Consider the following 72,089-nt stretch of genomic DNA (forward strand, 5'->3'; position numbering starts at 1 on the left):
GTTGCAACAGACAAACTAGCATATTACCAAAAACAGACAACATTGTTCATCTTGCACATTTGACCTTTTAAACGATGCACCAACTTCTTAGAGCAGATGATTCCCTTCAGGCGTCGTATAGCAGCTGAGTGTGGAAATCAAACAGCCAGCGGTTTGATCAGGTAGCTTTTGTGTGTTTGTGTCGTGCTGTGAGAGGAAATCCCTCGTGGACGTCAGAGAGTCCGTGATTCACGTCAGTCAGCTACGGTTGGAGGGAGGGTCCCGACCTTTCCCTGCTGGGACCCCTCGCTGGGCCCCAGCACCCTGCTGTCCTGCTGCCCCCAACGACACCAACACCAACACCAACACCTCAGGGTGGGTGAAGACAGACATCGCACCTCCTGCTGCTTCATCACCTGCAGACAGAATTACCAATCTGTGTCTGCAATGTAGAGGGGGACTTGTTTAAGGCGTGTGTGTGTGTGTTTTTCACTAAACGACTAAATGTCAGTCTGTCTGTCCAACTGTGAAATTAGAACTGGATATTCCAACCCGTTCTCAATCCCAACTCGTCAAATACCGACGCTTGGTCAGCGCCCCTCGGCGTCTTGATACCGACGCACCGAGGCACCCTTTAGCATCTGTATGAGACGCACCAAGATGCAGACGCTCAGAGCAACTGACGTAGTAAAAAAAGAGCAAGAAAGTCTGCTAAGGAAGGAGGTTGGTGTGGATGCGGTGGTCAAACAAACACAGGACTTTCACCCAGGAGACCGCTGTTTGTGTCCCGTGTGAAACCATTTTATACCGTAGATTTGTTACGTAACTACCTAACAGCAAAGGCACAAAGCGCCTCAATCGCTAGTCTCAAGTCTTCTTCAACACAGCATGGTGTTCATTTAGTAAATTATGGTCCCATTTAGAGTCAAGTAGACTATAAAGCAGGGGATGCTTTAGGGCGTGGCTACCTTGTGATTGACAGGTCGCTACCACAGCGTCGTCCGGTCTGGGAGACCATAAACTCATGTTTACAATGTTTGCTGAGGTAATAAATCAAGTGAGAAGTGGGCTCATTTTCTCTTAGACTTCTATACAATCAGACTTCTTTTTGCATCCAGAGGAGTCGCCTCCTGCTGGCTATAAGAAAGCATGTTTAAGGCACTTCAGCATTGGCTTCACGTCTCAGATCCGGAGGTTTGCCACTGGCGTCGCTGCTCTTCTAAACTCCAGTCCTCCATCCACAAATGTCAGTAATAAAGTGAGAGAAGAAAATAAAATAAAAAAAACACCTTAGACATAGTGGTTACCTTAAATATGACCTGCCACACTGCTCAGACTCAATAAAAGTCTAATCCCATCCCCCTTCACTCCAGCTTCAATTTTGCCGGACTGATGATCAGAGTGGAGCTTGATTTAATTTAGAGAGAGAACGAGATGGGGGGAGGTGTGTGTGTGTGTGTGTGTGTGTGTGTGTGGGTACTGTAAGTAAGCAGAGTATATATATATATATATAGACTGTATATATTTATGTGTGTGTTTGTGTATGTGTGTGTGTGTGCGTGTGCGTGTAGACGAAGTGGAGGTCGTTGGTCCAGCGGACATCTCGGCCCTAATTTGATTAATTTTGCCCCCGTGGCATTGGAAGGTCTCATCTAAACAAGGTGAAATGGGAGGTGGAAGGATACGAGCACACACACACACACACACACACACACACACACACACGCACACACGCAGACACACGCACACACACACAGACACACACACACACACACACACACACACACACACACACACACACACACACACACACACACACTCTGAAAACAATCAGTCGTCTGTACTCTGGCGTCTCCTTCGCCGTCGGTGGAGACGTAGAGAGGGAAGGTGACGGACGGCGAAGGATGACAACCTCCATTGATTTGTTTTTGTGCTTAAACCCACCAAGGTTAATGACGCTTCATACAGGATTGGACAACGATGACATTCAATTGGGCCTCGTGTGATCCTGATTGAACACGATCGAAGCTTTGTCTGAAACTTACTGTGCAACCTGTGGAGTGTGTGCGTGTCCACATCTTTATGAGGAGTATTAAACTTTGTGAGAACCTGTTTGGGAAAAACTACAGAAGTAAAACTGTGTGTGAATGGCTGACTGACGCTGTTTAAGCCGTTAATCATAATAAAATATGACATTAGAGAAACAGCATTCAGGTTTAATTCAGGTGAAGTGATTTAAAAATACAAACCTGCAGTGACGGCTGACAAGAGACGGGTTTAGAGCGTATTTAAAGAGATACACAACGCTTCTATCAGCAGGACGTCGTTTGTCAGCGCCTCCAAAAGACATCACAAATCACTGTTAGAGAAGTGATTCATATGACTGTTCTTTGGTTTGACACCTTGAAGTGTCGGCACAAAAACAACTTTGTTAGTGTTAAGGGAAACGTGACATGGACGCCTGAAGAACTTGTTTCAGGAATACGTCAGGTGAGTAACTTTATCTGGAATGAATTAAAACGTCCTTATTTAGTGACACAATGACCTTATAAGGCCGTAACGCTCATTAGACACCATGAGACACTTTGCATTTCTTGTTGTTTCCTAAATTAAAAGTGTTTATCTGTCTGTTGGTCAAAAAAAAAAGATCCACTGTTGCCTTTTAGTTCTCGTCTACTTCATATTCACACTGGCATATTATGAACTAAACAAGAGGAGTCAGGGCCGGCTCTAGCCCTTTTGGTGCCCTAGACGAAATTCAGATTTGGAGCCCCATAACCCCAAGAGGAAACTGTACGTTTCCTGTGAACCAAAAGTTTATTTTGAAAAAAATAATGTAACGAGCGGAGACTGACGCGCCATCCCTGACACGGCCCAGTCTGTTCGCACGAAAGGCGGATAAATGCCACGATAAAGCGCAAGGTGTTTAGCGTGCATTAGGTACACCTTTCTTAATTTCCCCGAGTCATTTGTATGCAATGTATCCTGTACTGACTGCAATGAAAACGCATATAAATGCTACAGTAAGAGCTAGTGACGTAGTATAAAAAGCGAGAAAGACCACTTATAGTGGGCGGTTCCAACAAACAATGGACTTTTACCCAGGAGACCAGTGTTCGAGACTGTTGTTGACCGGTGTTTTGTTCTGTAAGTTATGTTAGTGACATTTGTCACATGTTTTTTATTGACGTTTGTGACGTGTTTTCCGTAGTTGGGTTACATTGTTTTCGTACGTTTATTTCTTAGTTTACGTACTTATTTTAAGCCCAACCATGACATTTTTCCTTACCCTAACTAACTGGTTTTCTTGCGTAAACCTAACTGCAAACATTTGTGTGGCGTACAAATAACAGGCAAAAGGCTAAAATGCGTATTCATGACAGGTGGTATGTCCATGTAACGTCGTGGTATTCATACGCCTTCCCGTGAGATCGGGTTGCCCATCCACAACTGATGCTAGAGCGTCATAGTTTGAAGCATAGGACTGACCAAGCTGCCGCATTTGAGTTGGGAGTGAGAATGTGTTGACCCAACAACTCGTCGGGCTTTATACATTACACTAACCCCAACTGTCAAGCATTTATGTGAGACTTTTACTGTGAAAACTAGTTGACTTAAACAGACAAATAATAAGCACGTCCTGAACGAGCCGATTACAAGCTGAATGAGTTTTAATTAGTACATTTTCGCTTGAAAAACCTTGATGCTGTTCAGAGAACCACACAGAACCATGAAGAGGCATGTCAATAAGAGACCAGATCCACGTGAGGACGGGACCTCAGTGTGTTGGGAAGTTCATTTAACTTCTATACGCTGTGCTTTATTTCCTCGACACTGTCCCTCCAACACATCCACATAAAACAGCTCCATCTCTGTCTGTGTTTGAAGAAGTCGATGTCTCTCTAATCGATAGGCAGCCTGATATTACTGTGGGCCGCTGGGTGAGTTATTCCTCCCAGCTGCAGACGGAGGAGGAGGAGGAGGATGAGGATGAGCACTGGAGCGTTGACTCTGGATTGCATCTGAGGAGAGACCGACTCAAAGATAATATGAGAGGGAGAAACAGATACGTGTGTGTGTGAGAAAGAAACAGCCAGGAATTATGTTTGCTGTGTGGCTGCCAGGCGACTAGTAACATCCAGTCATGCAGGTGTGCTTTCTACTCTGGTATGCTGCTGCAGCTCAGCCTCCTCTTCCTCATGTGCTGCCTATATATTATCGTATCGCTGATTTAACTGAGATTTAATGTCCATGTCTGTGTTCATTAAGGGGGATTAGTTCTCCAGCTGAACCCTCGCTGCCGCTCAGATCCTTTAAAAGCTTCCTCTGAGAGCTTTTTCCCACCAAATAAAACTGCATTACAATTTACTCTGTGCTCGATTAATTGGCATAAGTATTTCTGACTCAGCCATAACCACAAGATTTCCTTAACTTTAACCATATTGTAGTTGCTATGCACAGATTAGTTTTGTTTTTTAAAACCTGAGAAGTTACGCTTGCTGGTTGCTGTCAAAGAACTGCGTTCAAGATATTTTCAAAGAGGTTATGTTTTTGGATCGGTTTGTTTATTTGGCTATTTGTCAGCAGGATTACGGAAAAACTACTGGCATGATTTTCACTACACTTGGGGGAAGGGTGTAGCATGGGCCAATGAAGATCCCATTAAATGTTGGAGCAGATTGGCCTTGGCGGCACAGCTGAATTAAATGGATAGATTACACTATAGGCACACTGTATTTTTCAGCCCCCCCTACATGCACATTTTGGTATTTGGTAAACAAACAAAATGACTTTTAACTGCCACATTATCAGCGACTCCATCAGAGAGTATAGTAGAGAGTATAAGTCTCTAAATATACAACAGAAAATGAGATTCAAAGATCCCGGGCTAATATGCTTCATAATCGAAAAGCACTAAATGTTTATAAATGTTTAAAGTCTATGGGCAGAGCAGGAATAACCCAGAAGTAAACCCGAAAGCCAGAAAACCTTTTTTTAACCGGTCAACAACACTCTTGAACGCGAGTCTCCGGGTTAAAAGTCTGGTGTTTGTTGGGTCACTGGACATCCAGATGTGTTGAAAACAGGTGACGTGTTCAGCTTGCTCACAGTGTGAATGTATAATAGAAACTCATAGAGGTTCATTTTCTCCACAGATCTCTGAGATAAGCCGTTCTCCTGTTCCTCCTCTCTAGTGGAGCCACTTTCTCCTAAATCACTGGAGCTTTTTGTCAGACACAAACATGTTGTTGTTGTCTTCATGAGGAAGGAGCCGGCAGCAGGGAGGGAGGACGGACACGCCGTGAACCAGAGACACCAGATTAAGCTCAGGATTAGCTATCGATCCTTTCATGCAAACCCACATTTTCCTTTTCTCAGTTCTCTCATATTTCGCTGCTTCCAGTCCGGTTTCACACTGACACATCACAGAAAGAAAAGAGGACTGATCGTGTCTCCCATCAGCTACTGAAGCCACGTCCTGTCCAATCAGCAGCAGAGATCCATCTCTCTGGAGGCTGATAAGGAAGGCTGTAATTGAAATTGACCAATTGGCCTTCTGCTGGGTTGAAGCTCAGACGTGGTCATTATGGAGCAGAGCAGAGATTTACCTGCTTTCTGCTGCTCATCGTCAGGCTCCCAGCATGCATTGCACAAAAAGCAAATCATTTTTAGTCCCATTTGTTTGATTTTCTTGTTTACAGATCTAAAACTGCTCAACAGCTATGGAATTTGGTGAAAATGTAGCTGCCATGAGCAAAGCAACACCTTATTAGTTTTCAAAATATAAAGCACTTTAGAATAAAAACTCAATTATTTAACTTTCGTGTATAAAAAACAAATTATTTTGTATTCTTTGTTTCTTTAACTCTGTCCAATACTTCATTCTGAGAGTTTTTTTCAACAAGCAAACATTGAAGAGAAGCAGAAGACATGATAAAGTTATGATATACTCAAGACTGCTGTCGAATATTATAAAAGGAGAGACGCCAAAAACACAAAAAAATTGATTTACAAAAACCTAAATTAAATTAGAAAAAAGAGATGAGATGTGGATGGCAGTAGAAGTCAGCGGTGTGCAGGCGTTAATGATAAAGGAACCAAACAAAGCACACGGAGAGAGGAGTAAGCTGGCTAAAGGCTGGCCCACACTAAAAGATTTTTTAAATCTTAACAGATGTTGAAAATGTGAGAGACCCCACACATAACGACACGTTATGATCAATTTAACAGGTTTGTTCCTATAGTGTGTGGAGGACAACTATTTGGCCAAAACAGCAACATCACACACTGACAGATTCATCCATGAACAACAAGAGTCCCGATTAAAAAAAACGGAAATCTCGCAAAATCTCTCGTGATCAAACGTGACTTTAGTGTAAACAAACATAGTTTTTGCACTACTTTGTACTGAACATTCATGTAGAAAAAATAAAAATAATGGGTGAAGTCATGGAGACACGTTAAATAAACACTTGTGTCGTTGCCACAAATCAACAAGTTTGTCCTCCATTTCTGAAGTCCATCTTACTACAACATTATGCTTTGCATTTTGCATTAGCTCATGCATTAACCGAGGCCGCCATGACGCAGCGTGTTGTCCTTCTACTTCAGTTAGCTTGGTTCTCAATTGGCTATTGTTCTTTCCCCACGGGACTGCGTCGTCTGTCACACAACAGGATATCCCATCGTAAATATTGAATGTTTAATATTTATGATTTGAAATCAGTGCGGCCAGGATGGACTTCTGAGCCGATCGGTGGATGTAAAAAACACTCTTAACATACCTCACACTACAGGAATATCTGGAAAGATAATCTTTCAAACCATCAAAAAATCAGTGCTTTACTGACCGTTGTCGAGAATCAGGCCTAAAATCGTCTTGACTCTGGTGTAGTGTGTACCCGGAATAAGTTAGAGCAAACCCAAAAAAGCAAAAAAGATCAGAATAATTGTCTGAACAGAATTTGGAGTTGGATCATGGACTGTCTGTCTCTCTCTACCTGCAGCTGAAGGACCGGGTCGTCCACGTCAGACAGCAGAGACGTGAACGCAGACAGACTGAATAAAACATCGACTCTCCGAGCAGCACAGACGCCCGTGCCCTCCACCTCCACCCTGTTCCCCCAAGGTGGAGATTTATGGTGCATCTCCTCCTTTTCACATCTCCTTGACACTTTCATTACAAAGTAAAATATCAGAGAAATTGGACATTTCCCTCTCCTGGAGATCAGGTAGGGAGAGAGTGAGGTGAGCCAGACAGGTGAGCTTTTCAATAACAAGGTCCACCTCAACGCCTGACTAATCCTGACATATGACAGAGGGGCTCTCAGAAAAGAAGGATGGTCCGACTTCACGCCGGGGTCCCCGGCGGGGCGCTCGGATTGTGAATTGGACGAAACCCGCGGGCGTTAATGGACCCTGTGAATTTCAATCGAAGCTCAAAGGATTAGGAAAGAGCTGAGACTTTCTCCAGTTCGCTTTCTCGTGAGAGAGACTCACAGCAATCTGACTGATGCTTTAACACCGAACACATGTTTCTACCCAAATACACATCTATAATCTATGAGAACGTGAACAGAGTATTAGAGCCACTGTTAGGGGATCAAACTTGAAATATTTCATTCATAATTTTATGAGAAAAAGTTGTAATTTTAAAGGGGACATATCATGAAAAACTCGCTTTTTCAGTGCTTGTGCTCATACATTTGGGTATCTGGAGTGCCGACCCACGAACTGTGAAATAAGACAACTCAGTCAGTTTTTTTTGTGGGCTGCCTGGATCAGAAAACATGTGATTCAACAACCCATTCAGATTTGGCTCCCCTTCCTATGTGACATGCAGCCTCATTAGAATATACCGCCCACAGCTTGAGAACTACCTTTGCAAAGGTGCGCCATATTCTTCATTTCAGACTGAGGGTGAATACAGGTATATTCAGACGGACAGGATGAGAAAAAGATTGTGTTTTTCTCTCGCGAGAGGTTTTGTAGATCTCAGGTCAGATTTCGCAATAAGTTGGTTACCTTCTAAGCACGACTGTTTGTGTCCCGTGTTGTCAGCCAAACCATGACGTTTTTTACTAACCCTAACTAGGTAGTTTTGTTGCGTTTTTTTTATTTATTTTGTTTCAATTTACGACGTTAACCACATGTTAAAGGGACTGTTTGTAACTTTGTAAGCGTATAAATGTAGCGGGTCGGCACACATGCGCGCTCGCATATGCGCGTTCGCGTGTCGCCGCTGGACCCTCCTCCTCTGCCTGCTCGCCTTCACTCAGACAGCGCGCGTTCTTGATCAGCTCGCTCCACCTCTGGACGTGAACGCGCGCTCACTACACACTGCAGAAGAGTTAGTTTAGCTCTGGGAATATCTAGTGAATGTTCAGGGGACGTTTGTGCAGAAATAAATGCTGCAGCTCCTCCAGACCAACAGAGGTTTCCCGTGTCTTGTGAAGTGACGGAGCTGTGCAGAGAGTAACGTTGTCTTCTCGTTACCGACCGGGTGCCGGTGTCTCCTCTGCTCTCTCCAGCTGCCGATGGAGAGAGCAGGGAGACACGCTGCAGAGCCCCGCTGCCTCAGCCTGCACTTAGGCAGGAAAAGCCAACACTAGGATCAGATCTAAATCATGTTCATGGAGAGACCTTCGTCTGGTCAGCTAACATTACTGGCAAGCAGCTGAAATATAGAGTGATATTGTGGTTTTAGCTGGCGTGTGTCGCGTCACTGTTTTGAACGATGCTCGTTCATGTCTATTTAGAGCGAGCACAAGCTCGAGCCCGACGCTGACTTTCGTTGATTTCACGGCCACAGGTGTCGCTGTTAACAAGCATTTCTGAAAGTTACAAATAGTCCCTTTAACTGTTTAATACTGCGACCATAATCCGGGAGAAAACTTAATTTCCCCTCAAAATGTAATTGAGAATGCAGTTTAGTTGTATGGGAATGTTATTTTTAGGAGACAGGGCTGAGATTAAGCTACCCAGATTTATTAAGTATTTAAAGCTCCACCTTCACCCACTGCAACATTGAAGTACATTCATGCATGCTTAAAATATTGAATGCATGACTTTACCTGTTTACAAGTATTTCTAAAGTGAATACATAAGTGAAAACACCAGCGTGGGTGTACTATGGGTGTTCTTTAAGATACTAAACAATGTTCTGAGAAGACTTAATCTTTCCCCTCTAAAAGATGTCAAAGCAACACATTGTTGTTGTGTTTTAACAGCCAGAATCAAAAGTATTTTCACGTGTCTCAGTGCCTCAATCAAACTATATTACAAAGGATAAAAGTTGAGAAATGTCGAGGTCACATGTGAAGGTGAAGATGCCCTGACTCCCGTGAGGTGAGCCTCCTGTGTCTCTGCAGAGCTCCGGGAATAAAGATGGAGAGACAGAAGGACGATCTATCTGGTTTCCTGTTCCCGCTGTCTGTCTCTGTCTCCCTCCTCCTCCTCCTCCAGCTGCAGCCATCAATCACACCCGCCTCCACTAGAATGGCCGACTTTCTGTGTGGAGGCTGCAGATTTACTATTTCAGCCTTGCTGTCCGAGCTTCAGACGCTTTCTCTGTGCATACACATACTGTATGTGTATGTGATCTGGAAATCACCACTTTCTTTAATGCTAGTTTTTGCAGTGCAGGCTGAGCAAGTTTCATGAAAATCTGTCGAGTAGTTGTTGAAATATCCTGCTGTGGAACAGAGAGGTGAACATTCATGAGTAACCTGAGACAAATAGTTAATACTCATATCTGTATACTACATCTTATCATATCCGTGCAGGTTGTTCTCAAACATTGTTCATAGCTATACCTACCAAAAGTAATGCACTATGATTTGTGTATATCGCACGTAATCAATTTGTATGTAATCCACGTAATCGTGAACCAGGACAGGTGATGTAGTATAAAGAGCAACAACAGCCTGGTCACTCAACACAATCTTACAGTTTGTAAAATATGGTGCATTTTTACTTTTGTACTTTCACTTAGGATTTTGAATGCAGGACTTGTTCTTGTATTGAAGTATTTTTATAACCTGGTATTACTACTTTTACTTAAGTAAAGGCTGTGAATACTTCCTCCACCACGGATGCAGTGTGTGGATCCAGTTGCACATCTTAGTCCTCATAAATTCATATTATGCTGTTTGCAGCTTTAATCTGACTCAGCTGTCTAAATGCTGGTGTAATTAAAATTAATGTTGTTTCCCTGTCGTTTAGTGTAGTCCATCATCTCTGAGGAGTTAACACTCTGTTTTACTATAATAGTTTTACACTCCATCCTGCTTCTGACTGATGAATTCATCCTGTCATTCACCTCATTTGTCATTTAGCAAAACAAAACCTTAATCTAAAAGGTACGTTTTCATACAATGCTGCTGAAGATACTTCCTGGACCACAACAACCTTCAAATAATTTGATACAGTCATTATATTTAAAAAGAAAGTAGACATTTGCAGCGGAAACACTGCAGACAGCAGGTCAAATCACTACTTATCTTTCACTCCCATTTCAAATAAAAAGACACAACTGTCTTGTATCTCAATAACAGAAGTAAACTAATCTAAACTAAAAAATAAGATTCAAACACGGAAATAATACACAAATAAAATAAAAAAATGTAATTGCTTGTTCAAGATATTTCTGTGTGTAGAAATACTTCAGTTTCACTTCAGAACATGCATATACTGTATATATGTATATATATATATATATACATATATATATATATATTATGGCATGCTTTTATTTTATTTTTATTTTTTTTAATTTAAATTTTTGCTCCAAGATAAGATGTAAGATTTAAGACTTTTCTTTGCACACGAAATACTTTTTTCTCTCAAGTTTTGGTCACAGATTTGTTAAAATCCGTGTTAGTGAGGATTTCTCCTTTGCCAAGATCATCCGTCCACCTGACCGGTGTGGCACATCAAGACGCTGATTAAACAGCATGATTATACACAGGTGTTAGTCAGGCTGGTGACCAACATTTGAGAGAAATAAGTCTTTTGAGTTCATAGGAAAAGTTTCAGATCTTTTATTTTAACTCTTGAAAAATGGGAGCAAAAACTAAAATTTCATATCTATCTCTTTCATTTACCTTTCATGTTTTCATTCTTATTTTGTTCATCCTGTACATAATAAAATAAGGAAATATGAACTGAAATGATGTACACAGTAAAAGGGAGATATTGTTCTGCTTATATTTGTCTACATTAACTTTAGTAAAAGTTTAGAGTTTAGTATCTGATCTGATAAGGCTTTGAGTGCTTCTTGCTCTGCTGTTATTTCAAACAGTATCGACACAGAGTTTCCAGCTCAGTGAGAAGCAGCTCGTCTGTATCCCATGAAAGCCGGAGCAGGTGTGAAATTAAATTATGACTTCAGTGATTTGAAGTACAAGCACGGGCCTGTTGAGCCGCTGCGCTCTCTGAAGGTAGTCTACGTGGCTGGATTGATTGCCGGAGTTACACGAACACCACGGCGCTTGCGTCACTACACAACCGCCTCATTATGTGGCAGGTTGTAAGCTGCCAAACAACGCACATTGTGCCCCGAAGCACCGAGTCATCAAAACTGAGATAACAGCATTGGAAAAAAAGTGACACCAAACATTTTTTAACACGCTCGTCCTGCTGAGACATGAAGGTGGATTTAAGGCTTTGTGCTGTGAGGTTACAGTGCTAACCACTGAGCCAACAGGCCACCCACAAAGAAAAGGAAACTGACTGAACAATATTACAACTAGAAAAGGCATAAACCACTGTTTGCAAACACGTTCTCCAACGTATCCTCATACAACGGTTCGTATGGTATCTTACGAAAAGTTAGTCCTCATTTTTCGTGCATTCTCCTATGAATGTACAGCAACACGTGTCAATTTCCCAACCCCATCTCATGGGAAGGCGACATTAAAAGGACATTCCGCATGTCATGAGGACGCCCAAACTATGATAACATCCGCAGTTAGGTTTAGGCAACAAAACCACTCACTTAATCGTTCCTATTGCAAGCTGCCTTGTGCATTATCATGTCATTCATACGCCTTTTGGGGCTGCAATTTCCGCAAATTACATGCATACAGTCTTTATAAAATAAACTTCCGTCTTCACAGGATACAACTTAGTTAGCTTTCGGGAAAGATCGCGGTTTGGGTTAAAATAACTACGGATGTTGCGTAACTTAAGTACGGAAGTTACGTTACGACAAATAAATCAACGTTCTGGTTTCAGACGGGACACTAACGCCGGTCTCCTGGGCGAAAGTCTGGTGTTTTGTTGCTCTTTATATTTCCTGGTTGACGATTACGTGGATTACACACTCATTGATTTTGTGGGATGTATACAATTTACAGTGCATTACTTTTTGTAGGTACAGCTATAAACGCTCAGCCTGCCACTTCATAAACTTCAGTGAGTTGGTTCTTCAGGTGTTTGGTGAGGTACAGGTGTGGAAAGCCGGACGTCTTGTAAGTATTCGTTGAAATATTTGATTAGGAAATTATGTAATCCATGGTAACACTTTATTTTACAGGTCTGCAAATTACACAGTAATTAGATGATAATTAGCAAGTAACCTATTTGAAATTTCTTTGGAATTACTGCCAAATTACCCCCAATATTTACCTCAAAATTTATCAAAAAGTTTTTTTTTGAAATTTCAAGAAGTTATTTGCTAATAAATTAAATGTATTATTATATTATCAAATGTATTAGATAAATTACCAACTATTGGGAAATAGCGGAATATAATTATCAAATAATGTTTATAATAAAGTAACTTTTGATAAAGTTTGAGGTAAATATTGGGGGTAATTTGGCAGTTATTAAAGAAATTTCAAATAGGTTACTTGCTAATTATCACCTAATTACCATGAATCTTGCGGACCTGTAAAATGAAGTGTTACCTAATCCACTGGAGCCTATGTGTAATCCTGACCATAACTCCAATGACATTGAATTACACACTATTAAATGTTTCTAATCTCATTACCCTGTGTGTCTGCAACTCCCATCAACCTTTTTAAAGCTAATAAAAGTTCTGTGGAACCAATTAAAACCATCAATATGGTCTGTTTGGTATCGAAACACAGCAGGCAGCAGCATTTAGTGTGCATCGTTAGTTTACATTTGTTTGTGTTGCACTGATTCAATTTAACTTCCTCCATGCAGACGATAATGTCCTTGCACAAGCCCCCCAGTTACACTGATACATATATTAATATATTAATATATTATGGTTTGAATTCATATTCAGAGACCTTCTGCTCCTCCAAAAGAATAGAAATTCTCAGAGAAACATATTTGTAATTTGGGGGAACTTTTGGCATAAAACCAGTAACAGATAATGGCTTAAGATAATGAAAATACTGGCATTGGCCTTCAGAAAGTCATTTTGGTGGAAGCGTGATATGGATGGCTGGCGGAGACAGATAGACAGACAGACAGAGAGTCCCATTAGATTAGCAGAGGGAGGCATGAAGAGGAGCTTCAGCAGAGGGTATAATGAGCTGCAGGTCAGCACACAGCCACAGCTCTTTACCGAGGGGAAATCAGGAAACGTGGGGATGAGCCGGGGTGTTGGCTGCAAACTCACACACACACACACATACTGAATACAGTGTGTTGAGAGGCCAACAGACAGACAGATGGACTGATATTCATGCAGGCACACACAGCTCCTCTGCAGTTTACAGAAGTCAGTCACAGAGAGGATTAACAAGCCGTCACTCTGTTTCTCTTTTTTAATCTCATTCTCTCTTCAAAAAACATTCAGGTTCAGCAGCTGTTTCTCGCAGTAAACAACTGCTCTTAACTTTAATGCTGCATTAAGAGCTTCTTTGGCCACTAGGGGGCAGATAAACAATCAAACTGTTGCTTATTTATACATCTAAAAATGATCGAGAAGCTCAACAGAGTCACTTTCAGTTACAGTATTACCGTGTGCTCAGAGACTTGTTGTGGCCTGGGTTTTGGGGTTTTGCTTCAGGCTTCATGCAGACTGCCCTACTTTACTAGTGGAGGATTTTGGGGTCATATGCAGAATGAAGATAAAACACAAAAAAAATTCAATTTATGGCAACTGCTTGTTCAAGATATTTTTGACTTCAATGTGCAGAAATGCTGTTCATGTCTTTTCGTCTCTCTACCAACCTTTAATCCTCTCTTACATACGCCGTTCCAGCTCGTTCTCAGAGCGTCAAATACGTCACCTTGTCACGGCCGTTGGCGTTAGATACCGACCAAACAAAGTGTTTGTCAGATCATCGTACAGCGTCTGAAACCCCCACAGCTTTGCGACGTCAGACTCAGAGGGGCTGTGTGCACCAACTTTTTGAAACTTCCCAAAACTAACAATTAGACTGAACTTCTCTCTCTCTTTTTCATTTTTCACACAACTACCACCTTCACCTGTTCTGTTTACAAATGAGCGCAGCACCACGAATCACAGGCGATCTTTCTGCCAGCACTCACTGGATAGACAGGATGGACTGATGATTTAGATATCGTACTGACCGGCCTTTTTCCCACGCCCGACTTTGAAGATAAGACACACTTTTTCAGTCCTTTTGGGAAAGTCTCTCCGAGATGAAAGACTTCCATTAAACAAAACTTGTGTAGCTCAGCCAGGTGCAGGTTTTCAGGTGCAGCTGACTCATTGATCAGTCACACTCAACTCTCCCATCAGGGTTTCTGAAAAAGGTTTTTCTGATTGTTTTCAAAGAAGAAGCTCTTCGCCTCAACAGTTATTTGTGTGAGCTGTTATTTTCAGCTGCTTGACTGATTCAGTCTTTGGTCAGTTTTTGCAGTGAAGACATTGGGAGATGCTTTCAAACTCAAATGTATGTCCTCTGTAGCAGCATAACGCAGTAAATGACACACTATAAACAGACACCATCTTTAACCTCCGTCACCGTCCTCACACTCACTGCAGCATCAGCTTCTCTCCTCTTCACCTGCAGTTATAAAAGAAGAGTATAAACAAAACATATTCCCTGAGTAAATGGTAAATTTATATAGCGCCTTTATCCAAAGCACTTTACAAGGTTGTTGCTGCACATTTACCCATTCACACACAAACACACTCACACAGCGGTGGCAACAGGCTACCACGCAGGATGACCGTCGGGAGCAGTTTGGGGTTCAGTGTCTTGCCCAAGGACCGTTTGACATTTAGGCGTTCCTCGTGTCATTTGTACGCCACGCAACAAAACTACGGTAATGTCCACAGTTAGATTTAGACAACAAGACCCCTCAGTTAGGTTTAGGTAAAATTAACAAACGCAAGATTTTCAACCAGGAGACCGGTGTTGGTGTTGTGAAACTAAAAGTAACGTTGACTTACTTTGTCACGAGTTGTTAGTCAGTGAAGTTAACGTCAACCACGACCGTTCCCTAACCTTAACGAAGAGGTTGTGTTGCCTAGACCTAACTTCATGTGGAAACGGAAGTTTATTTTGAAAGGTCACTATGCATGTAACGACCATCCAAAAGTAACGCTAGACGGGTACCCCGTGCGTCGGTCTTCAATGCTTGGCAGTTGGGAGTCAATGTGTTGCATTATCGAGGCATTCATACACCTTTTTGTGTAAACGGCTGGATCAGTAGATGACCAACTCCTACCTCAGAGGTCAGTCCCACCCTCTCTCTCAAAGAGGCTGTACAAGTCAAGTCAATTTTATTTGTATAGCCCAAAATCACAAATCACAAATTTGCCTCAGGGGGCTTTACAATCTGTACAGGACACGGGTCAGTGTATCTTTTGGTCATTCGATTTTCCTTTCACAAAAGGATATTAAAATACAAAAAATTAGTGGTTAACTTAATTTAAATACACTTAGTACACTTATGTGATTATCTTACACTTATACATCTTTTTTTACTGATGATGTATTTTTTTTAATTGTTTTTTTATACTCAAAGTATATTGCGATCCACTTTTCAGATAACTGTTAACACACTTATAGTGTATGAAAATACATTTTTAATTGAATTCAAATGTGTGGATAATACATTTTAAATATGATTTATAAAAATTTGGAATGACTTTCAAGTTCACTTTAAATAGAATTGAAATACAATGAAGGAAGCGTATTTAAACATTTTTATAAAGTACCGATTAGTTTGAAAAAAGTTGTACTGTATATTGAAGTGCAGTGATATATCTGATACTAATATACTGTATATCTACACTTGAAAATAGCACATTTTAGTACATTAATTATGAGTATACTCATAAAAGTACATAAAGTCTCCTTCAATGTTTTTTTATACTTCAAGAATAATGGTATTTTATTATTAATGTAGAGCAGAAGTGTATTCAAAAAGTATTTTATCACTGCTGATACCATAGAATAGAAGTGTTTTTTTAAGTACAATCCTAATAGCTTTCAGAAGTGTAATTTCTGCTGAACGTGGTCATTTCATCGTCAGTCTCCAACTTCATCATGTGGTTCATTCAGCTCCTGTAGTCGTGTAGTTGAAGACTCAGCATCGCCGGCGCTCCGTCACTTAATCCAGCCAGTTATTGTGAGGTCCAGAGGAGCGGACTGATTGTTAAAACGTCTGCATCGACACGCCGCACACCTCTGTCAGCAATCCATCTTCAGAGAATTTGCATAAATGTCATTTACCGGCCAAAATAAACAACTTACCTCTCCGCACCCCCTCTACCCCCCTCCATCCTGACACTTAATTGGAAAAACACAACCAGGAAGAATCTGCTGAGCGTGGAATTGATTCGCAGGTTATATTTACTGCAAAATACTGTTCATTTAATTTTTTATTTATTCTATGACGGCTGCTGAAAGTGAGAGGGGTATCGTACCCAACAAGGTGACCAACAACAATAAAGCAAAGTAAAAGTGCTGCATTCATAATAAAAGTAAAGCAGTATTAGCAGTGAAATGCTTCAGAAGTAAATAAGCTGCAGGATGTTGCATTCGAAATTTTAAGATTCAATCATTTATTGCCACATCAACCGTAGTTGATTAGGAGATTTTTTGTGTGCTCTCAACAACAAAACATATAATCACATAACACACAAAACAAAACATACTGCCACAATAACGATACAGTAACCATACAATATATAGGCTACTAAAGTGCAACCAGATGCTCATGCCCATAAAGTGACAAGTTAGAGTGCATGTGCTTGTTTATACTGCCGGTGAAGCTTCTGAATAAGTGTTATTGTTGAAGTGAGATGTTTTACTCCTAATACTGCGTGTCTTTTACCCCGAAGGTAGAAGACTGAATAGAGGGTTTGCAGGGTGTGAGAAGTCCTTTAAAATGATCAACCCTTTCCGCTGGATGCGGTTACAGTATGGCTCAGACATGGTGGGGAGTAGACAGCCAGTCATTTTTTAAGCTGTGCGCACGACTCTGTACATCAGTTTTTTTTCTGGTGGGCTGTAGAATTGCCGTACTATAAAGTTATTGAGAAGGTGAGCACACTTTCTATTACCGCTCTGTAGGGCTGTAACATTGCGACCTTTGACACACCAAATTTCCTAATGCCTAGTTCACATTACACCACTTTAGCCCTGATTTTCCGCTCCCCAACAGTTTTTATATGTCACCAACAAAAGCCCCAGATCAGACGCAAATCAGTGTTGGCTCACGGCTCGAACATCGGCGCTCGAGCGTCATGTGTGAACTGCTCACCAACACTCGCCGAGAGGCTCGCAGACGCATTTCAGATATCATGCTAAATATCTGGAGCTGTCCGGGACTCTGGCCACGAGCTACAGCCAATGAGAGCGCAAGGTTGACAGTAATAGTAGGGACTTACTGTATGTGTTGCATTTGCAACATGGAGCAAGGTTGTTTTTGCACCTAGAGAAATAAATAATGAGGCTGCAGTCGAAAAGTCTTTTTTCTTTTAAGAAGGTTCCTAACGGAGTGAAATGACCCGGAAGTATCTAAGTAGCTGCCAATGATAAGAGCTGGTCGAATTCTCTAAATGCTGGGGCGAGCATGCGTCTTTTGTAGTCCATCTTCAGATCATTGTAGTTTCACCACGGCAAACCAGCGTCACTGACTTCCGCCGCTGTCGCATCATAATTACGGAGTGTAAGTGTAAGTGCAGTCGGATTCTCTTAAAACCACGGTTGCAGGACTGGGTTGAACTAGCATGAAATCTTGGCATTGAAAGATCACAGATTGCTGCAGGAGCTGACTGACTACTGATCAACAGCAATTAACTGTCAGTGAAGATTGTCAGTGAAAAAAAACCAGCTGATTTCCTCTTCCCTTCAAAGTTATTGTGAAAAAGTTGCATAGTGTGTTTCAGACAGACAGGAGGGCAGACAGCAGGTGGGGGTTTGGCTGTAGGTGATGGGGCTCATGGGGAAAATGCCGCCTGTCACACAGACATCTTCACCACAGACGAACGCCTCCAACAGGAAGTGATCAACATCTGGACTCCCTGCTGGAGACGTCAGAGGTGAGGAAACACACTGACTGCTTCTTACTCTACACAGGTGTCACATTTCTACCTGTCACACACACACACACACTCAGGGCTGATATGTGAGAGCGACCTTGTCTGAAATTGCCTGCATCCTGTGAACTGAAGTGTCTGTTGTGTTTAATCAGAGTCGGTGGTTCAGCTCTGTGACTCTGACATCGGCTTTCATGACTCGACACTGTGAGCCTGAAAATACTGAATACAATGTACACAAGATACACAGAATATACAGTACAGAGAGTACATTATACAGTAAATCAAAGTATACAGCTTACATATTTACTAAAGTAGTGGTTCCAACGTTATTACCTAATGACCCTCATCTTAAAGGACCAGTGTGTAACATTTTGGCGGATCTATTAGGGAATATAATATTCATAACTATGTTTTCATTAGTGCATAATCACCTGAGAATAAGAATCATTGTGTTTTCGTTACCTTAGAATGAGCTGTTTATATCTGCATAGGGAGCTGGTTCTCTTCACGGAGCCGGCTGACATGTTTCTACAGTAGCCCAGAACGGACAAACCAAACACTATCTCAAGATAGGGACATTCATGTTTTCACATTTTTACGTCGGACACGTTAGTTCTCCTACACGTTTGGCACATGGGAAAAGTTTCAGTTGGTTGCAATCTGCAACCTCACCGCTAGACGATGCCACATCCTAAACACTGCACAGTTTTAGTTTCAGTTTACTTGGATTCAAACTGGTTTTATTACAGCAACAATAAAATGAACAGTACTCTTGATAGATTCAGTTCGTCTCTATACTGCCAGTGTGGGTCTTTATTAGATTGGACTCTTTGAAGCTTTGAAACTTGTTCAGGTTAATAAATAAAGATCGATGTGTCAGATTGTTAAAACAGCGTATGTGTTTTTGTTTTGCTTGTATTTGAAGCTGATCCAGACTCGGCGGTCCCATTACATCCCGCATAATGGATCAAAAGTAATTTCCTTTATCCAGACCGCCTGTTTGAACTTATAACTTGTGTTTAATTAAATCGCTCTGTGCCGACGTGTTGCACAAGAGGCTGCTGGTTATTTCAGAAATGCTGCAGATAAATATATTGTATGTTTACAGGCTGTTGGTCTGTTTCCACCACTGACTAATTATATCATGTATAACTCCACCAAACTTCATCCTGATCTCCTTTTAGAATAACTGCGTGATTGTAGAGGGCCTTCAAGAAATCCTATAAGATAAAGCAAAGATTTGATGTAGACTTTTCTGTGTTTTTTTATTTATTTTCTGTAGTCTTTATTGAACACAGTAATTATGATGTGGATATTCACCTGCAGCCCTTTTTCTGACAGCTGCATTATTTTTTTTCTTGACATCTTAAAACAAAAGCACACCTTGTGGCTGGCAGACAGCTCTCGTTAGCATCATGTGTATTTATTTTAATGACCACGCAGTAGTTTGATAATCACAGGACATATGGGCAAATATCCAATAACACTATATATCTATTTTCTCCTCAGACTTTTTGTTTTCATTTATTGGTCCAATTTATAATATGAATAACCAGTTGAATTTCTCCCAACCGTGAAACATGGTGCACACGTTCAGGCACCTTTATCTCAGTGTGAGGCTGTATTTGATGAAAAATGTCAACTTTAATTTGGCTAAGAGACCATATTCAGTGTGTGTGCGTTTAATGTGGAGAGTGGAGTCATTTTCCCCTCTAATGAGTGTGTGTGTGTGTATAAACTGAGTCCTAATAGGATCAGCAGAGTCCTTTAACAGCCCACAGTGCACACTGAGGAACAGCTGGAGGGAGTTCACTCTCTCTACCTCACAGACACAAAAAGACAATTCTGCAAAACCCCTGATTACTTTCAATTTTAAAATTCGTACTTTCTACAATATCTGTGCACGGCAACACAAGACGAAGTATATTTTGAAAAGACACTATGCATGTAAAGAGTGGACACTGACATGCCGTCCCTGTCCTAAATTGATGCTTGAGAGGTACCTGGAGCGTGATACAGTGGAAACCGATTATAGTGATCACGTCTGGCTGGGTCAAATTGATCACTATAAGCGGGTGATTATTATAACAGAATTTTTGTTGCTATGCATCATTTCTCATTCAGATTACATCTAATTGACATTTGAATATTTATTACATGAATACAAAGTAATGAAACGGACCGCTTCGCTATTTACTGGCCCCGCTTCTTCTGCCTTTTCCCTCACCGACGGTGTGGCACTGCTGTTTTTGGCCGGCTGCTATTATAGACATGCAGAAAAGGTCTGTTTCTATTTATTCCTGTTGCTTGCATTGAAAGCATCGCAACGGACGAGGAACGGCTGATTGGTGAAGTTGAAATGAAATATAAGATGCATTTCTAAGGGGTTCAGTGACCCCCCCCTGAACCAAAGCAAACTGTGCCTATGGTTGGGAGTGAGAATGTGTTGCCATACTGTAGTTGTCACTCACAGATATTGTATAATTTAAAAACACTGACAATGGACCTTATCTGGGGGTGTATCATCATCAAAGTTGTTGTCTTGGCTACAAACTTTCACCTCTCAAGACAACAGTAGATGAGGGTTTGACGCTCAAAAGATGGATTTTAGTGGTGTTTCCCTTTAAATCCTCCTCTGAACTATAAGTCAGTGTGCAGGGAAACGGCTGCTACAAACATAATTCAGCCTGATGACTTTGTCAGGATGAAAATCTGCCCTTTTTTCTGCAACTCTGCAAACAGGAACCGAAGAGACCTGGACTATGTTTAGATATAAATCCTCTGCACAGAACAAAGCCTGTATAGTAAGAGGTGCTTCAAGTCTGTTGTTCATGAGCACTGGAAGATAAGTTAGCTGGTGTGTGTGTTGTTGTTGTTTTTGTTGTTGTTGCCTGGGGTGTATCGTATTATAGGCGGCTGCTGCAGCGAGCTGTGGTAACTCGGACATCGTGATCTACTGGCTGGTGCCGGGATTTAATTCAGACTGCAAACAAAGCCAGGGCGAACCCACAGATGGTCCCATATATCCAAAGGGAAATCTTGTCAGGGGCATCTATCCAACAACACGGCAAAGAAGAGGAGTGTGTGTGTGTGTGTGTGTGTGTGTGTTTTCAAGCCAGAAAGAGGATTTAACCGTCACACAGACAAAGTGATTCACAGCTCTTTAAAGCCAACAAATTATATTCTGATGTAAAAATAGAAACCAACAAAAATATTTTTTATTCCCCACTGTGTTGATTAAAATAATGAAATATTTGATTTGTCGTGAAGTGGATTGTTTGATTGTATTCTAATGTTCTAATTTAACTCTTAACATGAATTTATTTGATAAGTTTTATCACGATATTAGCAGCGTAATAAGGCTTTCGTGAGAGTCAGCTCCATGGATGTATAAAGAGAACTGGAAAGAGCGTTGGAGGCGGAGAGTTGCTCAGTGGAGCCAAAATGAATGAATCACACATATGATGTTTGTCAATTTAAAACATCATTTTGCAAGTTAAGAAAGTTGCAGTTTGTTGTAAAACTGTTTAAGTATCAGACTGAAAATACGTAATTAGAAAGACTACACACCCAAAAGTGTCATAGTGACGTCTCTCTCTCTGAAGCTACGATGCCTGTGTGTTTCGTACTGGGATGTACTCACACCAGCAACCGGTCTGATCGTTCTTTCTCTTCCCGGCTGATAAAAAGACCAGGAGTCGCTGGATAAAACACATCAGGTCAGATAACGTTTCATTTGTGTGAGGAACAAAGCTCAGTTAGTTAGCTAGCTAGTGTTGATGACGTATGTCGTGCGAGACGAGAGATGTAGTTCACTGAGCGGTTTCACACAAAACTAAATGATACTACGACAAACTGAGACTTTCTTGACCTGAAAAATTATCTTTTAAATTGACAAACATCATATGTGTGATTCATGGCGCAATTCAAACGGGATCAAAAAAATATTTGTCTCTGAAATAAGGTCCCATGGGATCCACCGGAAGGGGGCGGGACTTCGCCTCTCTATGGCATCAGGTGACAGACATGGAAGTTGTATTACCACCGTTTGGCCACTACGAAAATGTGCTTCAAAGCCCGGCGCTCTTTCTGGGGGCTTGGTCAGGTCAGGTCAAATTCAGGCTAAGATGGAAGCAAGGTATTATCGGTAAAGGGATACTGTATGTTGGCTTCATGATTGCAAAACGCAGCCAGAAATATACAAGATACATATGTGAAATTCAAAGTCTGTATTGTTTAGGAGTGGATTTCTTCTGTTTGGGAAAATAGTTTGCAGCAGCAGATATTGTTGAACCACACAGCCAGAAGATGGTTTGGTTTATTGACGAAATCCTGATATATATTTATTAAAACATATCAGACTTTGTCGGGGATAGAAGGATTAAATCCAGAACATGTTTTACCTTGTTGTCGTTGGTGTTTTGTTTTGAGTCTACTGAACTGAAATTCAGATATTTATTAGGGCTGTCAAAGTTAACGCGATAATAACGCATTAATGCAAATTAGTTTTAATGCCACTATTTTGTCTATACATTTTATCCTATACCTGCACTGCCTGCTATGTTCATACTGTATATTTCTATTTATTCTATATTTTATTCTGTATCAGTATTAGTCTGCTCTTTTTTGTACTTCTGGTTAGATATTAAATTGTGTTTCGTTGTCCCAGTACCTGGATACTGTGCAATCACAATAAAGTAGAAGCTGAACTTTCTAGTTGAATGCTCCTAAACGCTCTGATCCAGAGAATATCTCAGTTTATTTCCCTGAAGTCCAGGTCTGGACTCAGCGTGTTTAAACTGGTGTCACAGTGAGCTGAGAGGACTGCAGTCATTATACGTATATATACGTGTTAATATTTGAACTGTTCAGATAAATCCAACAGCGTTATCACACATTTATCAACGCTCCGTTTCCCGCTCTGTTTATTGACTCTCCTGAAGTGCTTTGTCACTCTGAATCAGACTGAGCTGCCATACATCACTCACACACACACACACACACACATACACACACACACACACACACACCCACACACACAGTATTGATCTGGAGGTGGGAGCCATAAAACGAGAGGTGATGGATCGGTGCGGTGGGCGGCTCGGCCTTGTCGCTGCTGATTTTCATGCCTGCAGACGTGAGCTCTGTGCTGGCTGATCGATAAAGAGGGCCGGCCCATATCTACACGTTCCTCCAGCACGTCACACCTGGAAAAACAAACAGCAGAGAGATGTGCTCCATTACAATAGACACACAAGAGTCTGTCATGGTGGTTCACTAATAACTAGAAACATCATTCATCCTCGTTCTGGGAGAGATTTGTCGTCATTTCATTGATGTATTTGAGCACAAACGTCGCATGTTAGTATTATTATTAAAACAAGACATAAAGTATATATATCTGTCGGTAGAGTCCCTAACCGTCGTCATACACATAGTAATGTGGCTATATTAAAAGAAAAGGACGGTTTTGTTAGAAAATGACATAATTTGAGGACGTAAAAGCAATGTGAACTGAAATATAATGCTATGAATATCAACAGATGTTAACTGTCTTGTTAGTTTGCAGGAAAACAAATGATTCCTTCAACACTTCAACACAGAGGGAAGAGTTGAGATGGTGAACGGTGGCTTTACAGGTGGTCGTGGGTGAGTGGCGTGGGTGGGCTGATGTTGGACGAGGGCTAAGAAGCGGGCAGATGATCCTGAGGCACAAGAGAAAAAGCAGTCAGTCTCCAGCAAAAAACAACAACACACAGAGGAGTTGTCGGGGCCTGGAGAGTGAGACTACCACAGTAGTTGTGATAATGACCCGGCACCGAGAGGGAGAAGAGCCAGGTGATAGCAGGCAGGTGTGCTGGGAAAGTGAGAGAGGTGACGAGCAGATTGTTGGCAGCCGTGTTGGTCGAGCAGGGACCAGGAACCAGGAGAGAACGCACACAGAGAGGAAAATCAGGGCTGCCGACAAAAAGGTCTCTCAGGAAGGTTCAAAACGAAGTGAAATGACCTGGAAGTATCTAACTGACAGCCATGATAAGAGCTGTTTGAATCCTCTAAATGCTAAGGAAAGGTGTTTCAATGCTTCCTGTATTATCTCATTTAGCATAGGATACACTGGAGCATCCTTTACCAAAGGCGCCCCACAACTCCTTGCGGCTGCAACTTTTATAGCGACGCACCATTCGGCCGTTCATGAAAACAAACTTATCTTGCGTAATATTTCCAGACAGTCATATACTAATTGGGATTCATATTGATAAATATGAGTGGGCAGTGACAACCATTTAATTTCACTTCATTTCTATTTATTTATGTTGAACACGTAACAAATAAGTAAAAAAAAAAATCAACACGAGGGAGAGACAGGTGCATGGCCGTGACATACTGTATAGGTCTGTTAATTGTCTGTCACTTTGTGGTTTGTTGTAGGGCTGGGCAATATATTGATATTATATCGATATCGTGATATGAGATTAGATATCGTCTTAGATTTGGGATATTGGGATATCATAATATGGCATAAGTGTTGTCTTTTCCTGGTTTTAAAGGCTGCATTACAGTAAAGTGATGTCATTTTCTGAACAGACTGTTCTATTATTGTCATTATTTCCACATTGCTGATGGTTATTTAGCAAAAATCTCATTTTGTGAAAGCACCAATAGTCAACCCTATATCGTCTCCATATCGATATCGAGGTATTTGGTCAAAGATATTGTGATATTTGATTTTCTTCATATCATCCAGCCAGTTTGTTACTGATTCCGGTGTACACACACATATCTGAGCATTTCTACTATTAAAGCTTCAGTAGGCAGTATATTGTAATTCAAGTGTTCTGAGAGAGACTTCTGCACCTCCTCATGGCTCTGTTTTCAGGCTTTAAAAAAACTAGCCTGTGACGGAACACTTTGACCAATCACAGGTCATTTCAGAGAGAGAGCGTCCCTATTGGCTGTGCTCCGGCTGGTGGGCGGTGCTTGGTATTTCCTCGACTGATCTCAACATGGCTGCCGGGTCACACATTTTCTCATTTTACAGCTAAACAGTACAGTACAAGATGATTCTGAAAACATTTGAGGCGAGAAATAGGCATTACAGTAACAGAATATTGATTCATATCTGATCAGCGCTGCCTAGTTTGACCTTTTCAAGTTAAAATGTTGCACATTTGCAGGTTCCAGTTCCTCATAAGTGAACATTTGCTGCTTGTCTTTGTTATAATAATAAACTAAATATCCTGCTTGTCTGATTCTGAGGGTGACATCACTGGGAACTCTTGATGGGAATTTTTCTAGTATTTTCTATAAAAATAGATTATAATAGTTGTAGCTGCCAGAGGAGGCTGGCCAATAAAGGGTGCCGCCCTCCCTGAGTCACACACAAAAAAACATTACTACTACTACTACTACTAATAATAATAATAATTTAAATTATACAAATTGTCAATATTTGTGTTTTTTAAATGTGGAATGCACCAGTAATATGTGTAATTTGATTTTAATGTGATTATATTTTGTATTAATAATCTGAATCTGTAAAGTAACTAAAGTTGTCAAATAAATGTAGTGGAGTAAAAAGTCTAATATTTCCCTCTGAGTTGTAGTTGAGTAGAAAGTAGAAAGTAGGACATGGAAATACTCAAGTAAAAATACAAGTACCTCAAAATTGTATTTAAGTACTTAGTTACATTCCACCACTGAGTACATTTTATACTGTTGTGTTTTTCAAAGCATTATTTACTCTTCCTGTTGGAATAAAACAATTGTTAATTATTTAACTGCAAACTAGTAATGTGTTTTCTGATACCTTCACTTTTTTTGCATTAAATCATACCGGGATATTTGCTGAAATTTATTGAATATGGCACAGCCCTATACCTTGAAACATTTCCACCAGCCGTCACTGGTAACTGCTCTCTGGGTGCCTTTCTAGTTTTGTTTTTATTTGGCTATAAGAACAGTCCGGTCACGGTGATGACGCACGAGGAACAGAGAGAGAGAGGCTGAGAGAGTGACTCCTCTCTCTCTCTCAGCCTCTCAGTCTCTGGTGTCCTCACTGAGCGTCCTGCTCTCTGACTGAAGGTGTTGTGTCAGTGATGCTATAGAAGGAGGAGGTCTATGGGATGTGATGCTGAAGTAGATGATTTATAATCTACAGGTTTCTCTCTTCTCTCTCTCGGGGTGTCCGGACCACCTGTCACTTCTTCTTCTTCTTCTTCTTCTTCTGAGGACAAAGTGACACACAAAGAGGAGAAAAGAGGCAGAGACGCGCGTAATTCCTCTGTGTGTCTTCCACCTCGCCATGCCTCTCCTCCTCCTCCTCCTCTGACCGCCTCCTGCTTCTTTCTTCCTCCTTCTTGGATGAACTTCTTGGATGAAACTTGCTGCCGCTCGCAGCACTGACACATCATGAAGACGACTCGGAAGTGTCGCGCCCTGCTGTCTGTGTTTCTGAACCTGGTGGCTCTGTTCTTCTCCACCACCGCCTTCATCACCACGTACTGGTGCGAGGGCACCCAGCGCGTCCCCAAGCCAAACTGCAGCAAGCAGCGGAGACACAACTGCATCGACTACGGAGTCAACGAGACGGACCAGAACAAGGTGCACTACAGCTGGGAGACCGGAGACGACCGCTTCCTCTTCCGCCGCTTCCACACCGGCATCTGGTACTCCTGCGAGGAGAACATCCACGAAGCAGGTGGGCACATCAGGCCAGAGGTTGATCACTTAAAAAAAATAATCTATAGCGGGATTTACAGTATGTGATTCAGCATCTTGGTTGGTTTTATCCCCAGAAGTTTTCTTTATATGCTTTTAAATCAGAGCACGTTGTCACCGCCTGAATCAATGAAGCTATAACAGGTCAGTAATTACGCGCAATTAAGCGCTAATCTAATCCAACATTTAGGGTCTATTGAACACTGTGTGTAATTCACTGTTGTTGGATAGATCACCTGTAAGATTTGGATCTACAAGAAATCATACTCTCAGGAATGGAGCTTCTCATTAGATTAGATTAATCAATTAGTTGATTTACATGAAATTAAAGGGACTGTTTGTAACTTTCAGAATTGCCTGTGGCCGTTAAATCAACGAAAGTCAGCGTCGGGCTCGTGCTTGTTCACTCTACATAGACATGAACAAGCATCGCTCAAAACAGTGAGGCGACACACGTCAGCTAAAACCACAATATCACTCTATATTTCACCTGCTTGGCAGTAATGTTAGCTGACCAGACCAAGGTCTCTCCATGAATCACTGCTGATCCTAGTGTTGGCTTTTCCTGCTTCAGCCTCCGGACCACGGCGGGAGGGAACAGGGAAGAGACGACAACGTTTCTCGTTGCGGAGCCCCGTCACTTCTCAAGACACGGAAAACCTCTGTTGGTCTGGAGGAGCTGCAGCAGTTATTTCTGCACAAACGTCCACTGTACATTCACTAGATATTCTCAGAGCTAAACTAACTCTTCTGCAGTGTGTAGTGAGCGCGCATGCACGCGAGGTGGAGCGAGAACGCGCGCGTTGTGTTAGTGAAGGCGAGCAAGCAGAGAAGCGGTCTGAACAGCGTAGCCACACGCGAGCGCGCATATGCGAGCGTGCATGGGACACCGACCCGGTACCTGTAAGAAGTAACAAACAGTCCCTTTAAATCAGAGCACGTTGTCCCGCCTGAATCAATGAAGCTAACAGGTCAGTAATTAAGCTCAATTACGCACTAATCTCTGTGCGTAAAATCCACATCATCTCAGTTCGTGTCAACCAAAATGTTGTTTATTTTAGTTTCGTCTGGTCAACATGTTCAGGAGGGGTATAAAGGTTGTTCTGATGCGTTTAAGGTCCATTGAACACTGTGTGTAATTCACTGTCGTTGGATAGATCACCTGTAAATTACTCTCAGGAATGGAAGCTTCTCATTAGAGCTGACAAGATTAATCGATTAGTTGATTTGCATGAAATTAATTGGCAGCTATTTTGATAATTTTTCAAGCAAAAGTAACAAATATTTTCTGGTTACAGCTTCTCAAATATGGGGATTTGCTGCCTTGACTCTGTGACCTGTTAACCTTGCACGTTTTAGCTCCATTTATACATGATCATAACAGTATCCAGGTTCCTGATCCTCTGTGTGCAGGTGTGATGCCTGATGAAATCCGTTTAAATGTGTTTAAAACTACAAAGTTTGCTCGATATTATAGTCACTGCCCTGGCCGTCCAGAATAGCAGAGAACATGCCAATCGAGAGAAGGGCGATGTGGAAACTGTGCTTCCTAATTATAGTGAGCCAACCTTTGCCTCACATTTCAGGTGAAGGATAATCTTCTTACCTTCAAGACTGTGTTTACGATCTGTATGAGTTAATTATGTTATTATGAGTATTAGGCCTTTTTAATACAGCAGGGTTTATATAGCCAAAGCCGTTGCACACTGAAACGTTCAACACAAAGCAAAACGGTGCACTGCACTGTTTTCAGAACCTGATTAGACGTGTTGTCAGGACGGCGTGGGGGTGTACAGACAGAGCCTGATTGACTCTCCAGTTATCTTATTGGTGCATTGAGTTGAGTGAACTCACGTTGGGTGCACTCCAAAACCAGACCAGCAACTGTAAAAAAAAATACCACAAAAGTAATACCACATGCACGACACCGTAAATAACATCGACTAATACTAATATATTACACATGGCTTCTGTTGTGTGGAAAGATTAAAGCTGAACCACCTGCTGCTGTTTCTTTATCACCTGATTTAGGGCTGCGCTATTAATCGAATATTGATCGCGATCACAATTTTGGCATTCCCGCAATTAAATGACCCTGATCGCCTGCAATGTTGACGTTTAGAAACTATCAGCCGGCCACCAGGTGGCCATAGAGATATTTTGGGTTTCACTTTTGGGGAGCCGTCATGCCGCTGCGCGCACACCCTACAGCTGCAGCCAGGGAAAGACTTTCCTGAATGTTGCAGCTGCTGTCCAGAGTAGAAGATTAATATACTGTATATTACTCATTTTGCCCATCAAAACGAAAGTGCACTGAATTCTGGTAAAAAATCTTTTTTAAGTTTATTTTGATGCAAAGATTTGTACATTAGCAGGAATGTGGCACAACATGGAAGTGAAAGCAGTCTGTTTGTTTAGCTGTGGAAGTGAAATACAAATATTTTGTCAGTAAAATCAAATCACTTTGGCCATAATCGTGCAGCCCTAACCTGATTCAACGTCACACCTACAGGCCTACCGCCTCATATTCCACCTGCACCACATTTCTCTTGCCTTTACGTAACAGGTCAAATAGAGCGCAGACACGATCAGCATCACAGCTCCAACGTGAACCTGAGATCAGCCAGAAAATAAGTGTGAACACCTGTGTTGTTCAGGGCCTTTAAACAACATTTACCAGTAAAAACATCAGATTTATTAGAGTTAAACATCATGATTGTGGTTGTGTTGTCTCTCATCTCTTTGAGAGTGAGGAACTCTCCAGGAAGCCCAGCAGGAGAAAATATGGAGGATTTCCTGCTTCACTCCATGTTTTATTCAGCTGTTTGCTTCGTTTTGGAACCAAATCAAAATGTATGATGGTGGGTGTCTGGACTGAAGCCAGGGTACATAGTTTATATATTGTTTATACATGCCCAGCTCATGACTGGTAAACTATACATGCACTCACCGATAGGACCGGGGACTACGGTGATGAATTCAGTTTAATGGAGCAGACGTTTGTGGATTTAGATTAAAAGTGAAAAGATATCGAAACAATTATTAAAACGTAATGTTTTAGATGATAGTGTTTATTTTACTGGCATTTTGATGCCTTTATTTTTACTGTAAAACCTTACAAAGTATATTTATCTAATTACCAGTCAAAATATCTCATAACACCTAATATAAGACAGAATCACTTAACAAGTAACATTTCAGTGAGATATAGTGACTTGTTTTTAGACAAAGCATCTTGTAAAAATATACACACAACACCTCCAAATACTAGAAAAATATAGCTCGAAATGAGTTTTCCCAGCTAATTTCAAGACCTCTTTTTATCTTATTATTTAAATATTATTTAAAGAAATTTTACAGGCGAATTTTCCCTTGTTCCATTGGCAGATTGAAAACACATGTATTCATTGTTATTGTAAAGTGGCCTTTACTCTACTCAACTCATTAAAGGATCTGTTGTTCCTATTTCTTGGCAAAAGTGGTTGTAAAGTAAAGTCTTTTCACTTATTAGTGTTTTGCACAAGTTTAAAAATGGATTTGTGGTTTTCTGTTCAAATTAAATCAATGTTTAAGGTCTTGAGATGTTTTACGTCTATTTTATCAGGACAATTCCTCTTGTGTAATTGCTTACAGGATAATATCCCACACAAACCAACCACATGTTTTTTTAACAATATCTTTTAAAAACAGCCTGAGACCGCTGTTTGTGTCTCGTGTGAAACCAAAAGTCAGCGTTGACTTATATTAACTTGCGTAAGCTACATACTGTTACGTGACAAACATACTTATTTTAACTCAAACCATGGTCTTTCCTTTCCTAAACCTAACCAAGTAGTTTTGTTGCCCAAACATAACGTTAAATTGTTTCCGTATTGCAGGCACATCATTTTACACGTCACATGTCACCACCACGTAATACGCTGTTAAGAGATCGTGGTCATCTCACGGATTTCTGTGAGATCACGTTGATGGCACTATTTTTGTAACATTACTGTGAATTTCTATTTTAACACCAACTTTGCCGTCTTAATAAAGTTTTTGCTCAGTTAAATAAATTAAATAAATAATTAATAAATATAAAGCACCTGTCAGTTCTCATGTATGCAGCATTCTTCAATGTCTCTATTACTGTTTTGTGTTTCTGCCTCTGCAGGATAAAGACGGTTTGGATGTCACATATATCACCGAGCAGAGAGTTATGTTAATTAACATTTTACAGTGAGACTCCCTCCTACTCTCACTCTCATTCATTCATTCATTCATTCATCTTGTCCTCTCTGACTGCTCTCTCTGTTACTGTTTGTCTTTAAAGAACAATAAGCCGAATTTAAACCGCCTCTTATGTTCCCCGTAATGACGACAGGCTGCAGCTCATCCTGAGGAGATGATAGACATGTAGACCCATCAAACATTCATTAACTCACAAACATCAGCCTCAGTAATTCATAAACATCAGAACTCACAATATGAAATAACACCAGAGATTATAAAGTACATTATGAGATGTCACAAAGCAGGAAATCATAGACGATCAAGAGATTGTTGAGAGGTTGAATTACAGTTACATTACTGTACAGGAGAAATGTTGGTGCCTCAAAGTTTATCACAACGTGGCTCTTATTTTTATAGTTTTGTCCATTATTTTCTATCAGTAATGTTAACCTTGTACCCTCCAAGTTAATATCCAACATGATCTCATTCCTACTCGTCATATTTTGCCACTTAGGCAGAAGTCCCGTGGTTAACGTTGTAACATATAGTTAACATTGTGAAAAATTGTGACAAATTGTGAACCATTTAAATAGAAGGAAGTATAAAAATAGGAGCAGTATATACAGTATTGACAATAAACAGCCTATTAACAAAATTGCACAAGTGGAAAATGATATTGCACAGTGAGAATGAGATGAAATTCCACCTGAAAATATCAGGTTATTGTCTAAAATCTGGGAACACGGTGACTTTGGTAAAAAGCGAAGCGAGACGGTCAAACAGGCTGTAAATAAACCACCTAAATCACTAAATTTGGAGGTCAAACTGAAAGAAAAATGTCATAAATAATCCTTCATTAGGTGAAACATTGTGAACACGACTACAGCAGGTCACAGTTGAAGTATGACGTGGTGTGATGGATGTTTAGGATAAGAAGCCTTTATTGATCCACAGAGGAGAAATTCAGGCGTTGCAGCAGCACAAGAACAGAAATAAGCACAGATAAATAGAAGCATGTAAAATTTAATTAAGAATAAAAATTAAAACGAACTACAAGAGCAATTAAACTCAATATTACAACACAAGCAGTACAGTACCAGTGTCGCATTTAATCTAATAGTGCAGTATCAAGCAAATAGAGTTTTGGACATAATTTTACTGACTAGTTCATCTCTTTAATAACTCGTAGGGTATAAATAAAGCGGGAAGCTTTGGAACGAACTTCCCTCTCTCAATCAGAATAAGAAATACTTAAGATACATAATACATAAGAAAATATAAATAAGAAATAAGTATGTAAAAGATGTGCATTATACTCCAATATAAATACTATACTAATGGAAAAATATAAATAATATATAACAACGGTGCAAATAATAATGCTGAAAATGGGCTCTATCATTGAGTGTGTAAAAATGCAAAACAGTACATATAAATAAGAATATTAGTTTAAATGTATTGTATAAATAAATGCCAGAATAAACCAGATTATTGCACAGATTAATTAATGTGAATGAACATGTCTACTGTATTCTAGACTAGACTAAGGGTAATTACGTAACCTTTAAGTTGTTAACGTCTGTATGACAATATAAATGTCTGTCTTAGTTTGAACAGTTTACAGTAAATGTTTGTACCGGTAGTCGCACGGAACCATTTGTACGGAGCGTGTCCCATGAGGAACACAAAGCGGCGTTGCACGTCGTCAGTAAGGGCAACTGGTTAAGTCGGCATCGAAGGGTTTTATAACCGACTTCCACTCCCCGCTTATTGGTTTGGGGTTTTAGGGCTGTGTATTGTCATGAATCTGACGATACGGTACACATCACGATACAGGTGTAATGATTACGATTGCGATATATTGCGATACTGTAAGCAAGGCGATATATAGCGATTTTTTAAAATCTAATTTTAGGAAAGCTGTCATAGTATAAAGAACACACCACCATAAGCATACAATCTGAGTAAAATGTTTTTATGATTTTATGCAATCAGAGCAGTGGGATTTGCATATACAGTATAACAGTCCCTGTAACATCCAACATCATAGCATTACTTTGAGATTGCGCATATTGCAAATGAAATAGAGTATTGAATGAGTTAATCTTTGCATGTAAACTTAGTTAGTTACAAATCGATACAGTGTTTTTGAGAATCGATACAGTATCACAAATCATATTTCCGATATTTTCTTACACCCCTATTTGGGATGGGACTAAATATGGCGGACCCTCCACGCAAACATGCAAACGGAATGGAAGCAGGTAGGGAGAGGGTGGACTGGAATTGGGCCAGAGTCTCCCAGTATAAAGGGGACTGGTTGGGTGTTGTTGCTCATCAGCGTCCCACAGAGACAGACACAAGGTGTTATGGGACAGAAGACAACAGATGGCTGACATTTTACTGAACAGTGAGAAGGAACCAGAGGTTGGAAGGTTCCTACATACAGAATATTTGATTTTTATAGACTGTCTGGTCTAAAACATGTCACCTAGTTCTACTTTCGCATGTGCAGCTCACACGGGTGTATGCTGTTTGGCTGGTTAGCCTCAGAGAGGTGTGTGCTGCGGGTGCAGATCATGGATGTATAACATGAACGGAGGAAGGGAAATAACTCTGGATTCTGCTATTAGTGTGTTTTACAACTTTTAGGACCTAATGATTTAAATAAGGACTATTGAAGTGTTCATACTGGGAAGTTGATTCACCTAAAAAAAAAATTATCCACTGAGTTACAGACGTCTCTTTCCCAATTTAAGTCTATGGGAAAAAGTCTTTTTGGGCCCAATGGCATCATGTGACGGACACGGAAGTTGTAGTTGTACGAAAATTGGGATCAACGACCGGCGCTCTTCCCTGGGGCTTGGTGCAGATCATCTTCATTTTTTAATTAGATTGTCCAAAACTGAGGTCTCTCTCTCTCTCTCTCTCTTTATGTCTGTTCACTCCAAAGATGCCACTGAGTTTGCTCAAATATTGGTAGGCACAATTCTGTCTCCTATATGCAAACCTATGCCCGTATACCACAAAAACTGTATTAGAGTTGAAATTACTACCTAAAATGTTCACCTCACACTTTCTGGGTGCGTACATAAAAGGCCACCCATGATATTTGGCCTCAGGCACCAACATCCAGAGATTGTTTCAGTCTCTGCATCTTTTTCAGTGTCTCAGTGCTGATCAGTTTTGTACAACTTGCCTCTATTCATCCGTCTCACTGTGCTGCTCTTCAGAGTCCCTGTTCTCCTCTTCTACCGACAGCCTGCTGTGAAAACCGCTTCACATTCAAGCATTTAAAGGGATGATTAAACAAGTCGAGTTTCTCTGACTTCTCTCAACTCTTTAACCTTTGTTACTGTAATCACACATCGATGGTTTGATTGTGATATCATTTATCCTGCTGCTGTCACATCTGTGCTGAGAGACATCGACAGGGCCACCTGGGGAATTAAAGGTTAAATCAAAAACACATGGTGACTTCAGTGAGGCTTACTAACTTCATTACATCACTACAATCTGGCAGGACGGGCGGAGAGACTCGTAAGCAGCTCAGCTCCATTCTGTTTAACAGCAGTAATGAGACCAGAAGTTCATTTTGACATCAAACTGAGTTTTTTATAAACTCAGTTCTTTCAGAGGTAACATTTAATTAACGTGTGTGTGTGTGTGTGTGTGTGTGTGTGTGTGTGTGTGTGTGTGTGTCAGCAGTAGTTGCTGTTTAATTGTTTCTGTCATGAATTTCCCCAAATGAATGCAGTTAAATTGAAAGTGTATTAACTGGATGATTGATAATTGAGTTGTTGTTGCTGTTTTACGTTTTTGGAGTGATTCTGATTTGATATCAGATCTGATATTGCAGAGTGGTTAACTCCATATGGCAACCCTGTCTCCTAGAAATTATGTTTAACTAATTTGCAACAACAAATATGTTTGTTGCGTCCACCAAAATATCTGATCTTGCAATACAATATCCACCTGTAGCAACTACACTTGTCACATTTTTAGTGCTCTATATTAGTTCTGATTTGTCTAGAAGAGGATTTTGCTTTCTAGGTTTTGGGGTTTTCTGCTGTATTCCCTTTTTCGTGCATTTGTTTAGTGTTTCCTGTTTTATTTTATAAGCCACTCTCCTCGTGTGTCATGTTTGGTTTTACTTCCTGCCAGTTTTGATCGTCTGCTCTGCCCTGATTAGTTTCACCTGTCGACACCTCCTCTGAATCAGCCTCGTTAGTTCTTCCCAACCAATCAGCTCCTCTCCTGTTCCCCAGTGTTTTTCCCTGCCAATCAGCTCCCGGCCCGTTCTCCTGCCTAATCACCTCATAATCTCCCTCACCTGAGCTTCTCCGCCCATCTCTCCACCTGCACTTCACCCTCTCGTCAGATTAGTTTGTTGTTTCCTGGTTTTCAGCTTAGTCTTTGTTTGATCCTTGATTTAGTTATGAGAGTTTCAGTTTTGCTTTGCCTGCTTTGAATCGTGCATTCGAATGATTTTCTCCAGGTTCCTGTTGTCTGTAGTCTCCTGCATTTGGGTCCACCTGCTCCTCTCTCAATGACGACGTTATTATGAATCTTTTTAATGGTCCACAACGTAACTGGGAAAACAAATTAGTACATAAATAGAACTTCTAGGAGACGGGGCTGCATATGGAGTTAAAATGACTGAAGATTGTTTGATGGTTAACAACATTCACAACCGTCCACACCCAAATCTAATCCTATATTTCCCTCTACATAATAAAGTTGTCACTGAAATTAAATGTTGAGTTAGAATCGTTCTATCTGGGCATAATTCATAGGATACGGGGCTGGAAAACAAAGTTCAGGCTATTTTATATCATACTTATCTCTACTTGTAAAACATGTAACAAGCGTAAATTGACATGTGTTGCTGGACATTTGTCGGAAAATGAATGAAAAAGGAGGAAGAAGAAGACATCATACAAATTGTTGTATAAGGATAGGTTGAAATAAATGTAATGGAGTAAAAAGTACAATATTTGCCTCTGAATTTTAGTGGAGTAGACTTATAAAGTAGAAGAAAATAAAAATACTTACAGCAGTTGAGTACATGTACTTAGTTACTTTCATTTGTGTGTGAATAAATGAAGGTACTTCTTATTAAAGTGGGTTCTCTCTGTGCGGTCTGCACCTGATTCGGCTGAATAATGTAGACAGAGTCACCACTGTAGAAGTGATGGTACGTTAACCGTTGTTTCACAGCACCATTCATACTCATTAGAGCTGCAATTAGCCCCGAATGACATCGGATCAGTGATTAAACAGACTGCGGAGGTGCCGGCTGCAGGGTGAGGGAATAATGAAGGAGTGGTGTGAAACTAGAGACATTTAAAAAGCACCTGAAGCCTCTTTAAAATGAATCCGTTCCGTTGCAACCCGATGGACTGGGAGCGTGATGATAACTGGGATCTTCTTTTGGTTAATTGACATATTAGAGTGCCGTTTTCTCCCATGAGCATGTGGGAAGGCGTAGGAATACTGATTGTGCTGTTAGTTAGTGCTGTCGTCAGGTCACAGACAAGCCCGCTCACTCTTTAATTACATTTTAGATTCATGTCCCAATCAGACGCTGAGCTGCTCACCTTTTGGCTGAGGCACTCTTTGACTGCAGCTCACCGAGTCATGAACACATTCATCTGTTGCCTCCTCCCTCCTCCTCTCTCTCTCTCTCTCTCTCTCTCTCTCTCTCTCTCTCTCTCTCTCTCTCTCTCTCTCTCTCTCTATTCCCTCGAGTTTTAACCTTGGAAAAGATGAATTATAATACTTCAGAAGAGTTTCTGGGCAGGATTTGTCAAATAGCATGCTGCATTTATAACAGGGGAGTCATGGAGCAACTTTTAGCTGCAGGTATTATCAATTTATTTTATTATAAAGTTTGGGAACTGGCAAACAAAGAGGAGGACTCAAATGCAGAAAGGATTTAGACACATCAGATGGTTAAAGGTGGTTTACTGGATGACCTTTAGGATAACAGTCTGCACCTGACAGACAGGTGGAATCAGACAAACAAAGAGAAGAATCAGCAACAGGTTGATGAGGGGATGACGAACAGCGGAGCTGGAAGGTCAGAGGTGAGATCATCTTCAGGTGAAGGAAACTTACTAGCCCAGTCAATATCCCCCCTAAGGCCTTCAGCCATGAACCCTCAGGGACCTGACTGAGGTCACATGGTAAATGGTTGAGTGTGAGAGGCTCCAAGGACTTGAAAAGGTATAAATATGAATTGGACGGCACTTTGCAGTGACATATCACGATTAGAGATGTGACGGTGAGGAAACATAATGGGCTCAAAATGTCTGCGAGAGAGCCCTCAAGGACTTGATGATTTGACGGTGGGTCAGCCCTAAACCCTCACGGACTTCATGGGAACACGCCACAAATTCTGTGAGTTTGTGAGTGTGGACATTGGGATTGTACCTCTGAAGGGAAACCAGAGGTCAAATGTGACGTGACAAGTGGTGTGTTTCAATAATCGTTTGGTTCTCCATCACTTTGCCTCGGCACCAACTGTCCACTTAAAGGAAGATTTAATATGGAACACGTTTGACCTCTGCAGACTCCAGAAACACTAGTGATGAATACTGAAACTGTGTGCACAGATGGTTAAGTACAGGCAGTAACAGATAGTGGTTCTTGCGATGCATGGTGGGTAGCATGCACAGTATGAGTCCCATTCATTTTTCATTCGCTCCCTCGGTCCCTGAATGGTCGATCTCACAAAAGTCTACGTGAGTTTTCATGGTATTTGAACGTGACTTGTGCTGCGTTCGTGTCTAACACGTTCTCATCCCAACTCGTCGCTTTGTCACGCTCCTTGGCGCCACTTTATTTTTGCATCAAAACCACTATTATATAACTACTTTCTCATCTCTATCTTTCTTCCCAGATAATATGAACAACACATTACTGCTTTGTACAAAAATAAATGATAGAGTACAAGCACCATCTGAGATCAACGTGAAGCTGCTCACCAGTATGTTTATGTTGTCAGTTTTCTGGTGTACTTTATTCTCAAAACCTCCTAATTAGTTTGTAGTTTGGAACTTGGACACCATAGACTCAAGTTTCAGCTCAAGTCTATTTCAGCCTCTGAAACTCAAATCATCCTCCTCAGTATCTTCATCTGTTGTTTGGGCTTCAGTGTGAGGGAGCTGGTTATGGATGGGCCTGCCTGCTGCCTGTGACACTGCAGAGGCTGAGTTATGGCTCGTGTTGTAGCCGCTGATCTGTGACCTGCAAGGTCCCTCCGAGCTCCGATCAACTCTCTGCAGCCGGAGCGTGCCAGGAAATATGGAATGAAAGCCAAGATGATAATGCATTATGCAAAACACTCCCTACATGAATATTGTACTAAAAATAGCATGAAGTCACTATTAAATACAACTGTGGAGTGTGTTACAGGTGTGGATATAAAGTTTGATGAACCCACTAAATATAAACACTGTGACACGGTTACTGTAACGTAACTAATGCTACCAGATATTTTAAGGTAATTCTAATGTGTTAATGCTTATTGCTTAATGTCCTGATGAAGGTCCTTGTTGACCGAAACGTTGACTAATAAAGCAGAGAAAAGTGTGTGTGGGAGCAAGTCATTTTTTTTAAAATATTCTAATGTCTTGATAATTTCTTTGCAAATTTGATTATGTCTGATGCAGGCCTAAATGTGACTTGACGTTGTGAACACGGGACACGAACGAACGGCGGATTGTAACGTGAAAGTGAAACATGATGCACGGGACACGAACAGCGGTCTCCAGGATGAAAGCCTTGTGTTTGGTGGGCCCATCCACCTACCCTCCCACACGCCTGGTGTGTCTCTTTCGCTCTGTAAACTACGTCACTACAGCACTTTCTCTGAGCGTTTACTGTTGCTGTGGACGGGTTTACATTGTAGTTAAATTAAGCCCATCTCGCTGCAAAAGGGTGCCTTGTGCGGCGGTATCGAATGCCGACAGCCCAAAGTCCAAAGTCTTGTCCCAGGATGTCCTGTATTTGACATCCTGGGAATGAGAACGGGCTGAATGTTTACCATGCTCACCATCTTGGTTTAGTGTGTTTGCATGCTAATATTTTCCAATTAGCACTAAACACAAAGTCCATCTGAGGCTGATGGGAATGTCATTAGTTCTGCAGGTGTTTAGTCATAAATCAGAGTATGGGACACATGAAAATGTTGACCTGGCAGTCCATTCAATAGATCTTGAGACATTTCATTCGAAACCACAAATGTCAACCTCATAGTGGCGCTAGATGAAAAGTCAGAAGATCACCAAAGTCAGACTTATTCGTCCTCTGGGGAACATGAATGTCTGTACAAACTTTCATGACAATCCATCCCATAGTTGTTGACATATTTCAGTCAAAGTGGTGGAACGACCAAACGACTGCTAGCGTCTGTAAAAAACAACTTCTATTATCATCTGTCCAGTTATTCTGGCGTCATGGCTGAAGACGCTATCGTCACATAAAGTCAGTAAAGGAGACACTGACAAACTCCTGTGTTGATACTGAACGACTCATTGTGTCCCTGTCTACTAGCCTGACGCATTATTAGCTTGTATTATCGGTTTGACGCACTGACACTAACGCTCCTTTCTTCCTTTTCTCTCCACCTTGTGCATTAATTTTCATCCTTTTCTCCTTCTCATTAATCACCTCATCCTTTCTACCTTCCTTCCTCCTCTCCATCTCTTTTCTCATCCTCCCTCTCTGCTTCATTTCACCTTGTGCTCTTCACCTCGTTTCCTCTTTGCATCCCTCTCTTCCTCCCCCCTCCGTCTCCCCTCTCTCAGGTGAGAAGTGTCGGAGCTTCATTGATCTGGCCCCGGCGTCGGAGAGAGGTGAGTAATGGCCGTCATTAGGCCTCGCCGCCACTCCCCACCGCTCCCCACCTGTTCGTTAGGAACTCAAAAAAACTAAAAAATATATACACACATCTTCTCATTGTTTGATTTTGGATTCTGTTCTGTAACCAAGAGTTCACATGAAGCTTTCTTTTTAAATATTCCAGAGATCAGACAGATATTGATTCAACTACTACAGTAGTTTTGTGTCTGGCTGTAAGAAGGACGTCTAATTATAAAGAAAATGGTGTGACATGTAAATGAAACCAAGGTCATGGTGATCCGCTCCAACAAGCAATGAGTTAAAGTGAGAAGATGGACAATTTAAAGGACATGTTGTGGCTATAAACAAACTATGGGGAAGGTCAGCGAAAGATGGTGGCCATGATAAAAGAAATTGACATGCTTTGTTGACAGACAGCAGTTTTAGTTTGTTCAGTCAAAGTGGCACTTGTCAGGAAAACTTAAGAGTAGGTAATTTTTCAATGCAATGACTTTGATTAGGTTTAGACACAAAAAACACTTGGAAAGATCATAGTTTGAGTTACAATAAGAACTTTTAGGACCTTTGTTGCCATAGTTACAATAATATAAATCATAGTTGGAGTTAAGAAGCAGTCGTGTTCATGGTTAAAAGAAACCAATGTTGAATGGCGGTTGGTAATAGGAAACAAACAGTCGCTCCCCTTAACACTCCGACGGCCCGCCAGCTATTCTGTTTTTCAGAAGTTGTTGCGGGCTCATTTTTCAAGCTAGATTGAAGAAACTGGTATGATAGGAAACTATTCACGCTATGAAGTTACGTTAAATTGTGGCAAGGAAAAACTGGCATGCGATTTACAAAGAGGTCCCTTGACCTCTGACCTCAAGATAAAGATGGAAGATGAAAATGGGTTCTATGGGTACCCACGGGTCTCCCCTTTACAGACATGCCCACTTTATGATAATCCCACGCATTTGGGGCAAAAAACATGCAGTTGTTTGAATTCAGTATAAACGTGTTATTTTCGTTTAGTAAAATAGGGTATTTGAATATTTCTGCATACTGGGGTCCTTAAACAGTCTTGGATTTACATATATTGGGTATTACTGTAAAGCTGAGACTCTTGTAGAACCAATGAGCCCAACTGTATTCATGTGTGATGATGTTAGTCCCCATAGCAGCCATCTCATTGTAGTGGGAACATTTTTATGAAACTTGACCTCACTGTATAGAAATGACCTGTGGTGACCTCTAGGATAATCACAGCCTCATGAAACTTTACAGCCACAAACTAGAGACCTTCATTCAGAGGATGGATGGCTTTCCTAGGTAGGTTGACAATAAGGGGGTTTCTGAGCAGTTTACAGAACAGAAGTGCTCGCCATCTAATCGCTAAAAAATGCATTTCTTGAAGAAATCTCCAAATGTCAAAAGTTTTTGATACCAAATCACAGCATGGCTTTTTCTATGGTGTTCCTCAAGGTCTTGGTGTCTTAATGTGGTATTTTGGAGGGATTATTGATTATTTTTATCAATTCTCGAGTGGTAAAAAATGGTTAAATTTAGCACCAAATCTGTGTAAGAAATGGTATCAACTAAAAAAATTGCTGCAACAACTTATGAGACATAATAGAGCATGGGAAGGACCATCATATACTTATTATCATGTTCTACGCTCTTATGCACTTACTTATACACAATTTTTTTAATTGATTGATTCATTGATTCGTTAATTTTTATTTCTTATTAATAACTGGAACAACTTGACACACAGTGCTGAGCTGCATCTCAAAATAATCTTCAGGTTCCCAGCTCTATTGTTGACTATTTATATACTCCTCAACATCCCCTGTCCTCCACCCCTACCTCTCTAAAAAAGAGGGCAGAATAGTAAAGGGTTGAAGTTGAATGCTTTGTTGACCCATCCATCCAACCCGACCTCATAACTCATACTTCCTAAAGCCGCAAGATGTCTTTGTTACTTGAACGTAAACATGTCATTTTGGGAATTTGGAAGGACAGTTTCCATTTTCGGCATTTGAAGAAACAACTAATGCTGTCAGTTTTCTGGTGAGAACAGTCTCTGAACTGCCAACTGTCAAGACTATACAGGATCAGTCTGCTGCTGCTTTCCAGTTTATCCTCATCTTAGAGGACAAAGAGAAGATGAGTTGCCTTAAGGCCTCAGTATTCTTTAAACAAACTAGTTTGTTCAACACGTCGTCCAAAAGTGTCTCTGGGCGTTTTCACGCATTATTTAGTCCAGTTGAATCAGACTCGTGTTTGGTTTCCGCCTTGATACAATACAAATGTTTGGGCAGATATGAACACAGCAGTCATACTCAGGCACAGCCCAAAACAACCACACCAAAACCCTTTAGATAATGTGGTCTCAGTCCGGTTGTTTGTGGTTCGTTTATGTTGAGAACGTGATCTGACCCAACTGCAAAGTAGCAGGAGCACTTTGCATGCTGGGATGAAGATGGCTGATATTTCGGCAGAAGGGACCTTTTTCAGGACCTTCTGAAGCATCCTAACGCCTTCATTGTGATTATACTGACGGAGGAGGGAGTAGAAGTAAAAGTGACATGGATTAATTGATATGAAACAAGCTCAGTCTTTTCCGGTGTGTTGTCAGGTTTGATTTATGGAAGTTATAGGGACCTGTTACCTCACTAAAATTGAGGATGACGCTTTATGTTCACATCCAGAGTTTAAGCCAATTTCCCAAAGTTGTCACAAGAAAATCGTTGTGTTTCCATCAACAATATACAGAACAACAATTTACCTCCTTTACATAAAGTCTTTCATTGGCAGCATGTCCTCTTACATAAACAACAGAACAGGTTGTTTGCCAATGACTCCTAAAACGACATATATGACCATTCTTTTTGACATGGTGAAAAAGAACTGCTTGGTTACGTTTAGGAAAAGATCATGGTTTGGGTTAAAATAAGTAGCCTACGTGACGTATACGTGACATGGTTACGTTCTAATGTAGTTACATGCGTATCTTAAAATAACTCCAGTCCTTAAAATAACTCAATGTATTGAATTTTAGTTTCACTTGATAAGCGGTCTTCTGGGTGAAAGTCCTGTGTTTGTTTGACCCGTCCGTCCTCCCTGACCTCCTCCCTACACGGACTTTGTCAGCATGTTACAGAAGAAAAGACTTCAAGCCAGGCGTTTCAGGCAGTTCAGGAGCAGGGTTTCTGTGGGGGAGAGTAACTCCCTTTGGCAAAGACTTTGGGCTTTGTAACTTTGCAGACCCTTTTTCATGCACAAAGGAAAGGGAAAGAGCACAAAGCATAATAGGACCTCTTTAATGTTTTAAAAAAAGCTGTTTGCTTTGGCCTTTATTACATCTTCTCTTTGTTTGTTTTTTAATATGATCCTTAATGTAAAACAGACAGAATAAATTTGTATGTATTAGGAGCTGGATAATGAGAGAACATCTCCTCCTAACTGCAGATAAGAGCAGCTTATTTCTAACAGCTCTTGGTGTTTATATTATGCAGCTCTTAAAAGGAATATTTGAGCGTCCAGAAGAAAGGGAATATTTTGGTGCAGGTGGGCGTAGCCTCTAATTCGCTGTTTCATGCCGAGCAGGTAGTTAATAATGAAATGATGGTTTCATCTGTTAATGCCATCTGGAAGAAGAGCAGTGGTGGATGATATGATGTATCGAGCGGGGCGACCTTGCCTCTCACAAGGATGCAATATGTTAATCTGCCTTCCTTTGAGCCCTACATGCTCACTGCTGTGTTTTATAACACACAGCTGCTCCTCAGTCAGATCCAAGTTTGTTCTTAATGAAAAGTTAAACATCAAAAAAACAAACAAGAAAATTAAATTTGATTACAAGAAAACACTCAGAGAGTCATAGCCAGGATTTTAGAAGTGCTTTGGTCATGAGTGGAAAGTCCCCCAGCAAAACTAGACCCACCTGAAAAATGCATGACTAGCCACCAACCAAACTCTGTGTAATTTTCTTAGTACTTAAGCAGCCCAATATTCCCAATATTCGCAGTCAAGTATTTTGCATTTCCATGTCATTTATTCATCATGCCCCCGGTGTGTAGAGGCCTTTAGTTTGGCTTGTAGATTCTCACCATAAACAAATCACTTTTACCTCAGCTTCTCTTCTCACCAAACTTTGAGTTAATCTGTTTTTCAAAACAAGATGGAAAACTTTTGTGTCAGCACTAAAATTGAGTTAAAATGATTATCAGATAATCCAAAATCAAACCAAAGATGTATCCATCCATTGTGGAGCGGAGACATGTGGCAGCCCAGTTGCCAGAAATAATGCTGTCATTTTACGTTTCTGCAAACCACGGATATGCTGAATGTCGATGTTTCTAAACCAAAAATATGTTTCAGCCTTGTATCACTCTTGCAGAATTGCACAATGACACATGGTTAATGTTTTGAAACAATTGGTTAGGCTTACAGGCAACAAAACTACTTCTTAAGGTTAGAAAAACATAATAGTTTGTGTTAAAATATTAATGTTACAACGTTTGTAACATAACGTAACGTAACGTAACAGCATAACGTAACAATGTAACGTAACAACATAACGTAACATAGCGCAACATGACGTAACAACGTAACGTAACAACGTAACGTAACAACGTAACGTAACAATGTAACGTAACAACCTAACGTAACAATGTAACAGCGTAACTTAACAATGTAACATAACAATGTAATGTAACAATGTAATGTAACAATGTAATGTAACAATGTAACAGCGTACCTTAACAATGTAACATAACAATGTAATGTAGCAATGTAATGTAACAATGTAACATAACGTAACAACGTAATATAACAACCTAACGTAACAATGTAACAGCGTAACTTAACAATGTAACATAACAATGTAATGTAACAATGTAATGTAACAATGTAATGTAACAATGTAACATAACGTAACAACATCATATAACAACCTAACGTAACAATGTAACAGCATAACTTGACAATGTAACGTAACAATATAATGTAACAATGTAACGTAACAACTGTCACTACTAAAAAAAAAACAATCGCCCTTAGCAGACCTTCTTGCTTGTTATACTCGTTATTATACGACGTAACCTCCAATAACAGTCGCTTGATATACTACACCACGGTTTGCAGAAACGTACAATGCCAGCATGTTTCCTTGGCGACTGGACTGCATGTGGAGGCAAACGAGAGGAAGAAGTGGCAGCAATTGTATCTCTTTATCAATACTGCACGCCCTGATTTAATTCACTAGAACTTATTTAAGTGAATTAAAATGATTCTTCTGATTTAATTTTTCGCCCTAAATCCAGCACTTAATTAGATAATCAATAATTGTGTCACTGAGGTTTCCTTTGGGTCTGAATCTGAATACATATGTGTTCTCAACATGGAAATGTTTTGAGGAATTCTGAAAGGTGGAGTCAAAAATGTATAAGAGAACATCAGACACCACTGACACACTGCTGAAAACAAACGTACACACACACACACACACACACACACACACACACACACACACACACACACACACACACTGAGAGTAATTAAAGATGTAATTATTTGAGCCTCTCGGTCTGATGAGCTCCTTGCTTCCTGTTATCAGCCCCTCAAAACACGTTTTATTTGCTGTTTAATGAAGTCTCACTCTGATACATATTCAATAAGACCAGAAACAGGGGAGAACATGATTTTGGTCAATACTCTTGCATTGTGAGATTCCCTTAAAGGCATCTTATACCGCTGGAATTTGTTTCCATCGACTGGCTTGAAGTTAAAGGTGAAGCTAACAAGAAACCAGAGAGTGATGTTGGTGTTTCAGAGTGATACTTCACTAAAAAGCTGATTATTAAGATGAGACACTACAGGCAATAACATTTTCATACACTGGTAATTTTAGAGATGTTTCGCTATTTTGCTTCAATAATATGTCTATTTTCAGACTAGTAGAAAGAAAACATCCAAAATACACATTTAGGTGATTATTTTTACTACTTTGTCTATTTGTGTCTGTAGATTTCTCCTAAATTCACCAAAAGTTAACCTTAGATAATGCCTCATTTGCATATTTAAACATAACATTTCAGAAATACAAAAAATCAGTATCTTAATGTCACTAATCAACTGGAGAAGTTATTGTTGATATTAGTTAAATCTTTTATTCACCAACAATACATATCTTTAAAGGCGGTTTTCTCCATCAATCTCCACTTCAGCAGCACTTACATCCACCAAACTGTCCAGTTTCATTCCTATCTATATTCTGAAGGTTTTTACAGAGGGGTTTGTTCATTTATCATTCATAGCTTGATTTATAGAACATTTTATCCCTAAAAACTATTTTCTGATTTATGGAGTGATAAAAAGAGATATCCATAATCCCCTCTGTAAAAAACCTTTGACTCTAATATATGTCAACAAAATGAAACAAGAATTTTGAACCTGGCTTCATCCAATGTTCACATTTCTGTCCTGGAAATGTATGCAAATGAGCACATATTTCATAAGATAATGCCTCATTTGCATATTGCATATGCACATACAATTTCAGAAAACTTGTAATACAAAACAATAATTGTATTAATGTAAGTAATCAACTGGGGTAGTTTCATGGTGATATCTATTACTGTAGTTAAAATATTTACCCTATTCACTGGTATAATGTCTATAGTGTATAGACGTCCTGACAGTCAGTCGCGTAAAAGATGTCATTCATGTAACTTGCAGAGTCACAGGTTCAAACCTGGAACAAGATCTTTGCTGCAGGTCATCCTTTCTTTCAAATTCAAATTTGCTTTATTGGCATTAATAAAGTTGAGGTGGTTCGGGCATCTAGCACGGATGCCTCCTGGGCGCCTCCCTTGGGAGGTGTTCCAGGCACGACCAGCTGGGAGGAGACCACGGGGAAGACCCAGGACTAGATGGAGAGATTATATCTCTACTCTGGCCTGGGAACGCCTCGGGATCCCCCAGTCAGAGCTGGTTAATGTGGCCCGGGAAAGGGAAGTTTGGGGTCCCCTGCTGGAGCTGTTGCCCCCGCGACCCGATCCCGGATAAGCGGTTGAAGATGGATGGATGGATGGGATGGCATTAATAAAGTATTGACTAAGCGTGTTGTAAAAAACTGGATTGATATGACAGTGCTAACATTTGCTGATTATCAGTAAACACAGAGTCCAGCTGAAGCTGATTGAATGTCATTATTGGATGTACCTGTCTGCAGGTATTTGATCATAAACCAAAGTATTGGACACATTAAAGTTTTGACCTGATGATGGCGCTAAATGAAAAGTGAGAGGATCACCAAAGTTATTACAAGTCATCCCGAGAGGAACATGAATGATGAAGCACATTTCAACAATAGTTGTTGAGATATTTCAGTCTGGACAGACCAACAGAGCCATCCATAGAGACCCACCAGCGGCAGAACATGTTCTTAAAGAAAACAACATCATGAGGAAACGCTGCTCAATGTTTGTCATCCTGAAGGTTTCAGCTGCAGGTCTGTAGTTTCTCCTTCAGATGATCTGAGCAGCCGTCACATTAATTTTGCACCTTGGCATCGTAAAGTGGTTAGTGCTACTTTTATCACTGATGCCCCCCAGAGGTTTCTGCTCATCCTTTCTTCTCTCCTGCTTCATGTTTCACTGGTTTCTTCCATCTCTTCTCCCAACTTTGTTGTTTCGTATCATGAAAGAGATTTTTCTGTTTCAGATCCATCGCCGCTCCCTCTTACTGTCTGTCTGCTTTCATTTGGAAGTCTGTTTTCACGCTGCATTCACAGTCTCGCTGTACATTTGAGCTCCCTATGCCCCAGTAACTGTTGGATGGATTACGTTGCATTTTGGTGCAGAAATTCACGGTCTTTGTGCACAATGATGATCCCCGGACTTTTCATGTATGGCCATCATCGGGTCAAAAAGTTTAACTAATTTGTCCAATGCTTCGGACAAATTGAAATTCTTGTGACGCCACAGTGACTTTCTGTTTTGATTGCTTCTGATTGGATGGCTCTACAGATGTTTCTTAGCAACCAACGTACGTATTACTAAAGTCTTTAGCTAAGATATACTTAGCTACTTATTAACATAATAATCTCAAAGATTTCAGTCTGTTAAGTCACTATCTGTTGCCAAATGAGGCTACTTGTATTTACAGTATTAGGAACTGTCTGTGGCGCTGGCACACTGTTTGATCTCTGGGAAGTAATACACACCTGCAATTACCGCTTATCGCCAAAGAGAATTAACCGGAGATCTTCGAGATCAACCCGTTCTCACTCCCAACTTGTCAAATACTGCCGATTGGGCAGCGCCCCTCTGCATCAGATACCAACGCGCGAAGGCACCCTTTTAACTCCAATGTAAACGCGTTACAACGTTATTCGACAGTCGGAGCAAGTGACGTAGTAGTAATAGCGTGACAAGCAGGACTTTCAACCACAAGACCACTGTTCGTGGTTCGTGTGAAACTAAAAGGAACATAAACTTGTTTTGTCACGGCAGTCATTAGAATCGTCTGAGTCCCGTAAGTCGCTAGTCAGTGAAATTAACATCAACCACAACCGTTTCCTAACCATACCTAAGTGGTTGTGTTGCCTAAACCTAACTTCCTGTGAAAGTGGAAGTTTATTTTGAAAGGGCACTTGGCATGTAACAAGAGTCTATTGACACGCCGTCCCCGGTCTGTCCAAAAGTAACGCAAGAGGGATAGCCCATGGGTCGGTCTCCGATGCCGAGGGGCGCTGACCCAGCGGTGTTACTGGTCAAGTTGGGAGTGAGAACGTGTTGTCGAGATTAACTGTAATTGTAAGTTTTAATGATGCAGGTTAATTTATTAAATCACCAATTTGAAACTAGTTGGTAGTTAGTAGGAACTTAGGAAGAACTTTAAACACAAGTTTAGAGATGGATTTAATCCCTTTAATTTGCCTGTAATTCTATTTTATACAGAAATCCTGAGTTTGGGAACTCTGGCTCTGCCCATGTGGATTAATGCTTTTATTTTGTTTTTCTTGCTTTACATCTTTACAACATTAACCTCCAGACATCTCACATTATCTGTCACTGGTCTGCTTATTATCCCTAGAATTAAAACACAACCTGATGAAGCTGCACAAGTCTGGAACAAACGCTTGAGATTATTTTGTCATCTCTTTACCATTGCTTTTTAATTCAATTTTTGGAGGCTGCACCATATTTTTTTCTTCTAGCAATCCACCATTATACATTCTGTTATTACACTCAATGTCTTATGCAAAACACTCTGAATACAGAAATAAGCTTGCCTAGAGAGAAGTGTGAAACAAAATTAGTGATCAGTTTTGTCTGTTCAGGGATCCTGTAGCTCCACCGAAAACTCAGCCTGGATGTGGCACAGAGCAGTAGAGCAGATAATCCTGTTTAATTCTGAGTTGTGAGCCTCGACGATCCAAGAGGAGCTTCTGCCTTTCTGAAAGAGTCTGAGTGGTGAGAGTGGATCCTGAGGGCAGCTCCTCTCTGCTTTAAAAATGTTCACATTTCCAGAGCGTGAAGAAGTACAGTAGGCTGTAAAACTTGTTCATCATCCTGCATAATGTCTCTCTTTGCTCTGATGGGATTTTTTATTTTTTTTGCCCTGTATGACCGGAGGGCTCCGCCGACACAGCAAAGAGCCAATCAGTATGTGTCAAACAAGCAGGTGTTGATATCAAACACACCCTCCCATTTCCCAATCAGAAACAAATACTTCACCTTGTGTTGAGCTCTGAGTGTCACGTCCTGTCTGTAAAGGAGATGATTCATCAGAGTCTCATCAGTAGTTTCAGAAGGAGGAACAATTCAACGTCCCCGCCCTCAGTTTGTGCCTGGAGGACGAAAAATACAACAAAAATGGAAATCTAATATCCACATCCTTCTCTGCACGAGAGCAGCTGGAGTGAAAGTCGACACGGACATTTTATTAGAGAAAAAGTTACAACAAGGCAAGTTTACTTGTAGAGCACATTTAATATGCAAGACATGATGCATTTATGGCTGTCAATTGATTAAAATATGTAATCGCAATTAATCGCATGACTGTCCATACTTAATCACGATTAATTGCAAATTAATCACTTTATTTTTTATCTGTTCAGAATTTACCTTGAAGGCAGATTTGTCAAGTATTTAACACTCCTATCAACATGGGAGTGGACAAACATGATTGCTTTATGCAAATGTATGTATATATTTATTATTGGAAATCAATTAACAACACAAAACAATGACTAATATTGTCCAGAAACCCTCACAGGTACTGTATTTAGCATAAAAAATATGCTCAAATCATAACATGACAAACTGAAGCCCAACAGGCAACAACAGCTGTCAGTGTGTCAGTGTGCTGACTTGACTATGACTTGCCCCAGACTGCGTGTGATTATCATAAAGTGGGCATGTCTGTAAAGGGGAGACTCGTGGGTACCCATAGAACCAATTTTCATCACATATCTGGAGGTCAGAGGTCAAGGGAGCCCTTTGAAAATGGCAGTTTTTCCTCAGCAAAATTTAGGACATATTGTGTTTTTCTCCTAAGTATGAACCATAATTTGCCAAACGACCTCCTTCAGTCTAAACTCTGATCCGTCTGAACCCGATTTCTGAAACAGATTTGGCCTGGTGATTCTTCAGCGGGTCTCGTGGTTTTCCTCCCTGAGCGCCGCGTGGAAAAGCTTCAGATGTTTGACAAGTCGCAACCCTCCAGAGTCCAGGAGCTCTTTCAACACAACTTTGTGTTGCTTTTTTTGTGATCTTCTGTATCAGCGAGAGAGCAGAAAGGGAAAATATAGTCAGAATAGGAGGAGCGCTATCCCACAAGTCATTGCTGCATTCGGTTTGATGTATTTCCTCTCCTGCTCCACACACACACTCCTACTTAAGATTTCATTTGAGAACATGTTCATTTTAAAGTAAGCTGTAATGCTGAACATTGTTTTCTTTATTTTAATCTCTGCTGTGATCTCTCAATGATCCGTTACACAGTAAGGGGAAAGAATCTATCTATCTATCTATCTATCTATCTATCTATCTATCTATCTATCTATCTATCTATCATAAATTTCCAAACACTATGTGAGTATAACTGAGTTGTGTTGTGTGTTGCAGGTGTGTTGTGGTTGTCGGTGGTGTCCGAGGTGCTCTACATCCTGCTGCTGGTGGTCGGCTTCAGCCTCATGTGTCTCGAGCTTTTCCACTCCAGCAACGTCATCGACGGACTCAAACTCAACGCCTTCGCCGCCGTCTTCACCGTGCTGTCCGGTAAGACGGGACGCCCGATAAGACACACAAAACCTGTTCAGACTATTTCCTCCTCTCCTCTTTCTCGTCCAACACACTTCCACATTGAGGAGAGCCCTGCTGAGGATCAGGAGGAGGAAGACTGTTGCAGATTTGTGAGAGGTCGTCCAGGTCAGAGGTTATCCCCTGGAAGCCTTCGCTGTGTAGGATTGCAGGACTTTTTCTGCCAGCTCATGTTAAACCTCTTACACAAGAAGTTGGCTCTGTGTCCACCGTGATGCTCTTCTCTCTGAAGACGTCATCAACTGACCGCTGACTCTTTTTAAAGCACATTTACTGTTCTTTACCCGTCACGCTACAGCACATATGGCTTGAAAATAAGGATTTGCTCATTATAGGCAATTAAATCTAATAATAATTTTGGCAGACTAAAATAAATTTTTACATCTATCAACATCAATGATTCATTAATTATTTATTTTTTTCTAAAAGTGGACAAACAGATTCCCATGAACGGGGAAATAAGCTATAGAGACCAAAAATATTTTTTTGTACCAGGCAGTCAACACGATTATTTTGCTGTAAAGTGGGCATTTTAACATGGCGGTCAATGGGGATTGACTCGCTTCAAGCCCTCAAGTGGCCATTTGAGGAACTGTTTTTGACACTTTGGCGTTCGTCAAATTGGTCTCAACGGCTATGCTGACCCGTGTTGTCCAGAAATTAGGGCTGTCAATCAATTCAAATATTTAATCGTAATTAATCGCATGATTGTCCATAGTTAATCGCAATTAATTGCAAATGAATCACACATTTCGTATCTGTTCAAAATGTACCTTAAAGGGAGATTTATGAAGTATTTAATACTCTTATCAACATGGCAGTGGACAAATATGCTGCTTTATGCAAATGTATATATTTATTATTGGAAATCATTTAACAACACAAAACAATGACAAATATTATCCAGAAACCCTCACAGTAACTGCATTTAGCATAAACAAATATGCTCAAATCATTACATGACAAACTGAAGCCCAACAGGCAACAACAGCTGTCAGTGTGTCAGTGTGCTGACTTGACTATGAATTGCATCATAAAGTGGGCATGTCTGTAAAGGGGAGACTCGTGGGTACCCATATAACCCATTTTCATTCACTTATCTTGAGGTCAGAGGTCAAGGGACCACTTTGAAAATGGCCATGCCAGTTTTTCCTCACCAAAATTTTGCGTAAGTTTGGAGCATTATTTAACCTTCTTCACGACAAGCTAGTATGACATGTTTGGTACCAAAGGATTTGTTAGGTTTTTAGTTTCATGTGATGCCAGTATCTTCCCTCTAGCTTTAAAATTGAGCCGGCTACAACCTAAAAACTTGTTATTATTGTATTAACTTTGACAGCCCTACCAGAAATATGCAGAAAGAAGGAGTCCCTGCACAGCGAAAAGATGCAAAGCAACAAAATGTTGTATTATACATATGAGCTTTTTACTGAAAAGAATATTTTCGGATGTTTGTAATCACAGACGTTTTGATTAGTAACTGTAATTTAATTACATCTTTTTTTCTCAGTAATTCTAATGGATAACTGTGACATTTATTTTGTAGTTTAACTGACAGCCAAACATACAGTAAAGCAGATGAAGGACCTCGAGCGCTTACTGTCATGTGACACACACACACACACATTTCTTAGAAATCTACGTCGTCACGTTGTCAAGGTCGCGAGGAGAAATGCTGCTCTCTTTATGGTGAACTGTAAATCTTGAGCAGCTGAGTTTTATTTACTGCTGCACACTGACACACACTGATTACAAACACAGACACGTGGCTGTAACCCATCACACACTTCCACGTGACACACACACACACACACACACAGAGAAAGGTGGTGATGTATCATCTCTACATTAATGTCATTCTCTCTCATTTACATTGTTTTGATTAGCTGTATGTTTGTGAGTGATTGCGTCCCTATCTCTAATTGATCGCGTGTCTCACGTTAAATCAATTGGTTCTGTATAATGACTAATTATTATAGTTACATATCTTCTGATTTATTACTGATAACATGCTGAGCTGTAACTTAGGTGTGAAATGATTTACTGTTGTTTAGTTAATGCTAATTATGCTGGCAGATTATTGAGTGCTCGGGGTTAGTGGGGTTATGCAAGACCAGGGAAGCACACTGAGGATGCAGCTGCACTGTTTTAGAGCCGTGAGATTAGTGGGGTTAAACATCCTGATGGTGGCGCTAGAGGAAAGGTCATAGGGTCAGTCATCCTCTGGGGAACATGAGTATCTACAGCACCAGATATGGAAATCCAATTATTAGTTTTTAAGATGCTTTTCCATGGTGAAGGGATCCTTTTGACCTGATGATGACGCTGGAGGACAAGTTGGGGATCATCATCTTGGGATCATGAATATCTCATTTAAAAGGAAGGATTCTCTGTCTATCTGTCCTTTGATTTTCTCGACAACCGTTTATTCAAACGACTTCACACTTGGTGGCTATATTTCTGAGTACCCAAGGAAGAGCAGTGTCGAGTGCGAGCTCTTGAGATCTACGGGACATATTGATTAGTAGCGCATTATGCGTCGCTTGCTTCAACATTACCGTCACTCTCTACGATACATTCAAGAAGATATAAAGAAAGAGAAACCGGAGATCTACGGGATCATATTTATTAGTAATTTTCTCGACAACCGTTCATTCAATCGACCTCACACTTGGCAGGTGTATTGCTCAGGAAGGAAGCGCACTGTCCAGTGTGAAGTTGTTTGGATGAGCGGTTCTCGAGAAAGCTGCCAGCAGCAATACCACAGGCCAAGCAATAGACCCGTTCTGAACAGACACATTTTGAACGGGCACCGCTCTAGTTCATAACAAATTCTGTTGCAATTATTTGTTGAGATTTGTACACCAAGCCATCTGCTTACTGTCACTCATCCTATCCTAACTGCTAGTCTCTTCCAGGCAAAAGGGGAGTTTAATTTAGGTATATATGCTCAGATTCACAGAGAAGTGAGTCAGTACAAATTGTGTGTGTGTGTGTGTGTGTGTGTGTGTGTGTGTTGCAGGTCTTCTGGGTATGGTGGCCCACATGATGTACACTCAGGTGTTCCAGATCACAGTCAGTCTGGGTCCTGAAGACTGGAGGCCTCACAGCTGGGACTACGGCTGGTCCTTCTGGTAAGTCCACCCCCACACACCCACACAAACACACACACACACACACACACACACACACACACACACACACACACACACACACACACAAGCACAGATTTTAACTATTTATTTATGTCTGTATAGAGAAGAATGATACAAGGACACATCTATTAAAAGTGCATTTACAAAATCATGGACCGTTAAGCCCCCTTTTTTGGCATCCAAAGTTGTTGAAGCTCTCTAACGACCAACCTGTGAGTGTGTCCCTAAGCTGTCAAATATGAAAACAAGTAGTCTTCTGTAGCTGTAACCAGCTCTGAGATGGTATTTAGGAGTGCTTGGTATTTAAGGATCTTGATCATAAAAGCTTTCTCTCGAGTCAAAGGTGCAGCCCACCTCTAAAGGCCAAGACACACCAAGCCGATATCAAAGAACTAGCGGCGATGAAGGCCGAGAAGTTGAACTCAAACACACCGCAATGACTATAGCCGACGGCCGGAGATCAGATGAGATGAAGATGAAAAATGAGAAGAGCCTTATTCCTCTTGACTTTACTCGTTGGCTTGCTTTCCTCACTTCCGTTTCTCTTTTCGTGCACTGATTTGTTTGAACTGAACAGCCAATCAGAGTGACTTCTCTCACCGACGAGCTCCGCCGCCGCTTCAACATGCTGAATCGGCCAAAAACTCTCCAACGACAGCTTGGCCCTGCAAGGAATTGGCAAAGCAATAAGGGAAAAACAAAAGCAATAGGGAAAAGAAATAGGAAAAATAAAAGAATAAAAATAAATAAATAAATATACAGAAAAGACCATTTATATGCAAAAATAAATAAATATATATTTTAAATACAGAAATAAATATATATAGAAATAAATGAACAAATAAATGTGAAATCTGATGTGATATTTATTTCACAACAATGACCGCCTGAAGGAAATGAAGAAACAAAATATTAGTCATCAAGATTAATTTTCTGGGGGACATGAATATCCGTCACAAATTTCTGTAAAGATATTTCATTCTGGACCAAAGTGGTGGAGCGACCAACAGCCATCCATAGAGCCACACATATGTCCGTATATTCACTGCTTCTTCTTCTCCTTCCCTCCCTGTCTCTCTCCAACCAGCATGGCCTGGGGTTCCTTCACCTGCTGCATGGCGGCCTCCGTCACCACCCTCAACTCCTATACCAAGACGGTGATCGAGTTCAGACACAAACGCAAGCTGTTTGAGCAGGGCCTGCGTGAGGAGCAGAACTACCTGGACCAGGAGGCTTTCCACTACTTTCGGGACCACTCCCTCCAGTCTATCTCCAGCTCTGTGGAAGTCTACCCCGGCCACGGCGGAGGCAGGGCTGGGCTCGTCGTCGGGGGCCCGGGTCCCGGTCCGGGACCGGGTCCGGGTCCGGGTCCCGGACGGGGCAAGATGAGAGCGACGTCAGCCTCCATAGACCTGGGAGAGAACACAGACTCGCTGGGGGAGGAGCAGTGCTGAGCATCGACGGGGCGAACTGCTCCTTTAGGTCTGAACTGGTTCTGCCATCGAACTCAAAAGCACAGCGCCTCTTATTTTCTGTTTGAAGAAGATTATTAACTTGATGAGAAGAGACAGAGTCAGTGAAATTAATAAAATTAGACGAATGTGTTATTTATATATTAAATGATAATCAATATAAAGTGTGAAAAACAGACTGAGATCTTTGACTCTGAGATCTTCGTGGACGGAATGCAGATGTTCTTCAGCATATTTCAAAGTGCTATGTGTAGTATTTTCATCATCGATATTATCAGTTGTGACATATTCAAGTGGGCCACTGGAACCTTTATGGCCAGAAGTGGCAATTACAAAATAATGGTGGCTGCTGAAAAGTGAGAGCAACAAATGTAGAGAACCATTAAAATGTCAGTTACACAGGAATATCCACTGTACCCTAAGTTTACCATCAGCCTCCATAGAGAGGCGAAGTCACGCCAATGTGTCTCGTTTGTTCCTTGTTACTGATAGAGAGTTCAATCATCCAGTCCACCAAACAACTCAAAACAAGAGTCAATTCCAACAGGAGAATACTCTGTTTACCATTGGCAGAGCATTTTGGCAAATTTTTCTTGGGCGCTACCCACATAATCAGCTGTGCTGCTCATCCCACAAATACATGATCCTTACAAGTTGGACATCATTGCGAAGGTAAATAAACAGGCTTTCCAACCATGTAAAATACAATGACCATTAGCATTGTAACAACAGAGAAATAATCCACCAAACACAAGTTTCCAAACTTTATTTTTCCAGTATATTTAGGTAAAACTAAGTTTTGATGGAGATACGAATATGGTTAGTAAACCACAGGAACATGCGTCACTTCTTTTTTTTAACCAGCATCTTGTGACCATTAGAAGAACTGCAGCTTACTGACTGAGGTTGATCCATTATTGTCTCTTATCCTTCCTCTGGTTCTTCAAAACAAACAGAGACTGATTCAGAGGTGGAGAAGTTGGGAACGAGGAAGGAGCATGATCTGGAAAACCTCTTGACAAACACAAAATACTACACATAGCACTGTTATACAGGCCAAGCCCTATTTATGACGCTGAATGTGAAAACTAGTGTTAAGAGTTATTATTAAAAGCTACATGTCTGATTTTTCATCTGTGTTGATCCTGTTGGTGAAAACTGGAGCATAACGACAAAATGTTTGAATGACAGCGTGCTCCTTCAGTCCTCAGCAGCTTTGGGATGGTTTTCATATTTCATTCCAAAGCTTCACTTCCTGCGAGCAAAACACAGATTAGTCTGTTGCTCTTTCTGCTACTCTAATAGTGCACTTTATGAGTGTGAATGTTTGCCTCTAGCCATTTGACAACTGTTAAACAACTGTATGATTTGTTCAACACAAGTTCAAAATGCAATTGCAGTTGCAGATTATTTGAAAAAAGGCACATAATGGCAACATTGTGGTTATGGGACAATATCTGTCACTCTACTGACTGAAACAGTGACAACACACTGGGCTTCATGCAGGAATAACCTGTAAGAAAATTCACTCAGAAGGCGCTCTGTGGAGTCTTTCTCTAAACAAACACTTGTGTTTATATTCAGTGTTTCCCATTGAGGTCTACTGGATGCATTTCCTTCCTCATAAAACATTTACATCTGCTTTGTTTAAAGTACATCCATGTTTGCAAGTCAAATTGTCAAATACCACCGCTTGGTAAGTGCCCCTCGGCATCGGATACCGACGCACGGAGGCACCCTTTAGCAACAGTATTGGACAAACTGGGCTTTCAAATAACTCCAATGTAAACCCAACCGCGGCGTTATTCGCCAGTTGGAGCAAGTGACGTAGCATTAATAGGGTGAGAGTCCATTCAGGGTGGGTGGATGGGTCAAACAAACACAAGACTTTCAATCAGGAGACCGTGTTCGTGTCCCGTGTGAAACTAAAAGTAACAAATTATTTTGTCACATCAGTCGTTAGTCACGTGACTCGTCGGTATCGTCAGTGTCTGAGTCACGTGAGTCACTAGTCAGTGAAGTTAACGTCAACCACGACCGTTTCCTAACCCTACCGAAGTGGGTTGTGTTGCCTAAACCTAACTTCAGGTAAAAATGGAAGTTTATTTTGAAAGGACATTATGCATTTAACGAGCGTATATTGACACGTCGTCCCTGGTCCGTCCAAAAGTAACGCAGGAGGGGTACCCCGTGCGTCGGTCTCCGATGCCGAGGGGCACTGACCAAGCGATGGTATTTGACGAGTTGGGAGTGAGAACGTGTTGGAGGGGCATGACGACGATTAACATTAACTTATTAAGGTATTGCGAACGTTGAGGTTCAGGCAAGATCGCAAAATAATTATTAGACATGTTTATGAAACAAACATTTGTATAACAAGAGATGAATGCATATGAACTGGTCAAAATTACAATCCAAACATATGTCAAATTGCATTGAAGTCTATGGGATCTTTGGTTTTCTATCCCCCAAAAGGGGGCGTGGCCTTGACTTTTTGTGAACTACCCGTAGTGACGGTCTGATGTATACATCCATTGCTGGTCGTTGTCTCCAGGTGAACGTTGTCCAGGTGAATCACTTCAACTTGAAGTGCACTTTGATTCAGTGAAACATTTTTTTGACATTACACCATTACTTCTTTCTCCCTAATACCACTATTGTCACTGCTAAATTAGTTGTGCTTCTGTCTGCTGATTTTCCGACAGCAGGACTTGAAGCTCTGCCGTGTGAAGTTCTTCTTTTTACTCCTCGCTGGCATTTTTGTTAATTAAACTTTCCCACAAATTGAGCAGTTTGAGGGCATCGAGTATGTTAATGATCAAACGGCACCAATGTGCACCTGCTCCTGAACAGGTGGTATTCATCAGGCTGAAACGAGCAATTTATGACAAGTTGTGCAGTTAGGAGAGTTTGCTCTTACAAGGCACAGGGAATAGAGTACGAGAGGTTTAGGAGAAGAACACAAAAAGGCTCTTTTATGAAACCTTTATTCATACTGTTTCTGTATATTTAGAAGCAGGGGAGGAACAATCCTTTCACATGCAGTAGTTTGACAGTTTTGAAATGGCTTTGGGCAAATATTTTTTACACCATGCAACTGTAATATACATTATTAGAGCACAAAGCATTAAGGCTTTTTACCAAACTTCGTTGTTTTCCATATTTCATGGAAAGTGTTACCATTCTTACAGTTCTGTTTGTTGGCGGGGCTGTGGGTTATACACTTTTCTTGGGCCAAGCACATGACTGACAGCTCCATCACCCAGAGGTCAGAGGTTCAACCCTCTCAGTAATGCGCTCCAGCAGCACGGTGTCCTTGGGGAAGCTGCTGAACCTGCGGCTGCTGCAGGGCACCGTTCACCTCTGACCTCTCTGAAAATTAACTGCATAAATGTGCTGTATGTGCGTCTCAAGGGGATGCACACTGAACCTAGGAAATAAATCCTAATAGTAACTGAGCGCTCCAGGTTTCAAAAGGAAAAGGCTGAAATGGAGCAGCTGTGTTGGCAGCTGACAGCTGAAGAGTGGTTTCTTTTCAAGTGAGGTGCATATTTAAAAGGTAATTAATGAATGTCTCTCCATGGGATCCCTGGTTCAGAAGGTAGTGAATCACTGGCCTGAAGTCAAATGGATTTAGTGAACTGACATGATGGTCCAGACCAAAAGAGATCTAGAGGTCTGAAAGGCTTTTTTACTCCACTGCAGGAACTTAGGAGGCTTTCATATCAGGGACCTAATCTCGGATCTGAGTACACTTGACCCCAAAGTCCAGTTCGTTTGATTAGTGTGAACGCTCCGAACCGTTCCTCGGGCACGGTTCGTCGATCCGTAGTCCAGTCCACTTGAAAAGGTGGTCTCAGGCATGGTTCATGTGTATTCGGGTACGGTTCGCATCAGGTGTGAAAGCCAACGGTACCAAAACACGGAATTGGACTGCTATTTAATGCGAGTAACGTTAGCAGACAGTGAGTCATTTTGAAAAGGCAGAATTTTTTCAACGCCGCCAGTCTCCTCCTAAATCTGTATTTGCGTGCAGCCTGCGCCGATCTCATCCTCTGAACTGTATGGCCGTGGTTGAAAACGCAGGAAGGCAGGCGAGAGAGTCGGCATATTTTCACATCAAACTCTGTGAAATAAAAGTTTATTTCAACGAAACCAGAGTTGGTGATTGTTGGAAAGACTAACGATGACGGTTTTAGTGAGTTTTATTTGAAGTGTTTTAATATGCTCCCTAATTATACCTTGAAATGAAGAAACAAAGATAAAGGAAATTAAGTTTAAAGGCTTGATTAAGACTGACATGGTTGTTCTTTTACTTCGATTTGTATGCATTTACACAAACAAAGTAATGACCTGAGAAATAATCTCGTATTCTCCAACACAGATGAGTCATGTCTGGGATGCTTGTGATATTGAGGATTAGGTATTCAAATTTGAATCAGACATATACTGCTACTGCTGTGGTCACAGTAGTTTCTCCTTACAGCGTGCGACTCTGCCTGAATCTGTGTGTTATATAAGGCATGGTGGTTTGTAAACAGCCGGGATTAAATTGGCTGAGATTTGCAGAAGTAACAGGGAGGTTTTTTTGGGACCAACGTAATCCAAACACAAGTTCTAAATCCCCGTACTGGCTGTCTGTAAACTGCTGTTTGGTGGCAGGAATCTTCTCTGTACGCAGATGTAAACATGCTGGTGACGACTGAAGAAGTCCGTTTGAATGTATTTATATATTTATCTATGTATTACACATCCTGTTTCATGTCTTTTTTTCCCAACTCAATTTAATTTCCTCCAGCACATTACAGATACAGCTGAGAATCACTCAAGGTCATCAACTAGTTTAAAAGGTCTTATTGATAAACAAACAACATACTCTTGTCAACATGGGAGTGGACACATATGCTGCTTTATACAAATGTATGTACATATTTATTACTGGAAGTCAATTAACAACACAAAGCAATGACAAATATTGTCCAAAACCCTCACAGGTACTGCATTTAGCATACAAAATATGCTCAAATCATAACATGGCAAACTGCAGCCCAACGGGTAACAACAGCTGTCAGTGTGTCAGTGTTCTGACTTGACTATGACTTGCCCCAAACTGCATGTGATTATCATAAAGTGGGCATGTCTGTAAAGGGGAGACTCGTAGGTACCCATAGAACTCATTTTGGAGCATTATTTAACCTCCTTCTGTACAAGCTGACATGGTTGGTACCAATGGATTCCTTAAGTTTTATAGTTTCATGTGATATCAGTGTCTTCTAGCTTTAAAACTGACTCCGCTACAACCTCCGAGAGATCGATTTCGTTAAGGCGTTAATGAAATTAGTGGCTAAAACGATTTTGCAGTAACGCATTATAATCGCGTTACTTTTGACAGCCCTAAAAATATTTTTTTGTTAATCTCTGTGGAAGATACCTGACGTTTGCGAGCCTCATGGTACGTTGTGATGGACGGACGACGGATCTCATTTGCATGATGTTGAGATCTTGATTATGCAAATTCAGATATGGCAAATGGTCAGTCAACTCGCCAAGCCGTACCCATCATGCAACGCGTGGCCGGATATCCTGCTACCTATAGAAAATAGCTAGTGTATCTCCACCTCAACACGTTGTTGCTTTGGGTCTTTTTTATGAGGTTTGGCTGTTAAACACAACAGACTACAACAACACAATTTATTAATTCAAGGGAACAAATTAAGTCATGTGAGGCCACAAATTATTACTATAAATCACAATGATTTGAATGCATGTAATCATAATTTGTAAGCATGAATTATAAAATGAAGTCAGCGCTGTTACCTGAACTTCTCTGATTTGTAGAGACCTTTAAAGATGAATGGAGATCCATGCTGACCTGCAGTTATGGATTCCTTTCACTCCCATCCCTTACAGACAGTGTCAGCTGGACTCGCTTTGATCCATAATACATCCACATGCAGACGTGATGAATGGACTCTCTGAGCTGTAATGGCCGGCAGAGATGCAGAGTGGGAAGATTAGCTGAGCAGTTAAAGCTTCTGTTTCACTGCATCACTGGACGTTGTAAATGGAGATGGAGGATTTATAACTAAAGAGAGACACGGAGCGAGATTCTGCCTTTCCCATTACTTCCCCATACTGACACAGGAAGGGAGGAAAGTTCATCTGCACACAGGTAACATATTGGAGATACAACATGACACCCTTTGCTGGCTTTTGTAGTTTATATATCAAACATTTGTAAGCATTTAACCTCCAGTGGACCAAAGGCTTGTTTTTGTTCAGACGTAAAGTTTTAAACACTAAATCTTTTCCAAACTGGCTGTTGGAGAAATATCAATAAGCTCATTGATTTTACCTCCAGGTGACCCTCTTTATAAAGTCCATGTCAGATTAAGATAAATGAAGTGATGAACTGTAGCACTGACATTTAGAGATGCTACAGTACAGGGTGAATACAGGACCTTTTAATCTATATCGTCTTATTTCTTCACAGTGTATCATTATTATCTCAACTTTATTCTACATTTTTTAATATTATTTCAATATTCAAAGCACAAATATGAAAATTGACAACTGACCTTGAAGTGAGATTGTTTTCTCAACTGCTGTTTGCAAGGTCAAAAATCTACTTTGAACCTCAATAACACTGATGTTTGATGTTTAATGGTGAGGGCAAGTGAGGTTGCAGAAGTTTCATCTTTTCAGAAATGCATGTTTGTTTAGAAATTGATAAAAGTGCATTACATTTTTAAAAGGGTACGTGAAGATTAACACGGCAGCAGAACAAGCTTTGCTTACTGTAGAAACATGGCTCCCAATGTAGATATGAAGGGCTCATTCTAAGCGAACGAAAACACAACGATTCTTAGTTTCAGGTGATTATACACCAAAGAAAACATTATGAATATTCTATTCAATTTCTGCCAATAAATCCCTGAAATCCTACGCATTAGCCCTTTAAAACAAAATGTACCTATACCACAAAAAATGAACAGCCGACTCCGAGTGTCGTTTAGTACAACCGAACGCTGAACAATGCTGTGGTAGCGCCGTCACTCAAAGCAGCCACACCCAAATTATGCCTAACTTTAAGTCTTAATATCATTTAAACGGGTAAATTATATATAAATTCACCCCCGCACAGTTGTCATGAATGGGGAAATTAGCTATAGAGACCCAAACAGTTTTTTGCACCAGGCTGTAAACCTGCTGTTAAATCAGGCATTTTAACATGGAGGTCTAGGGGATTGACTTGCTTTTGAAGCCTCAAGTAGTCAATACTTCACATTGGCTTCTTTTCTCTGCACCTGAGGTTTGCTGTAAACACCAAATTGGCTTATTATCACCTTACAAATCAAACTGTTAAACCAAAAATATGATTTGAAAGATGCTCAAAATCTCCATTTTTCTGTGGGTTCGGCACGACTGAGTCATTTAATCCATTGTTAATGAAAATTAATTGATTGGTGCGGCTTTATATTATGACAAAAAGTCACATGTTTGATGAGACCTGGGTCAAAACTTTAAACTAATTTCGTAGCATCTTCCTACTTGATCCATGATGCACTTGTACAGCGTCCAAATAATGACAGGAACCTCTTGTTTGGCACTAAATGAGGTACAGCACAGTGTCAGTCCTTGGGGAATCCATTAGATGCATATTTCTGGGCTTAATGGGGCTTGATGATTCATCTCAAGGTGCACCTGCATTTTTCAGTCTGTACAAACAGGCTCGCTGTATGACCTTCTCTATTAATGACAGCACAGCTTTTATTCACTGAGGTTGGATATACATCACTGGGCATTGTTTGCAGAGAATCTGACATTAGTAATAATGATAAATTGGTCACAAAGCATCCAGAAGGAGGGAAACAGGTTATTTTTGCCATCAGATAATAGGAGGCATTTATAACGATACAATTTGTTTCCAATGGGACAGCCCAGCGATCGATACCCTTTATTCTCATGAATTGAATTGCCTGTCCTTCACCCCAGACTCACCATGATCAATGCATAACTGTTCTCATTAACAGTGACATTTTATATTTCTGGTCGGCGGAGCAACTGAAGCTGAACTAAAAACATGAACAACAAAGAAACCACTTGGATCAGTTCAGTCCGGCAGAAAACATCTGGGAGAATTACAAAGTTACACAGTGAAAGAAAGATAGTGAAAGAAAACACACATTTAAAACAAAAGATAGCAGAGTATTAATCACGCAGCATACACACTAAAATGAGTCATTTCATTAATTTATGTGCAGCTAATTTGCAACAGAAAATAAGTTTTGAAAGAAATATATATTCCATCCAAATTGAATGAAGAAGAAACAGAAATTAATCTGCATATCTGCAAAACTTTTGGTCTAGTCAGTGTTTTCTCTCTACTGTTCTGGCTTTTTGTTCACCATTGGGCATCATTTTGTTTAATAAAATGTCATCGATGAGGGAAACTATAGAGCGTGCTAGTTGACTGTTAACTCACTTGTTAGCTCCAAACCAGCAGCTGACCTGCATGATACGTTTTTAAAGAACAACTTCCAGGTTGAAGTTCTTACTAAATTTATACTTAACCTCACCTGGAAACAGGGTTGGCTTAAGGCATACGCCATGTAGGCGGTCGCCTAGGGCGCCAGCTTCTGGGGGGCGCCGATCGCCCTCAATAAAAATACAGTGTTTAAAGAAATGCTGGTGGGCGCCCTTCCTCATTTTCTGCATTGAGGTAACAAATGAACAAATAAAGAAAGAAAGAAAGAAATACACTTTTCACCCCGGTAACTCTTTATCACACTTTTTCATCTGCCCAGCCGCACTTATTTGTTAAAAGTGTAAATTGTAGTGAAACACTTTTGAGCAAACAATATCAGGGACCAATTGTTTATTTTTATTTTCATAAATACAGTTATTTATGAAAATAAAAATCTTGATTTTTGTCTCAAAACCATTGTGATGTCTGATGTGATGTTTGTGTGTTACAGTTTACAGAGCTATGGTTAGAGTTCTGGAGGGTTGAACCCTAAACCCTAAACCCTAGAACGGCGCCGCTGCGGGGGGCTCCAAATCCAAATTTCAAAGGGTGCCTTTTGCGACGGTATCACACGCAGAGGGACGTGACAAAGCATCAGTATTTGATGCCCTGGGAATGAGAACAGGCTGTGAGTCCATAGTTTTCCGAAGTGGAAAGGAAACGCCAATAGCTTTCGTGCCTGGGTGCCTTTTGTGCTGGTGAGGAGACGGGACTTCACTGCTGCACAAAAAGAATGTCGAAGCCTTGATTTTTGGCAGTCGATTAAAGTTACAAGTTAATGAAATCTAGCTTGATTAGAGGCAAAGCTAAGTAAATGCCTTGTTAAACATTTAGCTCTCATGTTAACAACGAACAAATGATAGACTGGTGTTTCCTGCCAAAGCCAGCTCTAGTCACTTGAGCCAAGAAACATGAAAAACCAATATCAAGATGTCTCTTTATTAACAGTAAAATGTTTTACAGCCTGCATGTCACAGCCCTCTGCAGGTACAGTGAGGATCAGAGAGAAGAGCAGCGGAGCACACAGTTAACACAGCTGTGAGACTGTTCTGGTGAATCCCAAAGGACGTCTCAAAGTCACAGAGCGGCCACGAAGCTTGTTCATTAAAAGTGGGATTTTTTACAAGACTGCTCCTGGTACTTATCAACTGTAAAACATCCCGCTGGGTACGTAGCTTTTATTGGAGAGGAGAGGGTTGTATATCACCTCCCTTTAAACTCAACCTCAGGGACGTGCCTCTGCAAAGCTTATGTGTCGCTGTGATTTGTGTCCCTCTCCAGTTTATTGTCATTTTCACCCGTCTGTGTTCTCGTGTTACACAACAGGTTGTCGCAGACACCAGAGACACATCCATAAATATCCTCAATGTTATTCTCCTCCGCAAATAAAGCACTTCAGTGTTCTTGTGCATGCAGGTGTGTATTCATATTAAATGGTAAACACTTGTTACTACTGCTTTGTCACATTTTCCAAGTCTGCTTTTTTCCTCCCTCCTGCCAACTCTCCTGCCACTCCCTCCAGCATTAACACCAATGTTCCCACCATCACCCATTATTACCTGACCTCCCCACCCACCTGCACACCTGCTCCTACATCCCCATCAGCCCAGTAACATACTGGTCCATTTTCCTGTTTTGAACCTTGAGTAAACATTTCATTTCACCAGCCTGGTCTTAGAGTCGTGCTTTTGGGTTCAAACTGTTTAGATATTTGGCTCTACTATACTGAGAATTTTGATCAAAAATACGTCAAACAGACATCTGTCTCAGAAATGTCTGATGACCCCATCTGTCTATTGAAGCAACCTCAACCCCATATGTTGACCCTCGGTACGCTGCCCCTGGCCGACAGTCTGGACTCTACAGAGCTCTGAGAGGCTCACTGGCTCCTTAACTAGACTATTACTGTGAGGTTGCATCAGGAAGCGGCGGCTCTTTGATGCTCTAAGTGTTGTATTATTTAACAACAGATGAGCATGAAACTTCAAAAAGAGAAAATGGATAAAGTCTGAATCCAAAAACTTGACAGCGGAGGATTCATACAAAAGAAATAAAGCTGCAGTTTTTGGCCACTAGAGGGCAGAAAAAAACTTAAAAAGCTGACAGATGTACCTGAACTGAACCATATACTGCATTTTATTTATTTATTTTTTTCATAGATTGCATATTATAAGAAGTGGACGTGGACCCCGTGACATCACCCATTGGTTTGTGGACTACGGTTTTAAAGCCTCGAATTTGGCATTTTGGCCGTCGCTATCTTGACTCGAGAGGGTGGAGCTAAGTACAACTGAACGCAGAATAAGAAATTTTTAGGTGACCAAAATGTTACAATTAACTCTGATGAACTGAAAACACAATGTGAAAGGGTTAAAGTTCAAGACGAAAACACGGACAACTCCCAGACCAGACAACGCCGTGGTAGCGACCTGTCAATCACAAGGTAGCCACGCCCTAAAGCATACCCTGCTTTATGGTCTATTTGTATTGTATGTATTGTATTTCTAAATGGGACCATAATTTACTAAATGAACATCATGCTGTATTGAAGAAGACTTGAAACTAGCGATTGAAACTCATGTTTACAATGTTTACTGAGGTAATAAATCAAGTGAGAAGTAGGCTCATTTTCTCATAGACTTCTATATAATCATGCAACCAGAGGAGTCGCCCCCTGCTGGCTGTTAGAAAGAATGCAAGTTTACAGCTCTTCAGCATTGGCTTCACTTTTCAGACCCGGAGGTTGCCGCCTGAACTGAACCACCTTCAACTCCATTATTCTAATTGTCATATAAATATGAACAATACAAGTTGTCTAGGGTACTTAAAAAAGACAAAACCTGGAGCATCCTCGTCTGTGTGTAAATGGACAGAAATGACAGTTTAATGAATAACACACACTCCCTTCAGAGCCAAATAAATCAACTGAGTACACACCAAAGGGACTGATGTGAGTGTTCTTGTCCTTCCACCTTGGTGAGGACCAATTTGAGCCTCAGACATTGAAAATGAGGACATTTTTATAAAGTGATGACATTTATGTAAAAATAAATCAGGGTCCTCACAAGTATAGTGCTACAAACATGTCATTTATAAACAAGCCCAGCTGATTGTGTGGAGCCTCTCAGATGGTCGTCTGAATTCCTAATTGGTGTGTGTGTGTGTGTGTGTGTGTGTGTGTGTGTGTGTGTGTGTCAGATACACACAACTATACGTCAAATTTTACTTAATAAAAACTAAATAAATAACATTCAATGTGTTTTTCTCTTTAGTTTGACGACGGCTGGCAGAGCAGCTGCCCCACTATGATATAGAGAGTAATGGCTGGTACTGTCAGACGAAGACACACACACACACACACAGCATCCATTTTAATTACAGCCCCATTGTTGTGGTAACAGTTTGGGAATCAAGTGTTTGTGATCAACAGCTTTTTGTTTTCCAGCCTGGTCTTTATTATTCTCTGTGTGTCCCTGAAGATGTCAGAAACAGGTGATTATAGATCAAATACACAGACACACTCATTTAATATGTACATATCATCTGTCACTGTCAATATAAATCCTACATGCTGTACATACAGCATAAAGACATATTTACATAATCATCCAGTCCATGTTTATCCATTTAGAATCTATTTCTTTGCACTATTTAGATTGATTGATTGATAGATTTAGATAATTTACATAACACACAGTCATTTTGTTTCTCATTTTATTGTTGATCATTGGTGCTTTTTATATATTTATTTAATATTTATATAAAAACTACAGTGACCAGCCGTTTTAGGAAATTACTGAGATGTATTATTATTATTATTATTATTTAATATAATATTAATATGAATTCATATATTTATTTATAATATGTATTATTACCAATATTAGTAATAACTTTATCATTTTTATTTTACTATTATTTTATTTTCAATTAATGTTTTGTTTTGAATTATGTTTTGTTGTTATTGATTTCCAATGCATATCTTTAAAACCAATAATATTTAATCACAAAAAAAGAAACAGACTAACACATTGTTAATATTTTATAGAGTGAAGATATTCCATCAAGTTAGAGTTTAAGAGAGTATGTATTCACACCTCATACAAACATAAAGACAAATAGAAAACATCATCGATCCAAAGCAATCTGTGAACATCCATCTGATCAGCTCTGTATCAGACCGTAAAGTCTCCTGAGGCTCTGCATGAAATGTCAGTTAAATATCAGGAACATCAGTTCCTGCTGACCATAATACTCCCTCAGAGCTCCGTCTCTCATATGAGCGGTGATGAAGTGCAGCAAACTGAGCGAGCAACAGCTGCTGAACAGATATTACAGCGATCTGTTTTCACCCCAGAGAAAAGAGGCTGCTGCTGGGCCCAGATATCAAACACCGACCAGCCACAGAGCTCCTGGATGTCATGGTGAATTATTTGGGTTTAACTCAGGAGCACACAGACTTAACTTCACCCTTTGAACACCATCTACTCTCACACACACCAAGGTAGCTGGTCATCAAGTGAAGTCCATAAATGAGCATTTACTGACATCTTATGGCAGTTTCTTATTATTACACATGACCTTCAGCACACATTGGGCATGTTAAAACCTCGACCAGTACTGGATGTGTACTGGACCAGTATGTTTACTTAGAAAACATGTTGCTCTTATTCTAAGAATTAAGACTGAACGACAGTCTGTCCACCGCTTTGCTCCAGACTGAAACATCTCAACAACTTTTCCTCTGGCACCAACAGCAGGTTCACATTTGTGGTTTTGAGTGAAATATCTGGATTGGGATGATATTATATTCAGACATTCATGTTCCCTCCAGGATGAATTGTAATAACTTTGGTGAGCCTCTGAATTTTCATCCAGCGCCATCATCAGGTCAACATTTTACGTGTCCAATATAACCAAATACCTGCAGAAGTAATGACATTCACATCAGCCTAATCAGTAAATGTGATTATTTAATACTGATACACCCTTCAAGATCTCTAAATGATCTGATCCATTCAGTAACTGCACTACAACTTTATATTATACTTGCATTTGATTTTGCAATACTTGCACTATTTACAGCTCACACATATACATGTGTACAGTAAAAAAAATATCCCACTTATTATAAGTTATGTTGATAAGTATTGTATAGTTTTATGCTCATTATTATCTTTGTCTTTTTTGCTCTAAGCTGCTGTAACAGTAAAATTAGGTAGGTAGGTAGGTAGGTAGGTAGGTAGACAGATAGATATATAGATATATAGATAGATAGATAGATAGATAGATAGATAGATAGATAGATAGATAGATAGATAGATAGATAGATAGATGAGCACAGCCTCACAGAGCTGCCACAGTAGCATAGCAGACTGGTGCATTTGTTGGGGACTACTTTCAGCGGCGGATGAATCCACATTTAGTGCTCTAGTGAGTATTTGGGGAAGCAGGGTCAGTATTTTTCTCATTGTCAACAAATTAAAGTTGATTATATTCGCCACATACTGTACATACAAGTTCATACATGAAATTTGACCTCTGCATACTTGGGGTCCTAAACCAACAGTGTGTCAGTGTGTCTCTCAAGAATAAGACATCAATCTTTAAAAACACTTCACAAACATATAGTTTTGTCTTTTGAAAAAAAGAAAGTAAGTTCCTCAAACAGTTGGTCACTGTTTTTATAAAAAAGACACAGGAGGAAATAGCATTAGTTGGGGACTATTTTCAGAGGCGGGTTAATCATCATGTGGTGCTCTAGAGAGTATTAGAGGCAGCAGGACGGTGTATGTGGGATTGAGTCAGAATAAACTACAGTGTGTGTGTTCATGGTGATGAAGGAACATGTCACCCAGCGACACAGCGAGGCTCATTGATGTTTTTAATTGAGCTCTATGGCTCAGAGGAAGAAGAGATATCAGGCTGTGATACACACTATACTTTTAGGAAATACATTTATAGCTGGTTTATTTGGTTGGTAGACAATAAGAAAAATATTATCACTGGACTTGTCCTTAAATAAATTGAGAACTATTTAATAAGTTTGTGTTTATGTTTTGAGACTTTTTCTCTACTGTGAGAACATATTTTATCTGATCTTAAATATATACTGCTGCTCCCGTTAAATCCTCATTGTACCTGAGTTAATCACATTCTTCATCAGTGAGGGAACTGTAAAGTTATTACAGCAGCACAGGAGTGGATTGTTGATACACTCGGATGGATTTGAGGTGGAGGATCACTTTAAAGCTACTTAAGGGTGAATTACACGAACACTGGAGGTTTGAGAGGTTAAAGCGCGTTTACAGACGGCGGGCTTCTGTGTGCTCTTTGTGCTTTGAAGACTTTAACCAAATTAGTTAAAGTCAACAGTCAGCAGGCCTCTTCTTATCCTATTATGGTTGGGCCTTCTCCACTGGATATTTGGAATTTGAATATCCACACAGGCTTCACTTCACGTTATGTAATGCTGTTTGAAGCAAACTGCTGTGCACCGGCTCCGGCTGACACCAGGAAGAGTTTAACACAGGAAATACAATCAGATAGTTCAATTATCTTACTCTTGCTTTGAAAAAAAACAGGTTTAAATACTTCATTTAAATCTGCGACATGTAGTTTGCAGAACATATCATTGTAATTAAAAGGTATACATTCTGAGAGCAACGTAAATCCTGTGTAAAAAAGACAAATATAATCACTATAATCAATTTGAAGCCATTTTTATAGCATAGTGGATATGAGCTTATTATTTCTAACCCTGTGATGGATTGGTGACCTGTCTGAGAGAAAGGGCTGCACGTAATGATTGTTTTCAATACTGATTAATCTGACTGAAGGGATTTTTTTCATGGAAAAAACTCCTAAATATGTAATTCTGATGAACAGAGATGAGTTTTTAGGGGTTTAATCAACCAGAACTTTAATCTTTTCAGTTAAACATTTTGTCGTTTTGACGTCTTCAGATGTCTTGTTTTGTCCGACCAACAGTCCAAAACCTAAAGATGTTTAGTTTCTAAGACAAAGGAAAGCACCAAATTCTCACAACAAACAAACTGCAACCAGCAAATAAACCAGCAAAGCACCAGCAGCGTGGCAAAAAACATATGTTTAGGATATACTTTTAAAGTCCCTGCACCATAATGAGCTCACACAGGTGCTTTCACATATGTTACCTGATTAAACCTCTTGTCAGGACTGTGAGTGTGTTCATTGACATCTCCATCACCGTTTTGGTGGTTTTATTGTAATCATTACCTTTAGTACACAGAGCCTGCATGGTGGCATCACATAATAGACCCAATAGACAGACATATTTTACATATTTTTATTGTAAATGTTTCTATTTTATATTTCTGATTCTTGACTTTTGCGGTACTTGTTTTTAGTTTTTAT

At 40.5% G+C, this 72,089-nt stretch overlaps 1 protein-coding gene across 1 annotated transcript; it reads left to right on the forward strand.

The window, feature by feature from the left end:
• The first annotated feature begins 26,476 nt into the window (after positions 1–26,476).
• Positions 26,477–56,436, forward strand: gsg1l (gsg1-like). The gene is made up of 5 exons (XM_074655790.1): positions 26,477–27,128; positions 40,174–40,221; positions 51,346–51,498; positions 54,563–54,674; positions 55,783–56,436. The coding sequence occupies exons 1-5, from the start codon at positions 26,840–26,842 to the stop codon at positions 56,147–56,149; spliced, it is 969 nt and encodes a 322-aa protein (XP_074511891.1). The 5' UTR covers positions 26,477–26,839; the 3' UTR covers positions 56,150–56,436.
• Positions 56,437–72,089: the final 15,653 nt, after the last annotated feature.

Source organism: Sebastes fasciatus, chromosome 13, assembly GCF_043250625.1.
Source record: "Sebastes fasciatus isolate fSebFas1 chromosome 13, fSebFas1.pri, whole genome shotgun sequence".
In the NCBI taxonomy this organism is placed as follows: Eukaryota; Metazoa; Chordata; class Actinopteri; order Perciformes; family Sebastidae; genus Sebastes; species Sebastes fasciatus.

Coding starts and splice junctions, on each gene's coding strand:
- gsg1l (XM_074655790.1), top strand. CDS start 26,840: ATGAAGACGACTCGGAAGTGTCGCGCCCTGCTGTCTGTGTTTCTGAAC. Junction 27,129..40,173: donor GGAGAACATCCACGAAGCAG/GTGGGCACATCA, acceptor CCCCTCTCTCAG/GTGAGAAGTGTCGGAGCTTC. Junction 40,222..51,345: donor GGCCCCGGCGTCGGAGAGAG/GTGAGTAATGGC, acceptor TGTGTGTTGCAG/GTGTGTTGTGGTTGTCGGTG.